Source organism: Uloborus diversus, chromosome 7 (genome assembly GCF_026930045.1).
Source record: "Uloborus diversus isolate 005 chromosome 7, Udiv.v.3.1, whole genome shotgun sequence".
Taxonomy (NCBI): domain Eukaryota; kingdom Metazoa; phylum Arthropoda; class Arachnida; order Araneae; family Uloboridae; genus Uloborus; species Uloborus diversus.
Window position 1 is genome coordinate 33664197 of NC_072737.1, and position 72089 is coordinate 33736285.

The 72089-nt window shown below is 35.8% G+C and overlaps 1 protein-coding gene across 1 annotated transcript; it reads right to left on the reverse strand.

Moving 5' to 3' along the window:
- Positions 1-5043: 5043 nt before the first annotated feature.
- On the reverse strand, positions 5044-45532 carry LOC129226648 (GATA-type zinc finger protein 1-like). Its single transcript, XM_054861278.1, has 4 exons — positions 45195-45532; positions 43170-43261; positions 17664-17757; positions 5044-5161 (listed from the first exon to the last, which is right to left on the reverse strand). Exons 1-4 carry the CDS (start codon positions 45530-45532, stop codon positions 5044-5046), a joined length of 642 nt encoding a protein of 213 aa, XP_054717253.1.
- Between the last annotated feature and the right edge of the window lie 26557 nt (positions 45533-72089).

Genomic DNA, 72089 nt, shown 5'->3' on the forward strand with positions numbered 1-72089 from the left:
GCAAAATTTCTTGCATCAACCTTGACGGATCTTGATATTATACTGACGGCGTCAATATTGACGTGTTTCACACTGCATAAAGCTTGCATAAAGATTAAAAAGCAATATTGCAATAAAAACACGTATGCAACATTGCATTCATCTTAAATTATCAATATTGATACCGTACAATAACAACATTGCATACATGTTGACGCCATCAAGATGTATTGATTTCATGCTGTCGCCGTCAAGGTAATTAGTACACAATAGAACAGGTGGACATTTGTTGATACTTGTGCATGCGCACAGTTCTTTCTACCCAGCGTCCCTCGCATTGCTGGCACATCTTCCTCCTTCGACCTTCGATTCAGTCGGTGCAGAGCAGCTGCACGTGGTGTTGCATTTTTAGGCTTCGTTAAGTTCATTGCTTAGTTATTAATCTGGAATAGTATTGTTTTAGGAATAACTTATGAATGACTGATAAATGCATTTGTTTATTAATATAGTACTAGACAAGTCATATCGCAGACGATGTGCGATCAATGTTAGAAATGGCTGAAAATAACTTTTTTCGTCCCTAGACTTTGAAACAAAGGACATGAAGCCCCGAATTTCGTATTATCACTTCAATCTCAAGTGTAAGATTAATTTTATTCAATGGTTATTTACGTTATTCTTTACGATAAATTCATATGTTTTGTCCATGTGATATTTTCAATGCTGATGACATCCATTTGGAAATGTACTTTATTGTATTTATTTATTATTTTGCTATCTTTACTCTTAAATGTGCTATAAAAACTTCCGTAATTATTCCTAACTAGGCTTTTTTTTGTCTTTATAATACAATTAGAAGCATGAATTTAAAAAATAAGTCAAGTATTACGCAAAACGAAGAAACTTTCATTTTTTAAATTGAATTGCTAGTACTATTAATACCTTTATATGAATTTCCGATCAGATGTCAGCTTTAAGAAAATATTCTTAGGCTAGAAAACTATCTTGAAGAATAACAGAAATAATTAAAGAATGAAATTTAATTCTCGAGTTTAAAGTGAAAATAATACAAATAAATTAATAGATAAAACACCTTGCAAACGTGCTGATTTCATACTGTCATGTCAATGTATCCTGACATTTTCCTGTCATATCAATACGTATGCAATATTACAAAAGCAAGATCATCTTTCCTAGACCTTGATTTCATGCTGTCATGACAACATCTTGGTATTATCCTGTCATATCAATACGTATACAATATTACAAAAGCAGCCTACCTTGATATTTTCCTGATATTATGCTGCATACACCATGTCGGTCAATATTGTGGCAGCCTGCTGACAGCATAAATGGAGTAACATAACAATACTGAGGCAGCATTAATGCAAGATGATTTTTCTTGCATGTCAACCTTTATGCAATATTGAGGCAAGATATTTTGCTTACTGGGTTATTAGCTTTGTTACTAGCTATGCTACACTGTTGGCCGAACTTTAAATCCTGACTTATTAAAACGCCCAGATCAGTAACTTTTTCTGCCTGACTAATGACTGAACTTTGCAAATAATAACTTGTACACTTATTTCCTTGCCCTAAATGTAGCACTTGACATTTCCCAACATTAGCAGCCATACCCCATTTATCAGCCCACTCCGTAATATGATCTAGATCCTCTTGCAGCTGATTTGCTTGTTCTTCATTTTCTACACTCCCCATAACTTTAACATCATCAGCAAAACAATTCATGTTCCCAGAAATATTTTTATAAATATCGTTCATAAAAACAATGAACAAAACAGGCCTTAACACTGATCCTTGAGGAACCCCGCTTAAAACCTCATTCCAATTAGAATAATTTCCCCTTACAACTACCCTTTGTTTCTTTCCGATCAGTCAGTTTTTTACCCAAATGAAAGTTTCCCTCCTATTTATTCCAATACCAGCTAATTTGCTAAGTAGAGCAACATGCGGTACCTTATCGAAAGCTTTTTGAAAATCAATGTAAGCAACATCTACAGGCTTCTTATTAAATTAGTATGTTTACAGAATATATTTCATGGCTAATGTAATGTTGAAACTGTGAACATACAAGTATCAATTTTACAATAAAATTAATTTCTGTTAATGGAAAAAGCAATCATATTTGTCATTAGTTTGGTCCTTTGTCAATTTACTTATATTCGGCAATAATGCAAACTTCATCGGCTTTGAGCTACCTCTAAATATTATTCAAATGTTCCAAATTTTGTTCTTCTATTTTCTAATGTATTGGAAGCAAATGGGAGGGTAAGACTCGGAAAAACTTTCACCTTCGACATCTTGGAACACCCTACTCCACACATTAAAAATAATAATAATAATAATGTTAGTTACTGATTGTCTATCAAAGAAGAATTAATAGCCGGTAAAATAGCGGTATTACGTTTCTTTGAGTTCGAAACTAGTAAGTTAGTTGTCGTTAGCCGCTCGGGTCTCCCTGACTTCAGTATAACTTTTTTAGCAAACAAAAATGTTTTTATTTAAATAAGATTTGTGTCTTTTGTGTTCTCTTAAAAAACTGTAACACATATTTCTTCACGTTATATGGATAAGTCAATAAAAATAAAAAATGAAACAGTTAATTTTTCCTTTTGGAGGGTACCCGCCCCCCCCCCCTCCCTCTAAAGTCCTCTACTCATGGCGCACAATCCCTGGAAACAATCCCTCAAAAAACTCAGTGGTACGGACTGAAATTCCTATATGAAAAGGGACTCTAATGGTACCCACTGAAATGCAACCTCTTCATGGTTTTCCAGCTAATAAGTCATTAAGGGACAGACGAATCTTTAGAACATCTGCCGATGCAGGGGGTTCAGGTGAAGGAATGGCCATTAAGGAAGCCCTAAATTCTGAAAGTACGACAGCCTTCGAGAAATTTTTAGAATTGCATTGTAGCTGCGAGAAAGCAATTTGAATAGCTGAGATCTCTGCGTCAAAGGCTGTTTTTTACCTTCTAACAGGAGAATACAAAGAAAAGATCTTACAGAAACACCAGCGCCGGCATTTATACAATAATTATATTTTTGATTGTTGGGAAATCTCATGGAGTTAAAAGCGAATGAAGCACCTAACTCATTCTAGCGAATAACTTGAGAGCTATCAACCAGAAAAAAACTCCTTGTTGAACCAAACAAACTTGAGAACGATCAACCGGAGATAACTCCTTGTTGATCCAAACGACCAAAAAATGGAGTTAACTCTTTGTTGCTGCAAACCCTTCAATTCATGAATATCTTCTGGAGCTACAGCTTTTAGAATTAGGTCATTCATTTGACTTTTAGAAACTTCACTTGTTCAGTTCAATTGGCCTTGTACTTCCTTTTTCCGCAGTTGGGCACGGCCTCTTGAAGAGATTTTGTGACTTCCAGTTCAGTTCTAGGGGTTTTTTTTTTTCTCCCGTTTCAAAAACTTTCTGAAGGAAACCTTTTCGGATTTTAAGGTTTCTTGAAGTTGATGGCAGGGGTCTATTCCACAGAGGAAAACAATCTGGTAGTCTTAAGATCTTCCACAACTGGTTTAATGTTCATATATCGTTGCCTCAGAGGTTAGAGCAACGGATATCTTTGTGCTGTGACCGGGATTAGATGTCTGATGACTGTTGCTCTGGAGGCGACGATATGTCGGGTAGAAATCAAACACGCGTCGATCGGTGTTGTTCTGACAGCTCCTGTGATAATTCGAAGTGCTTGGTTATGGAATAGTTCCAGTATGTTAATAACCATTTCATTTGCCGCTATCAAAGGTTCCGAGCAATAAGTGATGAGGAGCAAATTATAGGATTTATGTGTCAAATCCAATGTTGTTCTACAGCATCCTAACCTGGAGCCAGCAATCCTTTTCATCCGAATAGAAAGTATTTCATTAGAAAAAGATTTTATTTTTCACTTTGCTCCATGAAAAAACCTTGGGAAAAATTTCCACCTTTTTTTCAAGGTACAAATTCACTGCTGAAAACAATGTTTCAATACAAGATTTATTATAAAACCTATTGATCTTTCTTTATGTACCGTGATTTTCAAAACAAATTTCCAAATTGTTCATTTTGAAAAAAAAAAAAAGTTATCTTAACTATTTCACTTTGCCCCACACGGCAATTTAAATGTAAGAATGTGCAATGATGTTTTCATGCGTTCTCTCTCTGTTTTCAAGTATACATTAAGTAAGACATTTTACAGCACAATTAACACACTCATCGAGCCTTCATGGCATTACATCGTTAGGATTATTTTAATCTAATTATTTCAGAAAGGATTATAGCGCTACCATTTAAATTAAGAATTATCAATAGGGTCGTTTTCGAAATTTTAAAAACATTTTTTTCTAAAAGAGCATGCTTGAAAACATAGGATTTGACAATTTTTTTTAAATAATTTGACAAAGTTTTAATATTTTTTAAAAAATATTTTAATAGGTGTGCAGATTCAATATCCTTTTTTTACGCTTCTGCACATGACATCACAAGTGATGAAATGCCATTCACTGATGCCATTAGCGCAGAGAGCAATATTTAATTCGCTTCTGTACTCACGTGTACTGGCAATGATACGGTTGATAGCAAGCGTAGAGGGCTGAATTATCATAACCTGGAAACTCAGTAGACAGCAAGCGTAAACATTCAGCCAGCCAGTGGAGTGCGAACCGAAGTTCATCACTTGTGACTTCATAAAGACCACGCCTTATTTGAAAAATCGGTCACTTACAAAAAATTAGTTAACGGTTCAACGTTTTGAAAATAAAAGATTTTCCTCGCTTCATGCTATTTTTTTTCCTATTTTATCCACTTCAGTGACTAAAAGTAGTACTTATGACTGATGGAAACAACCCCGTTGTCTTCATTAATTTGTGAAATTGACAAACTTGCCAGAACAAAATAAAAACAATTTATTGAAAAATATAAACCGCATTTTTCTTTTAATGCTCCGTATTTGTATATACAAAATCTATCAAAAATAATTAACAAGTGAGCATTATATTCAAATAACTCGAAGAAAAATTGTAACAAAATTGTAGTATCCATCATCCTTAGCGTCGTGGGGAAACGTATTCGTAGAAGGAACCGCAAAATCTGCAAGCAGGGCTGAATTCGTCTTTCTTCGGAATGTGCCAGCAAGTCCCGCATCTCAACTTATATTTCTTATAACTAGAGAAAAGAATAAACTCATGAAAAATGAGCCATGAAAACCAGTAGCATAACTAGGGGTTTGAAGGAGTTGCAGAGCAGCCAGGGGGGCGGCATTTCGACGGATTAAAAAAAATTGTTGAGTTTTTTTTAAAATTTTTTATTTATTTATTTATTTTGATTATAGAATTTAAAAAAAGCTTTAAAAAATTTAAAAAAAATTCGCAAGAAAAAGAGCTAGAGGGGTTTATATATATATATATATACAGTGGCTCCCAAAAGTGTTCGTACACCTACGACTTTCAATGAAATAGGACCCACTCCCTTGGTTAGAATTAATATTTTGGAATAGTTATTTAATTATAAGATCTATGATCTATTTTTAACAAAACTACACGAAAATTTTTAATAAAACATTAAAACTTAATTTTTTAAAAATCAAGGACCAAAAAGTGCCGGAAATTTTATCTCACAAAAGTCTTCGCACACTTTGAAAAAATGTCAAAAAATCAGTAAATAATGTAACTTTTTACAAAGTTATTATTTATAACAACAGCTTTTAAACGTCTGCGAATAGATTTAATTGTTTTTTCTTTCTTTTTTTATGCAATTTCTGAATAAGAGTTCAGCCGCTCTTCGAGTCTGACTGTTTCTAGTTCGCTTTTCGTTTCAACGGTGTATTTTCGTAATCTAGCCGCCAGATATCTCCAAATATGTTCCATTAAGTTTAAATCTGGCGATCGAGGAGATATTTCTAAGTTTAAGGACAATTTTTGAGGCACCAAACGCAAACGTGTACTTCTTATCGTTATTTTGATAAAAAAACAAAGTTGTTTCCGATTACCCAAGTTTGGGCTAATAGTTTAAAATTGTTTTTTAAAATATTTGAATGAACAACATGAATCATTGTTTCTCCAAAAAATTCTAAATTTCCAAGTCCTGATGCAGTTATGCACCTTCACACAAGAACACCATCACCGTCCTGATTAACTGATCCAACTAGGTTCTTAAGATTAAATTCCTCATTTTTTTTCTATAGATAGATATACAACAATTCAACCCAAAATATTGAATTCATTTTCATCTATAAGTAAGACATTGTTTCAAAACGTTTTGAGCTTATTTATCATTGATTTTACGACGGAAAGCGTAAGCTTACTGTTTTTCGCACGAACAAGAAAATTTCTGCGGGAAGAGATCCCCTTTAATGCAGCTAATGAGAGAACTTGGCGAACAATTTTAGGTGAAAATTAAACATGAAGTGTTTCATTCAATTCTGCAAAAACTTTATCAGCACTCAAATGTGTATTTTTCATAATTTTTTTAACTGTAAACCTCCGATCACGCTTTGCTAACTTTGCCAGTTGATCTTTTCTTACCTTGTTTCCGATCCGATTCTTGTCTTTAAATCATTTTATCAAGCACTTCACTATAGAATGTTATAAATTAACTAATTTAGAGACATTTTAAACCAATTTATGTCTATTGTGTGGGAAAAAATCAAATTTCGAATCGTGTTTGTTGTTTTCGACGCATACCTGCCATTTTGAAATATTAAGCAGAATATTAGGGAATAAATAAACAAAAAATTAAAGGCAAATGACTTTACAGTGTCATTACAGTGCAAAAATAATAAAAAAAATCACATATGATAATTTTAATTATGAATTTATTCGAAACTATTTCAGTGTACGATGACTTTTGTGGCGTATTTTTTCTCTATCTCTTCGTTTTTTGACAAATTTCAAAAATAAAATCAGGCAATATTTTGAAAAAAACTACTGCGATTTATTCAGAATGGGATAGGAATGGTGTGAAAAAAAAATTGGATTTCATATTCGAATTCAGTTTTGCGTTATTTTGGTTTTGCTGCAAAATTTCAAGGTGTACGAACATTTTTGGGAGCCACTGTATCTACTGAGAAGGAACATTGGGCATCATTGAAAACAATTCTGAAAAAGAAAATAAGAAAAAAAAATTACAATGCTGCCTCCTATTTGTCGAATCTACTTATCAAAATGTCCCCCCCCCCCAAAAAAAAAATAAGAAAGAAAAAATTGTTTAGGAGGTCATCGTGACCTCCGATAACTTCCCACGTGGGCAACCCTGGGAGGGGGGGCGCAATTTCTTTAGTTCGAAAGGGGCGCTAGACCCCATAGTTACGCTACTGATGAAAACTGAAATGAATCTACAATTTTTGTAAAGTTAAAAAGAATAACTGCGAGGAAAAACGAACTGATGTGTGCATCACATGACTTCCTTTTACACCAATTTAATGTCATTTTCTCATTATTGGCAATTTTAATATGATTCAATAGTTTACTCTCTAAATATCACCAACAGTGGGCAAATTGAAACCAGATAAAAAAAAAAAAAATTTAAATCACCAAATTTGTCGCCAAGTTGGCAACAAAACTTGGCGACCAAAAAACTTGCGATATATCGCCAAGTGTCCGCCAAATTATAACACCAAGTGAGTTTACATCGAAATTAACAATGATTTCCCCCCAAAAAGGGACAAAAGACCCCCTTTGAAGCATACGAATGCAACCAAAAAGGAAGGTGCACAACTAGACCCCACTAGGAGTCTATGTACCAAATTTCAACTTTCTAGGACATTCCATTCTTGAGTTATGCGACATACATACACACATACGCACATACATACACTGTAAAAAAAATCCGGAAACGTTTCTGAGTATATCGTGCAGCTGCGGTTCATGAAAATTTCAAAAACGTTTCTGAGTATTTCGGAATTCTCTTTCTGTAATGTCCAGAAACGTGTCTGAGTATTTCGGAATCCTCTTTCTGTAATTTAAAGAAATGTTTCTGAGTATTTTGGAATACTCTTTCTGTAATTTTCAGAAACGTTTCTGAGTATTTTGGAATACTCTTTCTGTAATTTTCAGAAACGTTTCTGAGTATTTCGGAATCCTCTCTCTGTAATTTCCAGAAATGTTTCTGAGTATTCTGTGCAGCTGTGGTTCATGAAAGTTTCGAAAACGTTTCCGAGTATTTCGGAATTCTCCAAACAATTTTCAAAAACGTTTCCGAGAATTTCGGAATGCTTTTTCCGTGATTTTTTCTAAAATATCATTTTTTACTGTAATATTGCATACTATATCAGTTTCAATTCTTTCATATATAAGAGCAATGAAACAAGCAATTGTAGAATCATTCGTGGATTTTTTTTTTTTTCTGAATTTCTAATGACAAATAGCATGGTTAACAGCATAACATATGCGCAGTTATAAATTTTTGAACATCTATGAAATAATATAGTAGTTTCATTCTTAATCACAAAATCGTCAGCAGAGGGGAGGGGGGGGGGGGGGTACTTTCTCAAAAGAGGGATTGTTAGTTAAACAATCTTAAACTTCAGTTTTTCTCTCAATATTTTCAAGACAAAATTATCAACATATTGTATTTTTAATGCAGAACTTTAAAACATATCTCGTATCAAACTAGATAGCTTTTATTTTCGAATAAAATTTGACAGAACTTACCTACCCTTCGCGTTCCGGAATTCGTTCACCTCAAGTCAATTTCTCTGGCGAACAAAGTGTACCGAAAAGTACCAACAGAGAAATTGGTGAATTTAAATATGACACCAAGCCCTCCTGCTGGAACCATTCGGGTTGATTCTTCTGTTCTTGCCCTTTTCCAGTTCATCACAAATATAAATACTTAATCAAAATAGGTTACTGATTTTATTTTTACAGTGTGCGCAAAATGAATTATATATTTTATTTATTAAAACATTGAACTCTATTACATGATTATTCCATTTCATATATATGAGAATCCCCCCCCCACCATAAGAGTGATGGTGCACCCATAAAATTCTATAAAGGCACCCCCCTTTAAAAAAGCAACCCCTTGAAAATGTCAATGGCACAGTCTGCGTGGTGAACGCCCCTCGTCTTCTCCCCATATATACATTGTATATTAATAACATAATATTTAAAAAATGATCACTTTTAAAACAATGACATGAAATAATATTAATTTTTATTTCGGCATAAATGCAGCTGTTCCATTTTTGCCACTGACTCATTCCTCCTGACTGTCCTACATTAAACTAGAATATCCACGAAGGAAATGTTATTTACCGAACAACTAATGTCAAGGAATTTTTTATTGTCAACCACGTTTAACAAAATGAATAAGCACGTGAATTAATTGCATAACTATGTTGCTTACTAATAGATAACTGGGTCATTTTCTAATGGTATAAATATTTTTTAAATGAATGAATAAATTACATTAAAAAAAGATAAATAATACTGGCACATTTTTTGTGAAGCATATTACAATACAAGAAAACATTTGCATTACCATATTTTTAATGAATTAAACAATTGATTTTTTTTTCTTTTTGAACCAAAATGTATGTACATCCAAGTATTTCGAAATAACTTTTCTGTGATTGCTTCTCAAATATAAATCTTATTTCTTTTGCGTAATTAATCAGTTTCAGTTGGTTACAACAAATAATACACCGCGCACATAGGTATGTAGGATAACTTTAAATTAATTCGATAAACCAAAAAACAGTTACAATTGGAGCCTCATCAAATACAAATCAACAAAAATATAAATGTATATAACAACATGTTTTAAAATATTCACTAATACTTACAAGTGAACATGAGCGGAAGAAAATCTAAGTACCTCCATTACAACTGAATAAGTAATCCAAAGGGTTCGTTTCATTAAGTATAAACACGGGTGTTGAAACTATTCACGCTTGAACACACAATATATATCTAATTATAGTCGCACTGGAAAGCAAATGGTTGTTAACTAACTTAATAGCTGCGTACATCGTCTAAAAAATCAAGGGCAGTCCAAAATGCAAAGGCGTAAAATTAATTTCGACACATTTTACTACTCTCTAGACATGAAATAACAAGCAATCCAATGCTAAAGAGTTGCTGACTGCAGCAACCATAGATAAGAAAAAAATAAGTTCTCGTTATTTCCGACTCATTGGCGCCCGTGTTGGAAGGATGAAATATGTTCCGAAGCGTTGCGTCATCACTTCCGCGTATGGATTTCTTGAAATAACAAAAAGCTTTCTGAATAATGAGGGGTTCGCTATTGGATGAAGGATTCCTACTATTTCGGAAACGTTTCCGATATATTCAGAAACGTTTCCGAAATTTGTTACAGTGTGTACGTACCTACAGACGTCACGAGAAAACTTGTTGTAATTAACTCGGGGATCGTCAAAATGGATATTTCGGGTGTCTGTAAGTTCCTAGGCACATATCCACGTGTGGTCAGACTGAAAAAAAACCTCAACATTCATTTGGGGGTGAGCAAAATGGAAATTAAGGCCGATTTTTGGGTGAAATTTTTTTCGCGAATACAATACTTCTTTTTTTGTAAAAGGAAGTAAAAAGATTTAGTACTTGTAAAAAAAAAAAAAAAACACACACACACACACACACATAAGCCAGCTTTACACGTCAGATCTTTTATAATTTTTTTTAATGATTACTTTATACGGCACAAATTCCATATTTATGATCTAAAGAGAAAACGAGCTGATGTGTGCATCACATGACTTCCTTTCACTCCAATTTAATGTCATTTCCCCGTTACTGGCAATTTTAATGTGATTCAATAGTTTACTCTCTAAATATCACCAACAGTGGCCAAATTGAAATAAGATTTAAAAAAAAAAAATCGCCAAATTTGTCGCCAAGTTGGCAACAAAACTTGGCGACCAAAAGGCTGGCGATATATCGTCAAGTGTCCGACAAATTTTAGCACCACTTGTGTTAACATCGAAATTAACAATGAGTTCCCCCAAAAAAGGGGCAAAAGACCCCCTTAAGAACATCCGATTGCAATCAAAAGAGAAGGTGCACAACTAGGCCGCACTATGAGTCTACGTACCAAATTTCAACTTTCTAGAACTTAACGTTCTTTAGTTATGCGATATACATACGCACATCCGCACATGCATACGTACATACAGACGTCACGAGAAAATTCGTTGTAATTACCCCGGGAATCGTCATTATGGATATTTCGCGTGTCTATACGTTCTTAGGCCCTTATCCACGTGTGGTCGAGTCGAAAAAAGAACTCAATATTCATTCGGGGTTGAGTAAAATGGAAATTAAGGTCGATTTTTGAGTGAAAATTTTTTCGCGAATACAATACTTCCTTTTTTGAAAAAGGAAGTAAAAAATAAACCAAACTTTTGGTACTATGATTTCGTGACAGACTGAAATCTAGAAAATGTCAACATTCACCGGTGAATGTACACGTTTACATAGCAAAGTCATTGGAAAAAGACCGAATATTTTCCGGAAATTGTTGACATTTTCCAGTTTTTATTTTTAGCAGTAAACTACGTAGGTTGTTTTTTTTTTTTCTTTTTTCAAGCTCCGTTTTCACAGTAGGAAAGCCAGGTGGGCAGCAGGTGGCTGGTTTGCGTACTAGGATACTGCACATACCCCTGTCCAAACACTCAGTTACGTCCAATCTGCCATTTCCTGTTGAGCTACAGACACGTAAACATGGCTGTCTGTATGTAGTCTCCCGCCAAATGTGAATTGAAAAGTGTTATGTATTCGCTTCTTGCAAACAGACGGTAACAGGGTAGTGGAAATTCATCAAAGAATAAGTCGTGTATATATGGAGATAACTTAATGAGTGCTAGTGTTGTTCGTAAGTGGTGCCGAAAATTTAAAGAGGGAAAACTCAAAGACACCGTCAAAAATCACTTTCAATCATTGGCGGTAACGTTCTATGAGGAGGGTATAGAAAAGCTAGTGCACAGGTACGACAAATGCTTAAATAGTCAAGGTGATTATATGGAGAAATAATATGCATTGTACCTTACTTTTGATAGTAAAATCTTTTTTGTATATTTACCCGTTTTATTTTTATAGTCAAACAAAGCTTGAAAAAAAAAAAAAAAAAAAAAAAAAAAGAAAAAAAAAAAAGAAAGAAAGAAAAGAAAACAACCCTTTTCATAGGAACACAGGGTCGCATTCCATTTTGAGAGGCAGAAAAGAGGAAGTAGAAACGGATTCTGCAAGATGAAGCGATACAAATATTCCTTCTGATTTCATTTTGTACTAAATTACGCAGCATATCTCCTTAAGATTACATGAATTTACCGCACGCAGATTTTCACCGAGAAGAAACAGCATTTTTACTCGTGATTATAGAACCGAAGAAGAGTAAGGGGTGCGTGCTCTCTCTCTCTGCTTCACTTTTCCAACTCTACCGTAATTTGGTGTGAAGTCCAATTTCCACAGTACACACATGCCGTAAGGCCCCTTTTATAGGGTAGGCAACCATTCACACAAAGGAAGGACAAGGACAGGAGAGAGAAAGTACATCCATGCCTGAACCGGGACTCGAACCCGGGACCACCTCATCGAAGTCAGAGGTGTCACCAGTGTAACCACGAAAAGAATGTTGCCATTTTCAGCACTTGCTATGAGTTTTTAACCGACTTCAAAAAGGAGGCGGTTATCAGTTCATACCGTATGTATGTTTTTTTTTTGTTTGTCCACTCATAGCGTCTCACCTAGTGAACCGATTTTGATGATTCTTTTTTTAATGGATAGGGGATGGCTCAACTTAGGTCCCATTACTTTGTTTGACCATATTTGTTCTTTAGAAAAAAAAAAGTTATGGGCAAAAAACAGTACATTTTATGCAATTTCCCTATTAAATGATTAAAATGATATTGTAGCGAAGTTCGCACTTTTCATCCGTGGATAACGGTGGCTCAGTGGTAGAATTCTCGCCTCCCACACGAGCGACTCGGGTTCAAATCCCGACTAGGACAAAGTGAATTTTACTAAAATTTCGTTTCTACTGTTTCCCGTATTTTCTCGAATGTTCTACTAATTTCTGTATCTTTCCAAGTCTGGAAAGTTCCAGCACTTTCTAAAGTTGTATATAAGGAGATGTAACGTTCATTCGTGGTTCTGAATAAATATCTCGAGTTGGGACTAACGAGTATTCGCTTCATTTGGCTTTCACATTGTCTTCGCTGTCTTCATCTGCGCGACAATATGAAACTCATTGTTATAAAATTTTGGTGCCATATAACATTAATAGTAATTGTAATGATAATTTTGAATAAAGGCTTTTCTAAAGCAATACAGTAATATAGAGCCGAACTTCTTACTATGTAACTTCTTACTTTTACTGAAATATCTACATTTACACTAAAAAGAATGAAATAAAAAAATTTTGAAAAAAAAATAGAACCGTCTTCAAAATTGCTCTAAAAAGTGAAAAATAATTTTATTCTTTAAACACCATCGATAATGCTTTTAAACATAATTTTTGAAGTTGGCGCAAAAACGATCGATAAAATCATTCACAGTCATAACTCAACTACAACTATAAATTTAACCAGGCCCAGTTTCTTCACTATCACATAAATTATGCATTGATGACAACATATTTGAATAGCGATATAAATGTTTCGTTCGTAACTTTGGATGCTTTTCTGAAAAAAATATGAACGAAGCATGGTTACACTGGATTTTACGTTTTGTTTTTGCGCCAACTTCAAAAATTATGTTTAAAAGCATTATCGATGGTGTTTAAAGAATAAAATTATTTTTCACTTTTTAGAGCAATTTTGAAGTCGGTTCTATTTTTTTTTCAAAAATTTTTTTTGACTAAACAATTAGTCTGATTTGCAACTTTTTGTGTCATTCATTTGCTCTCCCAAGAAGCGGGGAGGGGGGGGGGAGGGTGTCTACCGCTCTCCTTTTTATGGTTCATTTAGTTATTTTATTTTCCAATTTAGAAACCAAAACTACAAAGCATAAAAAAACAAAAAACACACAGAAATGTCACGGAACATAATTATTTGTTTTACTTTTTATGTCTGTTAACGAAAGATTATTTAGTACTAGCAGTAACTTTTAGTTTATGTATTCATTGTTTAGGTATTAGTAAATCAATTGTTTTACTTAAAAACAAGCCATACTTGTTCAATTCAATTATTACCAAGTGTTTCGTGACATATCTCAAAATACTTTGGGAGTAAATAATGCAATACTAATTCATGCTAAGTGTTTCTTCGGGGAAGTTATTGTCTACAAAATTCATCAAAATCTTATGTAATAAAAACGTGAGTTAAGTTACTAGACCACTCATCTGCTCTCAAAACCAGTCCGAGCAAAAAATTTGGCACTTTTTTCTCTCTCTTTCATTTTATGCTGCCGCTAAAAGTCCTATGGCTTTTAGTTGTTTTTTCTTTCTTCCTTTTTTTGCCCCCCCCCCCTTTTCAGTCCTGAAGTTCCAATCGCGGCCTCTGCATTGTTCCCATGTAATTATTAGTTGTCTGGATAGGCACTATCACCCCTCATAGGCAATAAAACAAATTTAGAACCACCCTGTTTTTGTAATGTACATAAATATATATCTTGTGGCGTCACTGTAACCGCGATAATTTCTATATATTCCTTTTTTCTGTTTTCATATTGTGGCAACGGTTGTGATGTTCGAACAACTACGGCGCGTCCATGCTTTGTCAATAAAGTTAGTTTTTGTTCTCTCTTCACGAAATGAATGTCGTCTAATTACTGTCGTTTATTTTAATGCGGCAAGACCACCATTGACAGCCCCACATCTGGTGACCCGGACGTGATCTGAACACGCAACCTTCTGATCTGGAGCCCCACATTCATAAATAACTCAATAAAATAAGTTTTTAAGGGTAGTTAAGGGTTTATAAGTTTTTCGGGTACCCACGTTGCGAGTGGGACGAGTTTAAGATTCTGCGAAGGTGCTACAGAGAAATTTATTGATCACTTGATGTGCAGAAGGGAAGGCATATAAAGAGACGAAAATTTTCTCGATACCTATGCTAATAGAAAAATTTCGATTCCAGCTCTTGGTACGCGTGGAGGTCAAAATTTTAGTTGCTAACGGACACTGAGGGTTCTATAACGAGTCATTCCGCCTTATTTTCTTACTTACGAGTAACAAAATTTCAGATCTCAAACTCGGGGGAAAAAAAATTGAAATTTTCATATCTTGAATTCAAATTATGTTTTCTGCAATCACGAGTTTGAGTGCGTGTATGTGTGCAGGTGTGTGTGAGTGTGAAGGTATGTGTGTGTGTGCGAAGGCGTGTGTGTGTGAAGGAAGGCGCGTGTGTGTGTGAAGGCGAGTGTGTTTGCGTGTGGGTGCAGGCGTGTGAAGAAAACTTCAAAGGAAACGCTGATGAAACCGTAGGAACTGATAAATTTACCATATGTAGTAACAATACAACAATATTAAAACCAAAAGAGTTCTTGCCAATTAAAAGAACATGTAAAACTGTTCATTTTGTTTCTTTATTCAAAGTGTTTCTACTTCCTTAAGAAACTTGAATATATTAGCATATAAGAAATAAAATGTTTAAACTTATCTGCTCGGGTCATGTAATTTTACTCCAGGTTTTGGTATTCATAGCATTGAGGATGAACTTCGTTCTAAAACACTTTTAAAACCAGCTAAAGGTGTGAACCCTTTTTAATACCCGCAACAAGGAAGGGGGGGGGGGGGATCTCTTCCAGTGTCCGATTGAACATTTCAGAAATCTGGCAAGTCTATTGAAGGAGAACAAAGGAAGAACTCAACATTTAAATATACTGTCTGTTCTCGAAAAAAGACTACCACTCAGGAGAGATTCCATTTTAAAAAGGGACAAGAGGTTGAAGAAGGGCACTTTCCGATCGCACTTTGCTTTTAGTCCCTACTTTGGAAGAACTGCTAAACGCGTAATTTTGCACCTTCTATTTCCGGGTTTTCCTCCCTATTTTGATAAAATCAGCGCAGACCTGAAGCATGCGCAAATTGGCGCTAGGTCTCGGCTAAGGAAAACAGACAGTACCTGCATATTCTCTGCCGGGTCTAGATTCTAATGGTGAAAGGAAAAAATAAAATGCCCACTGCTAAGTTCGCGCTTCGTATCCCCAGCTCCTGAACTTTGATCTGCATCGCAGACTAAGAATGCTGCTGACAGAAGATGATAATGACTACCAGGGCTTGTGCAGAGAAATTTTGGGGCCCTTCACAAATGACTTTTACGCCCCCCCCCCCTTTTCCACATTGTTCACCTCTACGTCTCTGCATACATTTCACCCCTCATTTTAAAAATCTCGGGCCCGGGTCAACCGGTGTCCCTCTCCCCCCCTCTGTGCACGCCCCTGATGACTACTCATTAGAGATGTGCCGGATCGTTAAAAAAGTAGATCCGCAGATACGGATCATTACTGTCAAGAACCGCGGATACGGATACAGATCTCAAATTTTTTTTGACCAATTAAACTATCCAACTGTAAAATTTATTACGGAAGGTATTCCCGTCATAATAATAACACTGTTTCTTCAAAAAATGACATTTACGGTGAAAATATAATAAAGATTATGATTTACTCTTTAAAGAAATCTCCGTTAAAATTGAGGGAGAGTTGGAAGGAACTGGTCAGCGCTGCATTAATGCTTTAATAGAATGTGAAAAATCATTTCTAGCTTGCTCGGTAGATGTAGGATACAGGAGCAAGAGTGTAAAGCTGATACTGGATAAGTTAGAAATAATTTTTCGCATTTTATTTCAGCATAAATGCAGCGCTGACCCATTCGACCCAAATTACTCCGACCGACGGAATAACAGAGCCGAGAACACCTTTACAAACAGTAAATAGAGAATTTTGTTTTACCAAGGATGCCGAGAAAAACCAAAATGAAGTAACAGAAACCCCAAATCTATAACAAAAACTAATATTAAACTTAAAAAAAAAACCGTCTCAGAGGGCCGTTGGCTTCTGAGAGAGAGAGAGAGAGAAACGGTACCTTATAATTTAAATCTTTACTACGTAATAATAAAGCTGAAAGTCTGTCTGTCACGATCTCTGTGACGCGCATAGCGCCTAGACCGTTCGGCCGATTTTCATGAAATTTGGCAATTTGGCACAATATTAGTTTGTAGCATGGGGGTGTGCACCTCGAAGCGATTTTTCGAAAATTCGATGCGATTCTTTTTCTATTCCAATTTTAAGAACAAAATTATCATAGGGTAAATGAGTAAATTACGAAATTATCATAACGTGGAACCGTAACATGGGCACAAGCCAATTGGCGAGAAAATTCACCATACATTATTTGTAAATATACAGGCGAACCAAAAAAACTTTTAAGTCTCTATTACGGGCAAAGCCGTGCGGGTACCACTAGTAGGGAATAAAACCTAACTTAAATGGAATTTAAGTCTTTTATTGAAATACTTAAGGATTTTTGAACAGAAAAAATCCGTTTAAGATCCGTCAAAAAAGTAACGGATACAGATCTTTATTTTTCCTCAGATATCCGCGGATACGGATATCCGGAACATCACTACTACTCATAGAGAAGTGCTTCGATCATTAGCGGCCACGCGAAAGGGTAATAAATTGCTTACCAGTACCTAAAAACTGAATTTTCACGAAAACTGCTAAGTAGCTGTTCAGTTAGTTCAGTATAAATGATACAGAAGACTTACCGAATTCCACATGCATTGCAAAGAGGTGTCCCATCTTCCGCGTCTCGCCATAAGGGAGTCTTTTTTACACTGCAGGATGCGCAGTGTTTCTCTACTGAAAAAAAAAAAAAAATGTATTTTTACATTTTGAATCCAAATTATGGTCTTGACAGTCAGGAATTGCGATAGAACCTTACTCGTTGAGATTCTTCTGTCTTCTACAAATGGAATACAGCAATCACAATTGCGAAAAAATCTATAATTTGAATTCAAGATGTCAAAACTCAAAATTGGAAATATTCCAGAGCAGCGATTCTCAACCGCTGGTCCGGCGTTCGGCACCGGTCCGTATCCATACTCAAAAAAAAAAAAAAAAAAGTAATACAGTGAAACCTGTGTATAACAATCCCTATTGGCAAAATTTCTTGCATCAACCTTAACAGATCTTGATATTATACTGACGGCGTCAATATTGACGTGTTTCATACTGAATAAAGGTTGCACAAAGATTAAAAAGCAATATTGCAATAACAACACGTATGCAACATTGTATTCATCTTAAAATACCAATATTGATATTACCTTACAGTATCAGCATTGCATACATGTTGACGCCGTCAAGATGGTATTGATTTCATAATACGGTCTATAACGATATTTTCATTTTGGTCCCAGCAAAATGTCAACATAAATAATCGAACTGTCTATAACAATATTTTTTTAGGTCCCTACAATATCGTTGTATATAGGCAGGTTTCACTGTAATATTGTATTCCCATACGACATTTTTTACGTGAATTTTGTGATCGTGAACTGTTACAATAATTGCTTATTTTTACATTCAATTTTTTTTTTTGTGACAGCTCTTTTACTGTCAAATTATTTTATTTTTTTGCAAAAAGAAAAAAAAAAAATACCTTTTATTGTACACACTACACCAGGGGTTCTCAAACTTTTTCGACTCACGTCACCCTTTGACGAATTAGAATTTTATCGCGGCACTCCTCTATTGTGTAAGGTAAATGCGCTAAATAAAGCCATCTTAGTGCTCATAACTAAATATCACACTCATTTATGACTGAATTGACACCAGCTTTTGAGCATTAAACAGGTGGCCTTATTGGGCCACAATCTGCTTTTCTAGGTTATCTAATCATAGGAAAAAATGACGGTACCCCAAAACATTTTTCATTTTGAATTCGTCAGCTATATAAATTAGGCTTCAAGAACAATGAACAACATTTTTCATGATAGTAAACTACAGCAAACCACGGAGAAACAAAAACTACCGTTAAATCTTCCGTAATAACTTTTGCTACATTGTTGCCTGGAAATGAAAAACTGCTAGTTGAAAAGGCTTAACCATCTATCAGGCTTTATGATGACAACTAGCTGCGTCGCCAGGCTTTGCACGGTCAACCCCGAAAATAACAGTTGTTTCAAGTGACGCGTGTTCAACAATCAGGCTTGAACAAAAAAAGAAAAAAAAAAAAAACAGTAAAATTTTGCGACAGATTGCGGAAAAATAACCAAAAAGGAAACATTTTAAATCCCCCGATTACAGGCACAGCTTCAACCCAGAAATTTATTTGTTCATATTCGAGAAAAAAATGGCAACATCTTTGTTCTCAATGATTTTCTCTACGTTACAAATTTTAATAAAAGCATTGTCACGGAAAGTTGAGATGTTAGTTTTTAATTTATATCATCGCTAATTTTTATCGGAGGAATATGTTAAATAGCCAAGCGTGAAGACGGGAAAATTACAAATCCATCGATACCTGGTTCGATGGTCAGTTTACTGGCTTTCGGGAGAAGAAACTCAGACATACATACATAGATACATGCACTCAGTTTTTAATTACACAAGATGAAGGCGAGTTTTTATTGTGCTTCATCAAAAAATAGGGAGATCTCTATATTGGTCTACATGGCCACACTCATCTAAAATATACGTATATAGACACGACGGACACTTCGCGGCACCCCTTGCCTCGTCTTACGGCACCCTGTTTGAGAACCCCCGCACTACACCATATTTTTTCGCGTTTTTTTTGCCCCCCCCCCAAAAAAAACCGGGGGGGGGGGGAGGTAAGAAAAAAACGGAAGAAACCTCACCGATCCGAAAATTTCTTTCAAAAGGTTTTGCTGGTCCGCGGATCTAAAAAGGTTGAGAAACGCTGTTCCAGAGGCTATTGGATATCTCCAGAGGTCCAGAGGTCATTAATACAGGGGTGCCCATCTCTCCAAGGGAGACGGAGCACCCCTTTCAAACGCTGCTAAGTAGCCCCCTCCCCCCCAAATCAGATCAAGATCTCTGTCAAATTAATCCACTCTAAAAATTTCAATGGCGTAGTGGCCACGTCCCCCCCCCCCGATGGGCATCCCTGATTAATATGTTCCAAAGACCATTGAAAATATATTCCAGAGGAGTTGTATCACAAGCATAGAAAATAAAAGGAACTGTAATTCAACTACGGTTAAGTGAGAATAATAAGCAATTTGTAATGGGGTCGTTTTAAAAGTATTTTTTTCTGAAAGAGCATGCTGAAAAACATAGGATCTGACCATTTTCTAAATAATTTGTTTAAGTTTAATATTAAAAAAAAAAAAAAAAAACTTAAATCGGAGCGCTTTCATTGTTTATGGTTTCTGCCTATGACATCACAAATGATGAAATGCCATTCCGCGTTGCCATTCACAGTGCAAAATATTTAATTCGCATCTTTACTCACGTGCATTGGCAACGATACGGTTAACAGCAAGCGTAGAGCGCAATTTTAATTAGCTGGTTGATTATCATAACGTGGGAACGCGATAGAAAGCTGCGCCAAAGAGCATTATTTGTGACGTCATCAAGACCACGCATGGTTTGAAAAATCGGACATTTTAAAAAATTAATTGAAAAATTACTGTTGGTAAAAAAGTATTTTCTGGGTTCATGTTATTTTTTTTTTGCTCATTCTATCAATTTCAATGACTAAAGGTAGTACTTTTGACTGAAGACAATAACCCCATTGCTCAAAAAAAAAAAAAAAGGTAACAACTATCAGAGACACATGCATTATTATACTCGTGTTTGTGAAAATTGCTAAACCGTGTAGAATCGAGCAAACGAGAATATGATGCACAAATCGTAGTTTCGAGGAAAAATATAGAGCTGTGGAGGATGTTCAAAAAATAAAATATTTTCCTTGTTTCTTCTCGGAATAAAATTTTCCCGACACAGCACTACGCCTCGTCGACAGAGCCGGCCTTAGCAGATGCGGGGCCCGATTGAAGAGATCTAGGGGGGCCCTTTACAGAACAGTGATACAAATTCGAGAAGTGCCGACCGATTTTTCTGATTCGGGCAAGGATTCAAAACTACCGCAATTGTCCGTCTTCCTTCAAATTTCTAATCACATTTGATTTTTGCATCTTTTTTTTAATTATTTTTTTATTATTATTATTAAAGAAATGAATGAATGAATGACCACAAAAAAAAAAAAAAAAAAAATGTAAATTTTAAGAACGTAAGAAAAATAGCTCTGAGAATATTTATGCTCAATCACATGCGTTTAGTGCACGAGAAAAGGGGGGTGAAAAGAAGTGTGGGAGGTTAGGAAACGGCACCCCGGCTGCTGATTTCTTGTTCTTTTTTTTTTTTTTTTGTAAAACTGGACGATATTGTGGGACTTTAACATGACTGATTAAATTAATTCCAGAAAAATGTGGAATATGGCCTCCAAAATCGGGACGGATGGCCACCGTTTACTTTCTTCTTCCAATTCAAAGTTCGATTATCGTGAAACAACACTAGAAAAGTCCATTTTAGTTGGAATTTTATTTTCGTGGAATAAATCAATCCACCCATAAAAAATCATTTTTGTATCTATCATTATTGTGCAACTTTGAGAAAATGAGAAGTGAGGGGGCAATTCCCTCCACCATTGGAAGTGAGCGGGCGGTTGCCTCCCCCCCCCTCTCGTACGAGCCGCCTACGCAATTTACAGCTTAGACAGAAAAAGAAAATGCACCAAAATTTATCAGTTCCGAAAAAGGAATTTTAGACTACATGCAAAAAATCAGCTCTCTTTTGGGATGTCAGAAGTGGAACGGAATTGCAGGGAACGTGGGAGCTCTTCTTGGGAAATTTTTCAAAATTGAAGTTAAAAAAAACAGTTTTGGTACGGAGACAAGGGTGGGAGGAGGAGGGAGAGGGGCGTTAGAGGTCACATCAACTACCCACGGTCCCCGGAAGATTCTTCAAAGCTGATGTCTAAAATCGCAAATTTGGACAATTCTGTGAAGGCGAAGGTTCCCCGCCTACCGAATTATTTTTAAAATTTAAGATAAGTTTAGATTAATTTTGGTAATGATAGGGAATTGAGGGCTCCTTTCAGAATTTTTTTCCGAAATTTTAGTCCCAAGGTGATGTTGATGAAAATGGAGATGAAAGGAATTTGGTGATCTCCTATCGAGGGCTTTTAGGCGCAATTTTAGACTATCATTGGTGACGTTAGGGGATTCAGTGACTCTTTTTCGATATTGAAGTGTGAAAAACTCAATTTTAGGCTCTGTTTGGAAACGATGAAGGAAAAGGGAAAAGATTCTTCCCTTAATTGTTTTCGAAACTGAAATCAATTTTATGCTATCCATGAGAAAGAAGGGTTCTCTCGTAGTAGTATTTTCTAAAACGGAAATTTTAAGCTATTGTGCTGATTCTAAAAAAAGGGCTCATTAGTTAGGGAAAAGGTTTCAGAGACCTTCACCAGGAAAATATTTTGAAATTTAAATCTTAAAAACACTATTTTAGGCTGCCTTTGGACAGGGGCGCGCACCGGGGGGGGGGGGGCGAGAGATGGAACACTTGATGGCCCGGACCCGAGCCTGAAGGGGGTCCAATATTTTTTAAACTAGGGGTGAAATATAGGGGTAAACAATGTGGAAGGTGGCCCGGAAAAGTCATTTGTGACGGCCCCAAAATTTCTGTGCACGTCCCTGCTTTGGAGACGTTAGAGGAGAAGAAGGGGAGGAGGGTGATGAAATTTATGAATTTTCCTTCCTTGGAAATCCTTTGAAATTGAAACTGAATGATGTAATTTTAGTCAGTTTTTTTGTGATAAAGTTGAGGTAAGGGAGTTGAGGTTTGAGTAGTCACTTCCTGATTTTTTTGAAATTTCAAATGCCGGGTACATCGGCCATTAGGCCATAAAACCGCGGGCTCTCCAATATTTCTCGACAACACAATTAAAATTAGTTAGTGCAGAGCAGTCGTCCAGATGAGCAGCGTCCATGACTTGTCCAGAGTTGCATAAAGTACAGATAGGGGAATCCTTCAGATGAAAGCGGAACAAATAGGCATTGCTAGGCATAATCAGTTAAGTTCATTTTTTGAAATTGAATTTTAAAAACGCATTTTCAGTCACGTTAGGAGATATGTCAGGGTTTGGTGGCTGCCCCAAGAAATTTTTTGGGCTTGAAGATTTAAAAACCTATTTCCAGGCTATATGTAGAAGCGTTAGAAGATTAATGGCAATTTGCTTTATTGAATTGTTATGGAGATGTTTTACGCTAATAAAAGCACGCAGTATTTGAAGTGTCTTTTGTTTGTTTATTTTTCAGAATTGCACCTACGTTAGTGTTAATTGTGTATTAAAAAATTTTCATTGCAGCTGAGTTTTAAGATTTTTTATCAACACAAATAAATAAAGTAAAAAAATAATGAAACTAAATATATAAATGAAATAAATTAAAAAGATAGTTTTGGAGATTCCTGAAATTTCCGAGTCTCGGGGGTAAGTTTCCGCATTGCCAATGTGATAGTAAGATCCTGGGATAGGGGCCCGTATTAATTGCTGATAATGATTAAAAATTTGTACTTTGGTTCCCCACTACCTAGTTCCTTTCTCTCGATCGAAAGTTATAGGGTACAGCGAGTATGGCTTTAGATATGGATTTAAAAATGTTCAACTCGCTGTATGTTTTATTTTTTTCTTCTGAAAATTTATCTGATACTACTAGTGATTCGACGGACTCGAACCACTAGTAGTGGCTCGACGGACCACTACTATGGTGCTGATTATATTTTAGTGGACTGCAATATTTGGTTGATGAACTTAATCAATAAAACATTACAGTCTACTAAAATATAATCGGCACCAACTAGTTTCAGATAGGTTTCAAGGGACAGATATTTGCTTACTTTAATAGGGATGTTAAAAGTCTCAGGGAACTCTCCCTACTCCCTTAATCAAACTGAAAGTAGTCCATACCCCCAGCTTAAATATCACTTAAGTATATTATGATTATTATCAGTTAAGTTCATTTGAACATTTTGTTTTCTTATTTATTTTTGCGAAAAAAATTTATTATTTTGGGGGGAAAATTTTGGGAAATTTATTTATTTTGGGGAAAATTTTTTTTTAGAGCAGGGCCCCTGCTGGCGCGGGGTCCCATTGCGCTCAATTTGCTCTAATCGGCTTAAGGCCGGCTCTGCTCGTCGACCACAAAGGTAATAAACGAGGGATGGTCAAAGACCATCAATATTTTTTCAAGGCAAGAATGCGAAGTGAAACTCCGCGAAAATCTGGCTGGGCCTTTTTAAAATACACTGCTGGCAACACCAAAAAGGAATAGCCAGAATGAAACGAAATTTCGCACACGTGATCGGGATGGCAGTACTGTTATTAGAAAGTGATGACAAAATGATCATTTATTACTCGAAGAATCCCAAAGAAATGGAGGTTTAAGTACCCGTTAAAGTAATTTAAGAGAAAAGTGTTGAGCCACCTTTAACCTTAATGTATGAGGAGATTGCAGTCGAGCATTGAGGCATAGCAGTCTCGTACGATGTCTTGCGTCATCTCGTACCACAGTTACTGTAAAAGCGTCACCAATTCGCTCAAACTCATAGGCTGTCCAATTTACCGTTCTCAGGTGATCGAAGATAAGCTCTATTTGTGACAAATCAGGGCATCGCACAGGCCAGCGAAAGCAATGATGTGGAAGAGGAAGTCCTCTGACACCTTTGCTGTATGTGACCGACCATTGTCCTGTTAAAAAATGGCTTCTGGGAGCTTCGTCAGGAGCGCCACCACATGTGACTGAAGTATGACACTAACGAACCATTATGCTGTCGTGGTGCTGATGATCAATATTAGGGTTGACCAGACTATGTTTCGTATATAATAGCACCGCTATGGGTGCGGTACCCGATGTTTTCACATTTTTTTAGCTTACTTTCCTGGAAACACGAAATTAATAATGGGAGAAAAAATATGAATATGTTGTTCAGCTTTGCTGATGTAGCCAAAACAGAGCAATTATTGACTAAAATGTGGTGATCGAGCCATAATCCTAATTGTCAAAACGGTAATGCACCAAATTGGAGGGAAATCGTTGAATGCCATTTTGGAAATATAGATGAGGGAGGCAGTGCTGGGTCTAGGAAGTTTCCGAGATGCGGCAAAACTTCAAAATGCCGCCCCCTCCCCACACATCCATCTTGCTTTAAATTTTTCTATCAAGTTGTATTTTTTATTAACACGCTTTTATTAGCTTCACCTGTATGTATGTATGTATGTAAGTATGTATCTTGTAACGGAATCTTGCAGCTCAAATTTCGCCCACTTCCTGCGATCGGATTCTTTTGAAATTTGGCACGCGACCTCAGACCCGATGACAATGCAATATTCTATAATCAAATTAATTTATTAACTCTTTTAATTGTTAGTTTCCTCCAATTTTAATCAATATTTTGGCATAAATCCAACAATGTGAAAAAAGAAAATTTTTAAAAAATACATTAAAAAATGCTCGCAAAAATTATTTCAAAATATCTACAAAAACCTTTAATTTTTCTGCATCAGACAAAATTTGTTCCAATGTTCCAAGGTAATTAGAACATGAAATATAATTGTTGTTAACTAATTTCATGCCAAAATTTAGGTGAGCCTTCAATTGGAAATTCATTGCTGATCAGACCATCGTTGAACAAACTTTTATTCAAATGCATCTCAAATTTTCAAAGTAATATATATATGATTTCCGCAAACATACATCGGTGACTCACAGTAGCTTCCCATCGGGGTGTCCTTGTCTTAACTTTAAGATATTTCCTCGCACTCGTTTTATAAATAATTTCGTCGCCTGATAATTCTCCAACATAAGACTAAAAAACAGAAAAATAAAATAATAGTTTAGAAAACTAAAAAAACACGCTTTTGTAGCAAAATGAACTAAAAAGTGAAAAATAATCTTTGGATGATAGTAGTTGACCAATCACTTAATTTTAATGTAATACAAAAAAGCGTGGGGGGCTTCTTATCAGTTGTCTTTAATTTCTTCCATTTGTTGTCCAAGCAAAAATGTAAATAGACAGCACCCCACGCTTTTTTGTATTACATTAAAATAAAGTGATTGGTCAACTACTATCGTCCAAAGATTATTTTTCACTTTTTACTTCATTTTGCTACAAAAGCGTGTTTTTTTAGTTTTCTAAACTATTTTTTTTTTTTTAATAAACTGTAAAGTGCGAAAGAGTTTGATTAAAAATTGACTTTATACCAATACTAAGCATGTCAGTATGAATTTTTTTTTTTTTTTTGTTAAAACGGAGATATATCGTAACACAAATCGCAATTAAAAATCCTCTCTCCTTTTTTTCCGAAAACGAGTTCAGTATTCAGATACGGGTGATTTAATTTTAATCTTCCAATTTTCGCCAATTAGTCCAGGATCTGACAGCACACATGTAAAAAAATTTGAGAGGGGAGATTTAAAAGAAAAAAAAAATTAATTGGTCTCCGAGAAAGTATTTTGGACTTGGTTGGACATCTTCCACCTGGTATACTGCCGTGCTAAGCACAGATGTGGTATCTGCACATTTTATCAAAACTGAGTTATTGTCACCATGTGGTCGTTAGTAATTTAATTTACCTAAATCTCAAAATTTTTCGCAGTTTGTGAATGCGAAATATTAAAAAAAGCTTAAAGAAAAAAGTCGTAACTGCACATTTTGCGTAGTTTGCTAAGGCAATTTGAACGTAAGTAACAAATACTAAGCCTTTAAAGTGGTATCTGCGCAGTTACCACTTTTTTCCTTGGTATTTTTTGTAGATACGACTTTTATACCTTAGTAAAGCAGCAGATTTAATGAATTTAATAATGTAGCAAGCAGTTTAGTGTAACAGAGAACTAAAATTAATTTATCGTTGAATAGCGGATATAAGTCGATTATAAAAAACCAATACAACTTTGCATAAATGTTCAAGTACATATTCCGCTTTTTTTATTTAAATTTGTACTTAAAGTGCAAATTCTTAAAAATGAAATGCATGTAAAATACCCATATCTAATTCTTTAATGCAAAAAACAGCGCACTTTATTCGACGGTCAATTATATTTTTATTTAAGTATCGTCTGCTGTCAAAATTATCTTCATGCTGGGTAAAAATGAATCTAGAAAACAAAACATTATGAAAATGATAACATCAAAGCATTCTTTGAATATAAAGAATAGAAAATTATTATGGTTTAAATTGTTTTAAATGTCCGAAATTTTGAAAATGGTATTTTTTGGAAGGTAGATTTTGTTAGATTTGTGTTAAAATAAAGCGGCAGCTAAGTCAAAATAGAGCAGAGTGTTATTTAATGATAAATTAAGCGCGTTTTACTTTTTGAGTTCAATGATTTTACTAAGATACAATGGCTCCCAAAAGTGTTCGTACACTTTGAAATTTTTTAGTAAAACCAAAATAACGCGAAACTGAATTCGAATATGAAGTCCAATATTTTTTTACATCATTCCTATGTCATTCTCAATAAAACACAGTAGTTTTTTAAAAATATTGACGGATTTCCTTTTTGAAATGAGTCAAAAAACGAAGAGACAGAGGAATAATACGCTACAAAAGTCATGGTACACTCAAATATTTTCGAATGAATTCGTGATTAAAACTATCATATGTCATTTTTTTATTATTTTTGCATTGTGTTGACCCTTAAAAATTATTTGGCTTGAATTTTTTGCCAATTTATTCCTTGATATTGTGCTTATTACTTTAAAATGGCTGGTATTCGTAAACAACCACAAACATCATTCGAAATTTGAATTTTTTCCTCACAGTAGCGGTAAATTGGTTTGAAATGTCTCTAAATTAGTTATTTTATTCCATTCTATAGTAAAGTGCTTGATGAAATGCTTTAAAGAAAAGAATCGGACCGAAAATAAGGTAAGAAAAGGTCAATCGGCAAAGTTGACAAAGCGTGATAGGAGATTTACAGTTAAAAATGTTATGAAAAATACACATTTGAGTGCTGTAAGAGTTTCTGCACAGTTGAATGAAAATTTTTACACTTAATTTTCCCCTAAAATTGTCAGCCAAGATCTATGATTAACTCGATTAAATGGGACCACTTCCTGCAGAAATTTTCTTGGCCGTGAGAAAAACAGAAGGCTTACGTTTTTCGTCACAAAATCAATGATAAATAAGCTCAAAATGTTTGGGAATTACGTCTTACTTTCAGATAAAAATAAATTCAACATTTTTGGTTAAATCATTGTATAATTGTAAGTAGAAGAAAAAATTAGGAACTTAATCTTAAGAACTTAGTTGGACCAGTTAATCAGGACGGTGATGGTGTTCTTGTGCGAGGGTGCATATCAGCATTAGAACTTGGTAGTTCGGAATTTTTTGATGAAATAATGATTAATGCTATTCGTTTAAATGTTTTAAAAACCAATTTTAAACTCTTAGCCAAAAATTTGGTTATTGGAAACAACTTTGTTTTTTATCAAGATAACGATAAGAAGTACATGGTTTTCAACGTTTGCGTCTAGTGCCTCAAAAATTGTCCTAAAGTTTAGAAAATACCCCCTAAATCTCCAGATTTGAACTTAATGTAACATATTTAGAGATATCTGAAGGCTAGATTACGAAAATATGGCTTTGAAACGAAAATAGAGCTAGAAATAGTAAAACTCGAAGTGTGGTTGAGACTTATTCAGAAATTACGCAAAAAAAAGGCATAAAAAAGAATCAAATATATTCCAAGACGTTTAAAAGGTCTTGTTGATACTGCATGATGTTTTACTAAATGGTAACTTAATAAAAAGTTAGATTATTCAATAATATATAGACATTTTGTAAAGTGTACGAAGACTTTTGTGACATAAAATTTCTGACAGTTTTTGGGTTTTTATTTTTAAAAAATTAAGTTTTAATATTTTTTTTAAAAATGTCAAGTAGTTTTGTTGAAAATTTATCATAGATCTTATAATTAAATACCTATTACGAAATATTAATTCTAACCAATGGAGAGGGTCCTATTTCAGTGAAAGTCGTAGGTGTACGAACACTTTTGGGAGCCACTGTATTTCTGTCGTATCTGTACAGATACCCCTAAAAGAGCCTTGTAATAGTCACTTACGGTGAAATTAACCTAGCATGTGAAAAGGTTTTGAAGAGAAAATTTATCGTAACTGCATTTATTAGTTTTAAATTAAGATTTTTACAAAAATACACTCTTATGTAGGTTAGATAAGTTAATTACCGGACAACTACCGCGAGTTGAACATTTAATTAAGTCACAAATCAAAGAAACGAGATGTAAAACTTTAATCATGAATTTCTCATTTTGAGCTCCACTGCAGATACCACATCTGTGCTTAGCACGGCAGTATACTGCCGTGCTAAGCACAGATGTGGTATCTGCAGTAGAGCTCAAAATGAGAAATCGACGATTAAAGTTTTACAACTCATTTCTTTGTTTTATGACTTAATTAAAGGCTCAACTTGCGGTAGTTGTTTCCTAAATAACTTATCTAAAAACCGTAAGAGAGTATTTTTGTAAAAATCTTAATTTAAAATTAATAAATGTAGTTACGACAAATTTTCTTTTCAAAACCTTTTCATATATTAAGCTATTTTCACCGTAAGTGACAATTACTAGGCATTTTTAGGGGTATCTGCACAGATATGACAAAAATATCTTAGTAAAACGTGCTCAAGGTATCATTAAATAATACTGAAAACATCTGCATTCTTTGGACTTAGCTGTTTCGCTTTATTTTGTTAATACAAATCTAACAGAATCTTATTTCTACTCTGGACAGTTAAAACTGTAATCCATAACAATTTTCTGTTTTTTATATTAAAAGAATGTGTTTTTATAATGTTTTATTTTCTAGATTCATTTTTACCGAGCCTGAAGATAATTTTCATAGCAGACGATACTTAAATAAAAATATTACTGGCCGTAGAATGAAATTCGTTTTTTTTTTCATGAAAGAATTTGATATGAATATTTTACATGCATTTCATTTTTCGAATTTACATTTTAAATAAACATTTGAATAGAAAAAGCTGAATATTTACTTTAACAATTATGCAAAGTTGTATTTGTTTTTATTATCAACCTGTATCAACTATTCAACGGTAAACTAATTTTTATTTCTGTGTTACAATAAACTGCTACATTATTAAATATGCTGCTTTACTAAGGTATAAAAGTCGCATCTACAAAAAATACTAAGGAAAAAAGTGGTAACTGCGCAGATACCACTTTAAAGGCTTAGTATTTGTCACTTACGTTCAAATTGCCTTAACAAACTCCGCAAACTGTGCAGTTACGACTTTTTTCTTAAAGCTTTTTTTAATATTTCGCGTTCACAAATCGCCAAAAAACTTGACATTTAGGTAAATTAAGCTACTAACGACCACCTGGTGACAATAACTCAATTTTGATAAAATGTGCAGATACCACATCTGTGCTTAGCACGGCAGTATATTGCTGCTATAAATTATTAAATATTTATTTTTTGTATAACACTTTTCCCTTTACAAATAGTAAAAAAAAAAAAAAAAAAAATGCGTATATTAAATGCGTTGAAACATGTTCAAATTTAAGTTAAAAAGTACGGTAAGTACAAATCTAATGTCTAATAAATCTAAAAAGTATTTATTAAAAGCTTTGTTATAAGTTGGTTGCAAACCTTTGCCACTACACTTACAGAAAGAGCAACAGGTTTCTGTACTTGCTGTACAAGTTTAGAAGGAGTTGGCACATTTGAAGCAATTACATACTGGAATAAAATCAGTCGTAAATGTCTGTAAATTATTTTCGGGCTCAAATCTTTTTTACTGTTGAAAAAACAAATTCAACCCGCAGTGCCGCAACCAGAAAATATTTTTTAGAGGACACACTTAATATTTTGCCAATCTGATAAGGGGGGTCCCCCGGAGAAATTTTTGAAATTGTAGTCCTAAGAACAGAGGTTTAAAGTGTCTGTGGTGATGTTACCGGGAGGAATATTTCGTAAGGACTTCTGAGGAAATTTTTAGAAACTGAAATCTTAAAAACTCTAAGGCGATATTTATTGATGTTAGGGTAAGGGAAAGGACTTAGCGGCATTTCCAATCGATTTTTTTTTGAAAACAAGAGTGAAATCTATCACCCCTCTCCCAAGTTTTCGAAATTGAAGTTCCTAAACGCTGTTACCGACAAACTTTGGTGATGTTAGAGAAGGGGGTGCTCTGAGGTTCTCCCCAAAAACATTTCGAAATAGAAGTCCTAAAAGACAAAGTTTTTATGTAGTATTTAGTGGTTTAAAGCTCTTCCCCGAATTTATTTTTTTGTAATTGTAGTTTTCTCATTTTCAGATTTTACACGGGAGCATTAGCTCACTCTATTTTAAGGGGACTGCGTGCTAAGCGCTTCAACCAATTGTCGTTTTAAAAAATCCAATCTTTGACGAATTGGATGGTATTAGAGAAAGGAGGTTCGAGGGCTTTATTCGGAATTTTTCCGAAATTGAAGCATTAAAAACGTTGGTAACGTTTGAGGCTCGGCAGTTTTTCAAAGCTGTACTTCCTAAAAAGGCAGTCTTAAAAGATTTTCGATGTTGTTAGAAGGCGAGGTCCCCTGCGAAATTGAAACCCTGAAAACGAGATCTGAGACGCTCTCGAATAGTTTTGGCTAGAGGAGGCTTCCAAACTATTGTATTTTGAAGACTTCAAATTTCCCTCCCAACATTCTATATTTTTTCCTATTAAAACTACTTCATTTTTCCAAGGCGCGTTCCGTTTCTTCTCTTTAAGAGTTTGGAATGTTTTTTAAAAATTAATATACTCGGCCTTCTGGGAAGGGGCAGGCCCCATGCCTCTCCCCCCTCCTTGGTTGCACCACTGTCACATGGGTCTAAGCCAGCAGCTTAATTATCAGTAAAATATGCTCAGTAAAATTTCGTTGAAAGTTTGTGATAAAATAATATCTCAATATATGATCCTTAGCATTTGTGTTAGTAAGCAGGAATTTTTCAATGTCAATGTTTTTAGCCTGATTCAGCTATAATCTAAGCTAATCTAAACATTTACAGAATGACCCTTTTCGTAATACCTGAACTAAGTATTCTGCTAATTTAATACTTTGTTCTGCGTAATACCGGTCAGGTGTTACACCAAAATCTCCAAATACTCGTATTTCATAGCTGTACAATAAAGACTACAGAACAAAGGTAGCAGTATTTTTTTTTCTTTTAATTTGGGGACAAGACTGTTTCCCTCCTTTTTGGGCCCATGGCAGAGAGCCATATGTTTACGCTCTGGTGCTTGTTGATGATGATGAGGATGACTTATTCCTCCGGTCTAGCCGCAGGCTGGACCATGTCCATGAGCCCAAGACTCCTCAAAAAATCATACACAAGGAGAGGACTGGAGTAAATGTCTTCTCTTTCCAGTCCCGCACAATGCAAAAGATGATCTGGAGATACCTGCACTTATCTACATTTAGTACAGGTCTCAAAAATTTTCTCACCTAAATGAAATGAAAGGCACTTGATGTGCCCACTTGCAAGCCTACTGATTGTAGTTTGAACGACTCTATCCGCCTTGATGGAAAGGGCACCACCTGGGGACTGCCTATTGTACCAGGGGTGGTTCGGAGGAGTCTTCCATAGTTCTTGGTTCAAAGTTTTCATTTTAGAACAAATTTCTGGGGAGGTCAAAGTTCTTCTCCACCCCAAATTTTCAATGACATCTTCCTTGGCCAGGAGGTCCGCTGCGTCATTGCCAAAGAGATCAATGTGGGATGGAATCCATTGGAGGTATATCTCATGTTGCTGGGTGAGTTCTTTAAGATTTTAAGGATTGAGACAGATGTTTTGTCTCCAACGTTTGTCCAGTTGCTAAAAGCTGGGATAGCACTGCGGCTGTCAGATAAAATCCATATTTCAGCAGAAGATGTTACCGTCTTGATGATTCTGAGAACTTCATCAATGGCAATTAACTCGGATCTAAAAACGGAACAGAAGTCAAATGCCTGGTGCTTGTCAATTCCTCTGGCAAAATTTACAGACTCACCCCCCCCCCCCCCCCGTTTTAAGGAACGAGAGAGTTAGACTATTTGTAAAGGAAAAACTATTTTTTGTATGGTTTTATCACAAGAAAAAGTTTATTTATTCATTTAATCGTAAAATGTGCTGCCCCCTGAAATAAACCGCCATTGGTGATAGCACAACGCCAACATCAGGAGCCAATAGTTGTTCAATGAGGAAGCAATCAATATGCAGTAAATTATTATTTAATTTGCTATAGGAACTAAGACGAAACTATTTAGGTGGCTGGTATTTTTATCTTATCTGTTAAGTTTTTTTCAGTTAGTAACTCCTTACTTTTTTAGTTTGATTAACTTTTGCATTACTCTCTTTTTTTTTCAGATTTTAAATGTTAATTATTTCTTGCATTTTCTGAATTTTTTAGAACAAGCTTATGTTTTTCGCCGGAAGCTCCCGGGGGTGGACTAGGTGCCCCGAAAGGGCGTCAACCTGGACTCCCAAAGCCCCTCCGGAATCCAAGTTTGTGCAAAAAGCCAAAGGCGCACAGGTTCGAGGGCGCAGGAGAAAAAAAAGCGGAAGTCGCTCATGTTCTGGGCAGAAAAAAGGAAACAAAGGCAAACAGGTTCAAAGATGAAAAAAAAAAAAAAAAAAAACGAAACCGTAAAGGCGCCCCTTTTTGTGCGCCCTTGCGGCTTCGTTTTTTACGGGGGGGGGGACGCACCGGCCCACGGGTTGGTTGGCCAGTTTGCCCCAGGAAGCACCACTCGAATATGCCGCCCCTCTGAAGTTGCCGCCTGGGGCAAGAACCCCGGCTTGCCCCACCCCCCGGTAGATCCGGCTCTGGAGGGAGGCTTTCGATTATGCGGATTTTTAGCAACAATAAGATACTGGGGCAAAGTATCGGTTACGTGGTCGTGGCGAGTTTACAAAAGTATAGGAGCCTCGGCCATTTCAAAAGTTTCATTAAAAAACAAAATCTTTGCCAAATAAATTAAATCATTAGAAACTGTTACACGTTCCAGTAAAATTTAAAATAAATCGCCGAATGAATAAAAAAATATCCGTTAAATAACATTAAAAGTTCCATTAAAATTTGAAATAATTTTTCAACTACGTTTCTGATCACCAAGCGACTACGTTCGAGTAACTCTGCCAGAAAGTAGTCAAACTTCTGATGCTATCTTCTCTAGCTTTACTAATAATAAAGCTGAAAGTCTGTGTCTCTGGATCTCTATTACGCATGTAACGCCTAGACTGTTCGGCCCATTTTCATGAAATTTGGCACAGAATGAGTTTGTAGCATAAAAGTGAGCACCTCGAAGCGATTCTTCGAAAATTCGATTTTGTTCCTTTTCTATTCCAGTTTTAAGAACATTTTATCGAGCAAATTATCTAACGTAGACGAGCAAATTCATCATCCATTATTTGTAAAAAATGTACAGACGAACCAAATGACCTGTTAATTTTCTACTACGGGCAAAGCCGTGCGGGTACCACTAGTGTAAAATATTTGTTGATTCTGCTATAAGATATTGTTTCTTTATAAAAAAAAAGACCCTAGAGTGCAGATGTCAGTTTTAAAGCTCCTATTTGGTTAGTAAAGCTGTGTTTTGTTATAAAATTTATTTCTTTTAGGGACTAAAAAAATATTTTTAAATAAGAAAAGAACCGACTTCAAGAAACAAAGAGGAACTGAAAAATAAAAAATAATTCGTCATACTTACACACGATTTCCTACCAAAGCCTATAAATTAAATTTATTTTACAATTCCAATACAAAAATCAACTAAACTAATTACCCAATTATAAAATAAACAATGATGCGATGAATTATTTTAATACCTAACTAGCTGCGTCGCCCGGCTTTGCACGGTCCACCTCAAAAATAAAAGTTATGTCAAGTGACGCGAGTTCAACACTCAGGCTTGAACCAAAAAAAAAAAAAAAAGTCAGTGTAGTTTTGCGGCAGATTGCGGAAAACCCCCCAAAAAAGTAAACAATTTAAATCCCCTGATTACAGGAAAAGCCTCAAAACAAAAACAAGAATTTTACCTGTTCATATTCGAGAAAAGAAATGGCAACAGATCTTTCATCTCAATGATTTTCTTCACGCTGTAAATTTTAATAAAAGCGTTCATCCGGAAAGTTGAGTTGAAGCACTGAATAATAATTTGAATGGAGGAAAGCCTTCGAAAAATATGGATTTTATTTTGAAATCTAAGAGTCATAATTAATAATTTTTAATTGATATCTCCGCTAATTATTATCGGAGGATTATGTTAAATAGCCAAACATGAAGACGGGAAGATGACGAATCCATCGATACCTGGTTCGATGGTCAGTTCACTGTCGTTCGGGAGAAGAAGCTTGGACATAGATAGATAGATAGATACTCAGATTTTATATGTATAAGATTATATATACGATTTCTTAGTTTTTAATAACCTTTTGAAGTCGAGGCCTCCTATCAAGTACTACCTAACGTAATTGAGTAGGTTTAGTTTAAAGACTTATTTTGCGTTTAGTTAAATCAGTGTTCAACTCAGGATTCTGTGGGTTATCAGTTACGTTAGGTAATAGTTTATAGAAATTCCCGACTTCAAAAGGTTATTGAAAATGAAGAAATCGTATATGATTAGTTTGGTATTAAAATAATTCATCGTATAGTAATTAAAATCAGTGTTTTTTTATAATTGGGTGTTTAGTTTAGTTGATTTTTGTATTGAAATTGTAAAGTAAATTTGATTTATAGGTTTGGGTAGGAAATCGTCTGTAAGTATGACCGACAGTATCGTATGTAAGTATATGCTACATGAGTAATATTATATACATTAGTAAGAATATAATTAAAATTTACAGACGACGCCTTGAAAATCAAACATCCTGATGGCGTGAGAGTTATTTTTATTTATTTATTTAAACCCCACCAATCACCACTGTACCAACCCCGGTGAGGGTTTAACCGGATGTGGTGACTGGGGGGAACATAACAGATCACGAGCGACACTCGCTGGTACAATTTTGATAATTACAAAAACCAATAACAATACTAAGATAACAAACAATAAAAAGAACTAAATAAAAGAACTAATATACAAGTGAATAAGCTAAATAAGACTGGGATGGCTGGTAAATACAATGTAAACACGCAGTTTTGAAAGTTTTTAGGCTGGATATTTAAAGTCATCTGCTTGAGAAATGAGAAGCGACATTATTTTATGCATATTCTTGCGTGTAACTGGATGAGATAGAATGTGTGAAATATTTTTGGAGAAAGAAAAGTTGGAATTATAAGTGCAATGGAAAGAGGTGGTTAGAGGACAGTTGAATATGTAATGTTCAGGAGTTCCAGGTTGACTGCATACACATAATGGTGAGCTAATTAACTTAAATCTGTGTAGATACGCTGGAAATGGTCCATGTGCACTTAGAAATTGTACTTCTACTGGATGTTTGCAGCGTTGTTTTAGTTTTACTTTTGGCAGGAAATCATGAACTCTCCGACCAGTTTCTGGTGTGTCCCAGATTTCCTGCCAATTTTGAAGAAGTTCAGACCAGAGGAGATATTTGAGGAAAGATTTTGGCAACGGGAATTTTATAGACGAATGGATGTGTAAGATTCATTGCTGCGGTTTTAGCTAAAAAGTCGGCTCGTTCATTGCCGAAGTGTCCCATATGAGCTCTAATCCAGTTTAGTTTTATATTTGGGTTTTCTCTGTAGAGAGTTTGAATGTCTCTGACCAACTTTGAGGTATGCATCGGGTCCATTATCGCTTTGAGAGAAGACATACTATCTGAGAATATTGTAGTGCTCGAGATAATATTTTTTGATGCGATATAGTGTAAAGCGTGAAAAATGGAGAAAAGTTCAGCTTGAAAAACTGAATTATTTACAGTTAGTTTGGCTGACCAATCGTAGACAACCTGATTATTGGAGATGTGGGTGAATGCTGATGCTGTTCCATCACATATTTTCGAACCGTCCGTGAAAATTCCTGTATGAAGTATTGAAACATTAGGTTCTTCTAGACTAATATACGGAATTGCACACTGTAATTTTGGATGTTCTGTCCATTTTGGTATACGCCCAAAATGTCGCGGCCCAAAATGTCGCCGGACCACAATGTCGCCGGCCCGAAATGTCGCCAGTCCAAAATGTCGCCGGTCCAAAATGTCGCCAGTACAAAATGTCGCCGGCCCAAAATGTCGCCGGTCCAAAATGTCGCCGGTCCACAATGTCGCCGGCCCAAAATGTCGCCAGTCCAAAATGTCGCCAGTCCAAAATGTCGCCGTCCCAAAATGTCGCCGGTCCAAAATGTCGCCGGCCCAAAATGTCGCCAGTCCAAAATGTCGCCGGTCCAAAATGTCGCCGGCCTAAAATTCGCTAGTTCAATTTGTACGAAAAATTTAAATGTACGTCGATGCTTTCCAGCATAAAAGTTGCGAAAGAATATTAATTGCCTTTCAAAGTAAGTTCCTTCAAAAATTCCAAACGTTTTCTCCTGTCTTAATTCGTAAACATCAGATTAATTCCAGAAAATTAATTGTTTTCAGAAAAACATACGTTTTTCTGTATACTATTACAAACGTAAACATGTGAAAGGCTGCTGCAACGGAATTCTCTTTCTCGTTTAATCTGATTAATAATAATACTCAAGATGTAACATAAAGGATCATGATGTAACGCAAGGATTCAGACAAAAAATTGGTATGGAAGTAAAACTAAACTGTTCTAAACATGAATGAAAGAATAGTGAGGCGCAATTTGAATATGGCGAGAGAATAGTCGGTTTGTATTTTTTGGCGTAATGAAGTAAAAACAAATAACTCCTTCATTCTAGCATATTATTACGGTAGCGACAGGTCAGTCATTTAGGGGATCAGGCGGAATGGCCCTCGACTTTGAATTTTTTTTTACATACTAGTGGGAGTGGTTTTTATAGCAATCCTATGAAATTTGCATTGGTTATACATACGCCCGTTATCCTCCCTCTCCCCTTTCACTGGAAAAATTCAAAATCACGGGCCAGAGTGGAAATAAAGTAGAAAAGTATCTTAATGAAATTTAATTTTCTCATAGATTTATCAACATTACCCTAAGAACTGTAAAAAAAAAAAAAAAAAAACTACGTTTTCAGTGAGATATACGTTGGTTAAAGTAAGATCAAAACTGCCGTGGGAACTCCCATCTCTTATGAGTAAAATTCTGAAATTACGTCGAAATGTTCAACGTCAAATCTTTTGAAATCAATGAAACCCGTAACTGCTAAAACAGGTGTCTTTCACTCAGATTTTTGAAAAACGACTCTACGCGATGACAAATATTTTCAATTCTCAACATTCATGAAATTTATATATTCGATAGAACATCAAGGGATAATTTCAGAACAGCTATTTTATTGAAGGTTTTCAAGAGGATACTTTCATGCATGCGAAGTAGCGCTTGTCAGCTAATCACATTTTCCAATTTTAAATAGAAAAGAAAAAATTTCATAATGTAGGGTGAAATAACTGATATCAATGAGATTATTCAGATCAATTTTGACCTAGACTTATTTTTAAAATGAGTTTCAAAAAGTAATAGTTCCAGCTCAATATAGCTTGGTAATTCAGAAAGAAAAGAATATTGATAATAATAATAATAAACAAATAAGTTTTTCTCTCTCAGAAAAAAATGCTGTTTTAATTAGTGAATTTTTACTACGCAAATTATATAAGAATGCAAACTCAGTTTTTATTTAACACCCACGTTAGTTAAAGTGCTACAAAAATGAGAGGAATACACGGCTAATTTAGATTTTATTGATATCATGCTCAACCTCTCATATATAAATTCAGTATATTTTTCATTGTTTATTTAATTACACTGACTCACGTAAACGATTACGAAACTCAACTTAGAACGAAAATAAGGCTTGTTTTCGTTTAATTTCACTTGTATACTACATTTTTGTATGAATCCTCGCATTACTTCTTGAGATATAGCAGTCACATAAAACGATAAAAATTATTCTGTGATCCATCCTTTTGGGATGACTGAAGCAAAAAATAAATGAGCAACTCGCCCTTTAAGATATACCTGTAGACCAAATTTTGTCTTAACCCTTGTACAGTAGATCCTCGTTTTACGCGGGTGTTATGTTCCACGGAAATGCTGCGTAAATCGAAACCGCGTAAATTGAGACCTAATATTAGTGTCAAAATAGGAATTACGTTCCGTAGATTAAAAAAAATACTTCATTCTAGTGATGACTAATTGTATAATAAGTTTAATGTGTACTTATATCAATTTTTATGCACAATATGCATAAAGAAAACAAACTAATTTCGTGTTCTGTTTATGAAGAAGAGCCGACTATGATAGTTTTTTGGTAGTCATTAAGAATTTTTCCTCCAATTCTTTGCTTAGCATTAACTCATCCATGATCACTTGCGTCATTTCCATAATAGAATCTTCTTTCACTAACAAATCAGAAAGATCATTCCTATTGTCTACGGATGGTTCGAAAATTTTCAATGTGAGCGTTTTTGGTTGTGTGTCACCGGAGTCGGTATCCGCGTTGGTTTTGACCTCCTTTGTCACTCCTAAAAGCTCTTCTTCCAGTGAGTTCTGAACTGTGTGAGTTTAATCACTTTACTTCTGATGGAAAAAGCTCTGGAACCAATCGCATAAAATGTCTCCAAGGACCCAAGTTCGATTATTAGCACGCCAAAATGCAGTTAGTTACGTGTAATCTGCAATCTTTAGGAGCTTGGGTTTTGAAAGAGAGGAAAATGTTACCTGTTTGCATTGCCGCATCTGCGTAAAACCGAAACTCATCCGCGTAAATAAAATAAAGGTGTCAAATCTTCAACCGCGTATAATCGAAACCGCGTAAAATAAACCCGCTGAAAACGAGGTTCTACTGTATTACTTTTTGAGATATATCAATCACAGATAATAAAAAAGAAAGGAAAAAACATTCGATTGCTCCACCCTCTGGTGTTATTGAGCCAAAATCTGTCCCCCTGCTGCTTCCTAACATTTTATTTGATTCCATTCATCATTTTTTGAGCAATGACAGTCACGCATATCGATGAAAACGTTCAGTTACTCCACTATCTTGAACGAATTGACGCAAAAAAACCACGCAGCCCTAAATCATATATGGGTACTTGCGGCTATCGTTCGAATTCTTACTACAGGTTTTGACGTAGAATGGCCCCAAAAACTCGGCCACATACAAACGCACACTATTCTTGAAGAAAAGTGTAAAATAATTTAGCGAACGTCAGAACTGAACGCCGTCAGAACGTTTTACAGTTGGTAGATAGCGAGTCACAAGAAATAAGATAACGTAACGCTTGTATTCTATTTGTTTGCTGAAAAACAGCCGAGAGTTGCGAATCAAAACGGAATAATCTTTTTAGAATTTATCATGAAACTCAGTTAGTCCAGTCCCATTTTTAACGAAGACATTCATTAAAGGCAGTAACCATTTATTCTGCAAATTTGGTGTTAAACATCATTTTGTACATTTAAATTTTTCTTACCAACTGAATAAACGAATTTTGGATCTACGACATTTTTACAGGCGACATTTTGGCCCGGCGACATTTTGGACAGGCGACGTTTTAGCCCGGCGACATTTTGGACCGGCGACATTTTGGATCGGCAATATTTTGGCCCGGCGACATTTTGGACCGGCGACATTTTGGCCGGCGACATTTTGGACCGACGACATTTTGGACCGACGACATTTTGGACCGGCGACATTTTGGACAGGCGACATTTTGTCCCGGCGACATTTTGGATCGGCAATATCTTGGCCCGGCGACATTTTGGACCGGCGACATTGTGGGCCGGCGACATTTTGGACCGGCGACATTTTGGACCGGCGACATTTTGGACCGGCGACATTTTGGACCGGCGACATTTTGGCCCGGCGACATTTTGGAACGGCGACATTTTGGACAGGCGACATTTTGTCCCGGCGACATTTTGGATCGGCAATATTTTGGCCCGGCGACATTTTGTCCCGGCGACATTTTGGATCGGCAATATTTTGGCCCGGCGACATTTTGGACCGACGACATTGTGGGCCGGCGACATTTTGGGCCGGCGACATTTTGGACCGGCAACATTTTGGACAGGCGACATTTTGGACCGGCGACATTTTGGTCCGGCGACATTTTGGCCCGGCGACATTTTGGAACGGCGACATTTTGGCCGCGACATTTTGTCCCGCGACATTTCGGTGGCGACATTATTTTGACCCCAAACCGTCCATTTTTGGCTGGCTTCTTCAAAGTTATTAGATGAGAAAGTATTATTTGGTGATATTTGAATTGTGGTTTTCCTGATAAATATGTTTCCCAAAGCTAATTTTCGATGAATTGTAAGAGCAATTGGTGGAATACCCGCAAGAACATGCAAAGTGGTATGAGCTGATGTGTTATATGCTCCTAAGACAACAAGGAGGAAATGACGTTGAATAGTTCCTAATTTCTTCAGATCTTTCTGCTTCAAAAATTGACCCCATACTGCAACTCCATAAAGAATTGAAGGCTCTATTACTGTTTGGTATAGCAATCTGCGTAGTTGGATATTTGCTCCCCAAGATTTTCCAGAGATGCATTGTAGCTTACTCAGAAGAAGAATTGATTTTTTATGGATTTTTTCCAAGTGTGCTGAGCAGCTGAGCTTTTTATCCAGCCTGACTCCAAGATAATCAATTTCTTTGTACCTTTTGATGAAATTGTCGCCAAGTTTTATGATGGGCTGTCGAACGTAGTTTCTAGATTTAGAAAGAAATAGGGATTTTGTTTTCTCTGGACAAGCTTGTAACTGGTTTTCTTGGAGCCAATCATGCAATCTTCTAAGTGCTTCATTGGCCGAGGACTCGAGTTCATTCCGAGTTGAGGCTGACACTACAAAGATGATATCATCTGCAAATGCTTGCATATGGACGTTTTCAGGCCATGAAATGTCAAGTAGTGGTGCTAAAACGAGGTTCCAAAGTTCTGGGCCACTACAAGACCCTTGCGGACATCCTTTGGATGGGGTTGCGTTCACCAAAGTGGAACCTGAAAAGATTGTAATATTTCTTCCTGATAAAAAAACTCTTGTATAATTCATAAACACCACTTTCGCACTTTGAACGAAGGAGTTGCTGCAATATCGATGTCCATGTTATATTGTCAAAGGCTCCAATTACATCGATTGAAATCAAAAGGGTCAGCCTGTCATTATTTATGCAGTTGTAAATTTTATCAAAAAATTTTGTGAAGCATTCTCCGTAGAGTGTACAGATGTAAATCCAAATTGATGAGGACTATTGAGACCAGAGCTATAAAGATGGTACTGTAATCTGTTAAAAACAAGCTTTTCTAGAATTTTTGATAAAACGGGAAGTAATGTGATTGGCCTATATGACGCAAATAAATTAAGTGGTTTGCCATGTTTGTGAAATAGAAGAAGAACACCCTGTTTCAGAGCTTTGGGAAAGTATCGAAACTGAAGGCAGGCATTAAATAAATTCAACAATAGATCTGGAAAAACAGAGTGAACATAACTCCAAATATAGGAATCAAGGCCGTCATAACCTGGGGCTTTATTTTTTGGCAGTTGTTTTATGGCAAAATTTACTTCCTGCGATGTGAATGCTGGAGATTCAGGTAAAGTGACTGAATGGTCATTGGCTCTTATATTATCTGATGCCGGCGTGAGAGTTAAATATTGTTCAGCAAAACCCCTCCGTCGAGAAAATGCACCGTTCACGGCAAAACCACGTGACCTGTGACGTATCTCTCGGCTGACGCAAGTTGGCTAACGTAGCCACAACGTATGAAATTAAAAGTTTTTTAGTTTTTTTTGGGGGAACTCCTCATCAGATACAGACGAAACTACCATGGGACCATCTGGAAAGTATACCCTTTCAAAAAAAAAAAAAAAAAAGCATTTTTCAAATCGGTCCAGGCGTATTGGAGAAATCAGAAAACATACATAAAAATCCACATACGAATACATAACCTCCTTTGAAGTCAGTTAAAAAGAAATAAACACTTTTTGTAATTTCAAAATAACAGGCGAATAACATTTAAGAAACATGCGCATAATAATAATAAAAAAGAAATAAAGCTAATGTTCTAAAATTAATAAACATTCTGAAATTCAAAAAGAACAAAAATACTAAAAATGATTCATTTACAAAAATAAAATAATTCACCTTCGGTATTAACACATGCATAAGTGCTGCTATCTTCTTCATCAGAACTTTCAATATAATGTATAAACATCCTCTTTTTCTTTGGAGATAATCTAAATGTAGAAGCAAAAATAGTAGTAATTCAAAATAGTAGGATGTATTATACTGTCCTACTATCACGAAAAAAGCCACCGCCGAAATGCCTGCGCCTTTCTACTGCTATAGTAACGAGGCGCGTCTCATTTTTTCAAGGGAAGCTTAATGCTGGAAAAACCCGTACGACTGCACAAAGGCGAGCAGGCGAGTGGCGAAATGGCGCTAAAAAGCCTTCCTGCTAACCCTTGCAGAAAATAAACGTAGTCCGTTTCTATAGCAGTAGACGGCCTTAGACTTGACGGCGGGAGCTTTTCTCGTGAAAGCCAAGACAGTACCTTATACTTATGTTTTTTTTTTTTTTTTTTTTTTAATATAACAGCTAAGCCAGCTACACACGCACAGTTTCAACTGACAGTTTGAACTGACAGTTTCACTTTTCAGTTTATCCTCTACATGTGTGGGCATTTCGGACTCATTTCAATTGTTAAAACCGAAGTAATCAACTGATAGTTGTAGTAAAATAGTAAATGAATGAATAAATAAGTGAACGAATAAAGGAAGGAGAGTAAATGAAGTAATTAATAAATGAATACGTAAGTGATTTATAAATGTTTGTTTATATTTGACTATTAAAAATACGTGAAATACACCGCTAGCTCAGTCATTTCCAGCCGAGGACTGCAGTTTCGTGCTTATTAGCACTCATCAGCCCGGCATAGGAAAGTGACTGAGCTGGAGATGGAAAACCTCTTAAGGAAGCCAAGAGTGCGAAACAAACTGGTAGCTAATATAGAATTAGCACAGACCAGACGAGTGACCGAAGCAATGGTTCGGTTCAACTCGAAGATTGAACGCGAGGCAAGGTATATTCAGTAAATTACCGCCCATTAGCCAGGGCTAAAGCAGAAATACGTGAAATACACCGTCAGCTCAGTCATTTCCAGCCGAGGACTGCAATTTCGTGCTTATTAGCACTCATCAGCCCGGCATAGGAAAGTGACTGAGCTGAAGATGGAAAACCTCTTAAGGAAGCCAAGAGTGCGAAACAAACTAATATACCTTGCCTCTTCACTTTGCTCCGCATTTCCCAAACCACAATTTATTTTACAGCTCAAAAAGTTAATGGAAAAAGACACCTTAGCTTTTAACTTTTATTTGTCAAATTGTTTTTTTAGACACATATGTCCCACCCGTAGTTGTTGACTTCCACTACTACGCACGTTGTTTCGGAAAATGTCCCTAATACTCCACCTTTGCAACTTTAAGCTGAAACTTACACACATGTCTTGGTTTTCAGACTGTATGTATATACTGTCTGGCTTTCACGAGTAAAGCTCCCGCCGTCAAGTCTGAGCCGGTCTACTGCCATAGAAACGGACTTCGTTCATTTTCTGCAAGGGTAGGCAGGAATGCTTTTTGGCGCCATTTTGCCACTCGTCTGCTCGCCTTTGTGCAGTCGCTATAGCAGTAGACAGGCGCAGACATTTCGGCGGTGGCTTTTCTCGTGATGGCCGGGCAGTAGACCCCGTTGGCAATCAAAGGGACATACGGTATGGCTAAGATAAGAATGAGGTTTTACCTAAAGAGTGTTCATTTCTTCTTGGGGAGATCACTTAAAAGAGGAAGTGTTATTGGTACGTGTTTCAGTTGAACCACTCTTACAAAATACCTTGAAGGTAACTCTTGACACAGTGTCAACTACTGTTTCCCAATTCAGGGACCCCCCTCAAATTAACTAATATTAAAGTAATTAATAACTTCACATCATAATAATAAAAAAGTTTGCTATCACTTCTAATACTATGAATATTTCCATTATAGAATTGTTTCCTATGTTTATGATTGTGGACTGAATTCATCTTTGTAGACTGAATTAGGATTTTAAAAATATTGGGAACTTGCTATAAGCAACTAGTACAAATGAAAATTCTTTAAATTAAAGATACTTACTGGAATTTTGAATTAATAACCAACTTCCATTCATTATTGATGAATTTATTCTCCATTTTTATCAATACACCACGAAAACTGGGGTCGTGCAGGGGAGGAGAACGCCTCGGGGTAAAGCTTTTCCTTTTTCGACAGCCAACCAGTTCCCTTTTTTCGCAGTCGGAGTTACTTGAGTTTACTGATGCAAATGTGGAACTCGAACACTCCGTCAAATCGGTGTCGCAACTCTTTGGAGTTGACGATTCGTATTCGAAATGGTCTTCACCATAATCATATTGAGTCAGTTGAGGAGTATTCGAAAGAAAGTCGAAGTCAAAGTTAGTAAAGCTCTCGTACATTCTGAAATCAAATAAAGAATAGATTAAACATGGGATTTTTAAAAATATGTAATATGCAGAGCAAGGACGGATACAAGGTGGGGGGGGGGCGACCGCCCCCTCCCCCTCAGCAAAGAGAAGTATAACCGGGCACTTACCAAAATTAACAAAGAAAAAAAGAAAAATACAACTGAAGAATATTCGCAAATCAAGTAAATATTCGCAAAATGCTCCAGAGAAAAAAGAACATTATTTTCTGCCTTTTAGGAATAAGTAATTTATAAAAAAAAAATTTCTTTCTTGTTGAGATTGAATTTTGGCTTGAAAATATGATGAAACAAAAAGCTCAAGATCTTCGCCAGAGAAAGAATAAGTCTAACGGGCATAAATGCAAGTCATACAGGGGAAAGGGGGAAGGAAACATAACCTTCGAAATCAGACATTCAGAACGGCCGATTTTATTTTTTTTGAAGTCTGTCATCATAGAGAGCGGCGCCATCTATATGATGACGCCAGTCATCAGCTCTCTTGAATATTGGCTTGTCGTTTTCGAATTTACTGTCTGGCTTTCACGAGAAGAGCTCCCGCCGTCAAGTCTGAGCCCGTCCACTGCCATAGAAAAGGATTTCGTTCATTTTCTGCAAGGGTTAGCAGGAAGGCTTTTTGGCGCCATTTCGCCCCTCGTCTGCTCGCTTTTGTGAAGTCGTACGGGTTTTTCCAACATTGAGCTTCCCTTGAAAAAATGAGACGCACCTCGTTGCTATAGCAGTAGACAGGCGCAGACATTTCGGTGGTGGCTTTTCTCGTGATGGTCGGACAGTAATTTCCACCGCTTGAACTATGTCCGAGAGAAAACAGATGAATTTATTACTGGCAGTTACATAAGGATGACTTTGACAATTTCAACCTCCCCTCCCCCATGTAAGGGTACGTAAGATTTTTCAAACCCCTTTCCCTATTCTTACGTAAGATTCCATTTCGTTTTTCAAAATAATAAAATGTTAGAAAAGAATCGGTTACACTAAAGCTCCCTTTTGACGTAATCCAAAGATTTTTATTTTTCAAATTATGATGCGATACTAATTAAAAATAAAACATGTCATGAATAGGGCGATTCTTTTATTATATTTTACACTATTCATTCTTTGTAAAACAAGTAAAAATCAGCTCGTCCAGGTTACTTTTTTTACCTTCCAGAAGCAAATGAAAAATGATCTCTTCCAAACTACTTAACCGCGCGATTTCTAATATAAAATATCGATATGGAAAATAGTACGTAAGAATGGGTTTGACTTCTCCCTCCCCCCTAAAGTAAGGGTATGTAGAGATTTTTGTAACCCCCTCCCCCTCGGGAACCTTACGTAATTTATGAATGGCCCCTTGGGATTTTTCCAGAATTAACAGATTTTGGATGACGAAGCAAAAATCCATGAAACATAGTGAACTACAAGATAATAGTGTGTCATTCCATAGTGACTAACGTAACATTCGCAGCTGATTTTCAAACTCTTTTTACTTACACCGGGAGTAAAATTAAATGTGTTTTGGTTTAATATGCAAATTTAAAATGTACAAGGTGACTATTTTTCATTTCTGCCAAGAATTTGACGCAAAATAAGCGCTGGCAGGTGTTTTTTCACCAAAAAAGGCATCGTGACTAACGTAACATTTTTGCAACCCTGAGAAACAATGCTTATGTTACGAGGCAAATTTTTCTGAAACTTACGCAGGCATTTAAAATTGGCCGATATGTTTGTCAGAGGTAAACAATCTATTTTCAAAAATGTACAACAGATTTGTTACAGATGAATAACGTGACTAACGTAACCATCGAATAACAACCAATGAATGCATATAAAAATCTCTTTATAATTAATTTCTTGCTCTTATGATACTTTTATACTTTTTAGAAACCTTCTTTTTGTTGCATTGCGGTTTTTTTTTTTTTTTTTATATTAGTGTAAGAAATTGAATCGAAGGATTCAGTTCAATTAACTCAATTTTTTAAATGGGCGAAAAAAAAATAAACAAATAAAAAAACTGCTTTTACAAACTAAATAACATCATTCTTGGGCTAATTAAATCCTTAATATCTCTCTTTTAAAAAATTAACTTTATGCAAGTTGATAGTTTCACCGAATTCTAGTATTCTGCCGATATACTAGTTATCGTCATAAGAAAGTCCGTAGTACTTTTCAATGGCACATTTTTTAAGGTTTACTAATTCATCGAACGAATAGCGTTGTGCATGCTTTTGAATTATAATATAATATTGAAAAAAAATATTCGAACGTTTTTTCATAATGCATTTTAATTCCAGATATCACCGCAAATGTTTGAATCTCTAAATGATCATTCTTGCATTTTCTGAAATATATGGCAGCATCGCTTATTGTCACTGTATCATGTAACATCTTCAGATGTTTTCCAACGAGCAGCCATTACTTCATTTTGATAATAGGTGGAGATGTATTTTCTAAAAAATAGAGACGTTCTCTTTTGTAAAGACTGTATTTCTATTATCTTAATTCTTAATCTTGGGTTATTGTGTTGAATGCACATTCAGCAGAGTACTCATTTTGCTTCACTCACCCTTTTCTTTTTAAATAATTCTTTAAGTTGGAAGTATCTTTATAAAGACCTCTAAAAAAGTATTTTTCTAAGTAAACAGAAGGTCTACAATGTAATATTACTGGTATTTTTCACCCTTTACATTTTTAATCAATATAAAATGCCTACATATTCAAAATTGTTCATGAAAATGTAAATTAAATTAAATAAGTTTTAAATATTAGCAGTATTTTTTAAATGTTACGTTAATCACATGCAAACCGTTACGTTAGTCACAGCTCAAATGTTACGTTAGTCACACTAATTATTTTATATCTACTGCTGCTTGGTTCAATCATCTGATTTAGTTTTTAAGCAGAAAATAGTATATTTTCGTGACTAACGTAACGTAAATATTTTCGGTGAAATAACCAAAATAATTAAAATACTTATCTTATAATGTATGCAAAAAGAACAGTCAATTTTATTGAGCCAATATCTAATCATTTAGAATAAACACAGTTCTTTTAAAAATTTGCAAAAGTTTTTACATTACACAAGAAAACGTGGACGCATGTTTTTTGCACATGCTAAGCCTTTTCTACAAACTCGCACGTTTAGAGCCAGAAGAAAAACACAGAATGAATTTTTTGCAAACTGTTACTGGATTTATGTACTAGAAAGTATGCTGAATGAAAAGATAGGTCACAATTAAGGCTTTGTGGAAAAAAAATTTCTGAGGTTGAGGTTGACATTTCTATGGAATGACCCTAGTGCAGTTAGTCAAGGTACGTAAATGTATTTTATATTTTGTTTTTGTATTATTACTTCCTTTTACAAAAAAGGAAGTATTGTATTCGCGAAAAAAATTTCACTCAAAAATCGACCTTAATTTCCATTTTGCTCACCCCCGAATGAATGTTGAGTTTTTTTTTTTTCGACTCGACCACACGTGGATACGTGCCTAAGAATGTATAGGCACGCGAAATATCCATTTTGACGATTCCCGAGTTAGTAACAACGAGTTTTCTCGTGACGTCTGTATGTACGTATGTATGTGCGGATGTATGTCGCATAACTCAAGAACGGTATGTCCTAGAAAGTTGAAATTTGGTATGTAGACTCCTAGTGGGATCTAGTTGTGCACTTCCCCTTTTGGCTGCATTCTGGTGTTTCTAAGGGGGTCTTCCTCCCTTTTGGAGGGAAATCATTGTTGATTTCGATGTAAACTCAAGTGGTGTTACAATTTGGCGGACACTTGGCGATATATCTTTTGGTCGCTAAGTTTTTTCGCCAACTTGGTGACAAAAATTGTTTCTGTTCTGTTCGCCACAAATTATTTTTTAAATTTTTTATTTTTATTTTAATTATAAACCTTATATATTATTTTATGTATGTTTGTAGTTCTCTGTTAGGGTACGGAATTAGCAATTTTCATTACTAAGAAATATATTCCTAAAAGATGCTTTTTTTTTACGTTTTGTTGTAAACTGCTTGCCTCGATTTTGATTTTGAATTTTTTTTCTACAAAACCTTTTCAATTTATATTATTCGCATATAATTAGACATAAACATAGGTTTCCAAATGACTACCCGAAGTTTCGTTCAAAAAATCATATTAGACATCTTCATTTTCTATCACATCTTCATTTTCAATTTTTACTTTTATAACTGGATTAGGAAATATCGTTAAAAACTGAAAATAAATAAATAAATAAAATGTTAAAGGACCAACTAATTTTAAATTAGCGTCTTGCTTAATGTTTCTCTATTTAATAACGTTCAGTGTGTCTCTATGTTGAAAATGTATGCTGACGGACGCGCTGCATTTATTTTCTACTTAATAATATAATGTGCACATGAAGTTCACCTTTTTGGTACCGATCATGTTTCATCTCCAAAGTTTATTTTAATTAATAATGTATGCGCGTGTGTGTAGAACATGGATGCAACCAGGAGACTGCTTTCGCTAAGAGCAACTTATATGTGTGGTGTGTAGGTGTATGTGTGTGTATGTGTTTGTGTGTGTGTGTGTGTGTGTGCGTGTGTAGTTGTATATGTATGCGCGTGTGTGTAGAACATGGATGCAACCTGGAGACTGCTTTCGCTACACTAGCAGCATCGTGAGGAGCCGGTTGACGGTGATGGTGCGGAGGGTGGCGGAGGGAAAATAAAATGATAGGACGCCAAAAACAGTCAAGTGAGAACAATAAGCAATCGTGATTGCTCAAAAAAATAATTTGAATTTTTGGCATCTTGAATTCAAATTATGTTTTCCGCAATCACGAGCGTGTGTGTATGTATGCACGTGTGTTTGTGTAGACGCATGTGTGTGTTTATGTAAGCATGTGTGTGCATGCTGTGTGTGTACGCGCGTGTGTGTATGTGTGTGTGTAGGTGTGTGTGAGTTTGTATGCGCGTGTGTGTATGTGTGTGTGTAGGATATGGACGCAACCTGGAGACGGTTTTCGCTATATAAGCAGCATCGTGAGGAGCCGCTCGACGGTGGTGCTGGCAGAGGGTGCTGGTGGGAAAATAAAATGATAGCACGCCAAAAAACAGTCAAATGAGAACAATAAGCAATCGTGATTGCTCCGAAAAAAAAAAAAATCCATCGCCCCCCCCCTACCCCTCTTGAAAAGTTTCTGGATCCGTCCTTGATGCAGAGTGGTCCAAAAGTGGGTGCACTCCCTCCCCCCTCTCATTATTTTCAACATTGTGTTAGTTATCGTTAAATGCCTGCTATACGTATTTACCTTGAAGTCCTAAGTTACCTTGAGTCTTAAAGCAGGCCCCGCTCCTGGGGTAGGTGACCTACGCGGGCGCCTAGGGCGGCAGATTTCTAAGTTGAAACATTTTTTTAAATAAAAATATAAATATCTGTTTTAGCGCCGTAAGATTCACTGCTTCAATGAAAAAAAAAAACACCTTAGAGTGTGTACCTATATGTAAAGAATATTTCGGAATTTAACTAGAAATTCAATTTAATTTTAGAGGCTGCAAATTTCGTGATATAAAATTCTTTTGAAAATTTTAATATCTGTTTCAATGCCATAAGATGCACTACTTTAATGTTAAAAAATATAATTTAAAGTGCATACCAGTGCTCAGATATGCAAAACCCAGTTTGGAATTTAACTAGAAACTCGCTTTAAATTTAAGCACTTTACTATTATTTATATTTCATTAATATATTTTTTTTTAAATATTTTTATTACTAATTTAATGGGGGGTGGGGGAGGAGGGGCGGGGGCTTGTCACTATCGCCTAGGGCGGCAGAACTACTAGAGCCGGCCCTGGTGTAAGTTACCTTGAAGTCTACTATTGTTGAAGTCTACTTTAGTTACCTCGAACTCGAAGCACCTTAATCTTAAGTTACTTTCAAAATTTCGTTGGTTGTTGTTAAATGTCTGTTATACACAGTCAACTTGAAGTTTCAAGTTACCTTGAATTTCATTAAGTTACCTCGAACTACCTTAAGTCTTAAGTTATTTTCAATGTTATGTTAGTTATTCTTGAATGCCTTTTATTGAAGTCTACTTACGTTACCTTGAAGTTCCTTGAGTCTTAAATTACCTTGAAGTCTACTTTGTAAAATATGTAATGTACAGAGTGATCCGAAAGTAGGTGGTGTACCCCCCTCCTCTGCCCCTTATTTTCAACATTATGTTAGTTATTGTTGAATGCCTGTTATACACAGTTGCCTTGAATTAAGAGTCAAACATCGGCAGAACAAAAGCCATATCGCAACACAGCTGAATTCTGCGCCATATTCTCGCTCGCGTTATGCGGCTAAACATCTTCGGATCCCTGAACTCAGCAAAACATCTGCAAGAACACGGCGCAGAATTCCACAACGTTATGACATGGATGGTGTTCTATCGATTTTTATGACTCTTTTGACATCATGGTTGTGTAAAACAAATATTCAGTCATAACTAACATAATGTTGAACGCCCACTTCCGGAATATTCTGGAGAGCAGTGTTTCTCAACATTTTTACAATGGGGTAGTTTCCTTCAGTCAAAAATACTACTTTTAGTCACAGAAACTGATGGAATAAGCAAAAAAAAAAAAAAACATGGACCCAGAAAATACATTCATTTTCCCAACAGTTATTTTTTAATTAATTTTTTAAATTGTCCAATTTTTCAAACAAGGCGTGGTCTTTATGACGTCACAAATGATGTCCTTTGGCGCATTTTTCACTGCGTTTCCACGTTATGATAATCAAGCAGCGAATTAAAAATTGCCTCTACTCTTGCTATCATCCATATCGTTGCCAATACACGTGAGTAAAGATGCGAATTAAATATTTTGCTCTGTAGATAGCAACACTGAATGGCATTTCATCATTTGTGATGTCACACGACAGAAGCGTAAACAATAAAAACCCACCGATTTAAGTAATTTTTTACAACTTTTTAACTTAAATAAATTATTTAAAAAATGGTCAGTACCTATGTTTTTAAGCATGTTCTTTCAGAAAAAAAAAATGCTTTTAAAATTTTGGAAACGACCCATTGCCGTATGCGCAAACAAAAGATCTTATGTAAAAGCTACAAACTATTTTTTATGTTTAAACTACGCTATATACTGACAATTTAGGGCTGTTGCGTTATTTAAAAAAAAAAAAAACTAATTTTATTATTTTTTGAAAAATTTAATTTATAGCAAAATTTTTCAAACTTTCAGCCTCATACGCGATCTGAAGATGTCAACTTAGAATTTTTTTTTGCTATTGTTCCCCGATTGAGGATACCAAACTGCAACTTCTGAAAGGTAACGCGATTCCGAAATCAAGAAATTGATTTTTTTGAACCACCCTACTGTAGATGTTAAAGGTTTACAAAAGGAGTCTTCAAAATGTTTAGCTACTTTATCAATTTGTCGCGACACTGTGTTGTTTCTTGATGGGCTGTTTCTGATTATGTACAGTGCAAGTGGTTGGATCGTGGCCTGGATGCCGTAATACAATAGTTTTTAAGACATCCTTGACAGCCGACATATCATTTCTTCGTTGATTGTATGAGTCGATCGTGCTTTACTTTTAGACGTTAGTTTTGATGAGCTATAAGAAGTTATGAACCAATCGTCTCATTTCTGTGATGAAGTTAGTAAGCTGGAACTCCGGCGGTGCCTAAATTTTAGGGCTGTATACAGGGGTGGGAGGTTCTTAAGATTCAACCCCTTCCCCCCGAAAAGTTCCTTTTGACCTTTAAGGTTTTTTTTTTCTTTAAATTTCCAAAAAAATAAATAAATAAAAATTCCAAAACTCAAATTATTTTTATACGTATATTAATTGCATAAAACGCTTTCATAAGAGATAACCCGACGACTTGAACATTAGCACAAATAGCGCAAAGCTCCGCATGAAAGTTTTTGAACTCTCCCCGAAATTATTTTCTGGTTACGGTCCTGCTAAATTTGCTCTTGACGTTTGTGAAAAACGATAAATATTCGTTTTGTTTGTCCCGACGCATTTTTTGCAAATACCTCAGAAAACGAAAAGGTTTCATTGTCATATCTGTAACTCTGGGCCAGACGGACTAAGTCCAAGAACGGCGATTTTCCGTTTATTAGTGCATTATATGTAGAAGCATATTCCGCATCGAGCCATGTGAACGTAATCCTAAAAGGAAAACGAGCTGATGTGTGCATCACATGACTTCTTTTTTACTCCAATTCAATGTCATTTCCCCATTATTGGCATTTTTAATGTGATTCAATAGTTTACTCTCTAAATATCACCAACAGTGGCCAAATTTAAACCAGATTAAAAAAAAAAAAAACCCACGCCAAATTTGTCGCTAAGTTGGTGACAAAACTTGGCGATCAAAATTCTGGCCATATATCGCCATGTGTCCGCCAAATTATAACACCACTTGAGTTTACATCGAAATTAACAAGGTTTCCCCCCAAAAATGGGCAAAAGACCCCTTTAGAAACACCCGAATGCAACCAAAAGGAGAGGTGCACAACTAGACCCCCCTAGGAGTCTACGTACCAAATTTCAACTTTATACCGTTCTTGAGTTATGCGACATACATACGCACGTACGCACATACAAACACACGTACATATAGACGTCACGAGAAAATTCGTTGTAATTAACTCGGGAATCGTCATTATGGATATTTCGCGTATCTATACGTTCTTCAGCACTTATCCACGTGTGGTCGAGTCGAAAAAAACACTCAACATTCATTCGGGGGTGAGCAAAATGGAAATTAAGGTCGATTTTTGAGGGAAAATTTTTTCGCGTATACAGCACTTCCTTTTCTGTAAAAGGAAGTAAAAATCCTTCGCAATTATTTACTTCCGTTAATAGAGCGCGCGTCCCATTTTTAGTACTGTAAAAATAGGGGTCGGACCCAAACATCCAAAAAAAAAAAAAAAAAGCTAAACCTGGTGCAAATTGTTTATTACTCTCCCAATAAGAACAGGTAAAAAGTCCCACCCCATTGTGCGTCGGGTTTTGGAATGGGGGGCGTATAAAAATTGCTGTTTTCAGTATTTCTCCAGAATTTTTAGAGTAAATTTAAAGTAAGAATATTATGTCATACTAAATGTAAAAGCATGAAATTAAAGATGTTTGACCCTCAAGAGGGATGACATAACCCACCAATGCTACAAAGCCCCCCTATCCCCGTAAAACGAAGCATTACCCCCCGAACCCCCCTCCATACATTTTATATGGAAAGATTATTTTATGTTAAGTTAAAGTTAGAAATCAAGTGTTCCCATCTTCCAAGAGCGATGGTGCACCTCCTTTCAAAGCTACAGCACCCCACCTCCGCCAAATAAAATAACTCCTGAACCCCCCCCCCCTTTATTTCACAAGTAGAAGTATTTCATGCAAATCTAAAATGCATTAAGTCAGGACTGTCCACCCCATAAGAACAGTAGCTCACCTCCCAAAACGAAATTATATACCAAAACATTATCCTTCACCCCCACCCCGTCTAATGGTGCAGATTTGATTAAATGGCCAGAAAAATTACGCTGAACTGCTTTTTGTTTTCAAATGATTTCTCCTAAGCTTGTAACAAAAAGTCTTCATTATCAAGATGTTTTTTGGAATCTAGATCCACAGCAAAATCGTTATTGTTGCAGCTATGTCTAACACAGTTTGTGCATATAATTGAGCACTTCAGTCTACTTTCAGACTTTTCAAACATTCACTATATCCAATGAACCCCTCAGAGTAAGCAAAGATTTGAGACGCAGAAAGTCTTCTTGAGCAGAAGGCTTGGCTGTTGTAATAGGACGCAGATAATATTTCTGTATGCTTTCTTTGCACCCATCAAAAATGACACTAGCTTTCCCATACTTACAAGTGACCTATACACTGCATTGCTGGCGTATTTCCTTGAAGCTTATAGATCATTACCAAAAATATGATCAAGCAAGTATCTTCCATCTATTACATATGAGGCAGTGAGAAGCAAAGGGATGTAAGTGGCAAAATTAAAAATTTGGAGATAACCAGTACAAATGGTTGGTGAACCTCTCCTCTATCTTGGGGCTTGGGTACTAGTAGACCTGGTAGTTGTTTCTATACAGCATGATTTAGAAAAGAAAATCAATGAAAGCCTACCTAGGATCTTATCTTTAAAAGCGTTTTATTCAAAACTTGAAAATGTCCACTTACATCCCTTTGCATCTCACTGCCTCATATATGACACCAGCTGTTCGTTCTGTGGTGGTGGATGAACTTTTTGCTTCAGATAATAGCACTTTAACGATACAGGATTTCTTTCCTTCTGAAACCAGATTCATCGAATACTGATGGAGGATCAGCGCATAACTCGTACCAGAAATTTTTAGCAATTTGTTATTCCATTTTTACTGTTCATACCATTCGGTGTAAAAGATGGTTTGGGCTTACACATCTTTACAGATAGTAACTGCTCTCGTAACAGAAGCTAAAGACATAACTGCTTACCTCCTTTACAAAGAAATGCCACAAAATTGTTTGCCTTCAATATCCTTTGATGTTACTACCCGAACGTTAAAGGTCTCATTGCAACTCACCTTATCATCAGCGAGCAATACCACTACCAACTTGAGAGGGAAGAAACATCTAGGGGCTTTAGAAACGGATTGTGATTTCCAAACTAGGAGACAAAAGGTGTAAATATTTAGCATTCTATTGTTTTATTGCTCATTGCTCTCAGCAAGACTTGTTCTTTCGTTGAATCACTATACGTTCTAGACCACCTGAATTTGTCACTGCGTTAGATCGTTGGATAGCTGATGTTTTAGCTGATGTTTGATGTGATCAATTTTTTTTTATCGCATAATGTACTCAAAAGTTTCAGATAGTGTTGCAAGTATATGTCCGCATATTTAGCATAATTCACATAACCAGCTGCGTAAAAGAGGTAGCTTGGTGTTTGCAAATGAGAACCCCCACCGACTTAGAGGGCGCAGAATTGCAGCCATTGCCCGTCTCACTATTGGCAATTTCGGTTTGTCCCCCCTTACGGTGATGGCAAAAGATTGTAAAAAAGTTGAAGTAAGTTAATCAAGAAGTAGAGAAACTTTGGTCAATTTGGACTTTTTTTTAATGCTGCACAGGAATTTTGTTTTCCAGCGCTCTAAACCAGTTTAATAACTCCAATCACAAATAATTTGGTTACTGAGCTCTCTTAGATCTTTTAGAATTATCATTCTGACATTGCCATATCATTGTGAGGCATTTTGTACTTCGGAAAAGTTTAAATCAAGAAAATATTTCGTGAACTTCACTGCAATAGTCGATTTTAGAATGTAAATTCAGGGTCCCCCCCCCCCCAAAAAAAAGCGATGGTCCACTCCTTAAGTGCGACGGAGTACTTATCCAGAGTAAAAGCCCTCAAAAAAGAAAGAAATACCCCTTGAAAAAACTGTCTTAAAAATTCCAATGACGCAAAGCTGCTCCATAAACCCCCCATCCCCCCCCTGTGCACCCCTGTTAAGTAGAATTTTTTTCTGTGAGAGTTTATTATTTTACTATTATAGAGGGGTTTCTGCGAGGTTTGAGAATTTTTTTAAGTAATAGAAATTATTTTTATTTAAATAGAGGATTATTTCGTCCCCCCCTTCCCCCTAAAACCCGACGCGCAAAGTGCTGGGACTTTTTACCCCTTCTTGCTGGAAGGGTAAGAAGTAATTTGCAACAGGTTTCACCTTTTTTTTTTTTGGATGTTTGGGTTTGACCATTTTTTGGCCTAATTTTACTGTACTATTTATACATGCGGCAACCTTTTACCTCTATCCTGTCAAGTCGTGATTGTACGCCTTACGTTATTCTGGCTCTGAGGTACAGATAACAGTGCCAAGGAATTACATTGCAGGTTGCGAATTTGACGGTGATTGAACAAACCCCTATTTCAAGTGCACTGAAGAACCAAGACATTATGACCTTCAGCCTTCAAAATAACTGCATTTCGTCTTGCCATGGAGGCCCCCCCCCGGAATGAAAATACACTGCAAAGCGTTTCTTTAGACCCCAGTAACAGCATCTTTAAAGAAAAAAAAAAAAAAAGTCCGCCGAATGGCGTGTAGTAAGTGCGATATGTCGATCAATTACAGAGAGGCAGTTAAAAGCGTAAGTTGCAGTCTGGGTAAAATATCAGACGTTTAGTTTCAGCTAAGAGCTTCAGTTAATTAGAGCTTGTTATGATCAAGGGGCTGCTGAGAAGCAAAGTGGATAAGTCAATAATAATAGCAACATACATAAAAGAACCTACATTATAAATTACTTCGGAAATGAGAAACATGTTTGAAATTTCTTTTATTACTGCCAGGGCAAAAAGCAATTTTTCATTGCAAACAGGTGACCAAGTACTTACAGCAGATTTTGAAATTCATGGGAATTGCATTCATCCACGAAATCACATATCGTGGGATGAATGCAATAAGCAGTTCATTGCCATTCAGTTCTGAAAGGGGGTTTCAAACTGAATCGAGGGGAAAGCGCACCAAATTAATGTTTTGCCATGATTTTTGGGAAATGTGAAGATTTGAGTTGAATACTATTGAACTACCATTCATAAATTTTACTTAATTGGAAGTCGAATTGATTAAAATTGATTGATTAAAATGTCTTTCTTCAAACACAAACTTTCAACAGAAGTGAAACATTCTTATTTTTTTAGCAATGAAGAGTTGCTTTTTGGAACTGGCGGCCCTATTTTGAGGCAGCGTGTCCTCTTGTCTCCGAACTTAGCTGCGGGCCGCTGAAATGTGCCGATTTCTGAAGACGCAGAATGAAACATGGAAAATGTTTCAACCAAACGACTTAGGGCAGTGTTGGATCTTCAATTTTTCACAGCCGGGGCAAATTTTGAAATTGCTAACCTTTCCTAACTTTCTTCAAGTTTTTACATCTAGTTGAAACGAAAAAATAAATAACCAAACAAATGGGGGTGAATTTGTCCCCCCCCCCAAACACAGAAACTGCTGCCCAGTTAAAGGAAAAGCCCCGGTAGTTCCGCCATTTCGGGGATTCAAGGTGGTCCATTGCCCTCCTGAATTTGAAAAATTGATTTTTCCCCCGTATAAGAGTACATGGTTATTTTTAACCGACTTTAAAAAGGAGGTTATGATTTCGTCTTGCGGCTTTTTATGTGTGTTTTCGAATTATTCCAACACTACTGCACCGATTTGAAATTTTTTTTTTGTTTGGAAGGGTATACTTCACAGATGGTCTCATTGTAATTTGGTCTGGATCTGATAAGGGGTCTCGGAGAAATCCAAGAAACTTTAAATTTCATACGTCATAGGTCACGTGGTGTTGCTGTGATCGGTAGTGATGTGCCGGATCGTTAAAAAAGTAGATCCGCGGATACGGATCTCATTTTTTTTTTACCCAATTCAATTATCCAAGTGTAAAATTTGTTACGGAAGGTATTCCCGTCAGGATATTGGCAGTTTCTTCAAATATGTCAACTGCGGCAAAAATATAATCATCAATATATATTAACTAGTAAATACCTTTCAGTGTTTCTCATTCAGGGTTGGCAAGTTTCTGCCGAGGCGGTTAAAACCACTGGTAGAAACCGGTTAAAACCGGCATAGCAAAAACCACTTTCTGCCACATTTGCGGCAGAAACTGGAAAAAACTCACAAAATGACAAAAAATTAATTTTTGACATACAATAGAAAATGCATGGAAAAACATAATTAGTTGTTAACCCCAAAGCACACTTTAATTCTTCACAGCTAAAACTTAAATGTGACATTGTTTTAACCCTGCAGTTGCCTCTTAGAAAAGGTGTTTTCTAAACTCTAAACAGTTTCTCAATTTAATGTGCACAAACAAGAAATTTTAGAATATTCTTGCTACAGAAGAGCTAGTAGACAATGCATCAAGAAACAAGCAATGTTTGTGAAACTTTCATCTATTGTATATTTTTCTAAACTGGTCCACCATGTAGTAACTGGGGTAATGGTAAAAATTTGACTGGAAAAATAAGTTTTGAGAAATAGGGCCAATTTATTTCATAAAGCTGTGACATAGCGACAAAATCTACGTTAATATTGGCAAGTAAAATTCAGGCATTTTCTTGAAGCACAGAATAATTTCATCACAAACAATTTAGATGAAGTATATAAACAAGCAAATTACAATCAGTGATGCCTCTTCAATTTTGTATGTCACTCCTATTTCCTGAGCACCTGTATTATTTCTTGTCCTTTGTTATATTAATCCAAATTTTTGGAGCATCTGCAATTGAAAAGTTCCTTTTCTGAACTAAATCAAGGACACTAGCATTGGATTTTATTTTTTAAAATGATTAAATAAAGTTTCATTTTTTAGTTAACTTTAACAAATATCATTTAATAATTACTTTAGTTATTAAAGACGCATTTAAGTTTTTGCCAGTTTCTGCCGGTTTTTACCGGTTATAACCAGTTTCTGCCACTGGCACGGCAAAAACTAGCTTCTGCCGGCAGAAAGCCAACCCTGTTCTCATTACTTGGTTCTGACGTAGCAGTAATATTAGTAGACCTCTGTAATGTGCCGTGATTATTGTATGTTATGATAGCAAAAACTGCAGAAAAAATACGAATTAATGAGTCTTAAAGTGAAGAAAGCGTTTATTATGTTTGTGGAAATAATATAGTATGTTTGAGATCCAGTGAGTGCTTATTTGGTTTCGTCACTCTCAACAAAATTAAATTCTTAGTGCATTCTCACTAGTAATGTGCCGGATCGTTAAAAAAGTAGATCCGCGGATACGGATACGAATCTTTAAATTTTTTTTTCCCAATTCAACTATCCAAGTGTAAAATTTGTTACGGAAGGTATTCCCGTTAGAATAATAGGCTGTTTCTTTAAAAAATGTCAACTGTGGCAAAAATATAATCAATATTATGATTTACTCTTTAAAGAAATCTCCGTAAAAATTGAGGGAGAGTTGGAAGGAATGAGTCAGCGCTGATTAATGCTTAGATGGAATATGAAAAATTATTTCTAGCTTGCTCGGTAGATGTAGGATACAGGAACAAGAGTGTAAAGCTGCTACTGGACAGGCTAGAAATAATTTTTCGCATTTTATTTCAGCATAAATGCATCGCTGACCCATTCTTCCGAACTTACTCCGACCGACGAAATACAGAGTAGGTTTAGTTTTAAAGACTAATTTCGCGTATAGTTAAATTAGTGTTTAATTCAGGATTCGGTGAGTTGTCAGTTACTTTATGTAGTTGTTTATAGGAGGCCCCGACTTCAAAAGGTTATTAAAAATTAAGATATCGTATATAATTAGTTAGGTACTTAAAATAATTCATCGTATAGTAATTTAAATCAGTGTTTATTTTATAATTCGGTGTTTAGTTGATTTTTGAACTGGAATTGTAAAATAAATTTCATTTCTATGTTTGGGTTGGAAATAGAATGTAAGTGTAATCAGTTATTTTTTGCTTTTTAGTTCCTGGGTATTTTTTGAAGGCGGTTTTTTTTTATTTAAAAGTAATTTATCTGATAAAATTTACATTGAGTGTAAAACTTTGCCCCCCCCCCCTCTCCTCCATCTCCCAGAAAAATTCGAAATGATGTGCTTGATCCCTAGGCGTGCTCTCCCCGAGATCCAGTACTGTCGTTGGGTTAAATTGTTGAAGAGTTTTCTTACCAACTACCTGAATTATGGCGAAGCAAATTTAAGCAATCAAAATATAATACTTCGTAAAATATATTACCGCTTCTTTTTAAAGAGTTCATTTCTGCTCTTTTGTGTTTTAGGTATATAAACCTAAAAATTATGCAACTTCTTTTTAAATACAACAGCAGTGGCCTAAAATTTTTAAATGTCCTGTTTGGGAGGAAAAATAAATGGCTACTTCAAGGAACCAGCAGAAAGCTCGTTTCGGAAAGTAGCGCATACCCTCTACTTCATAATGAATTTGATATTTTATACTTGATTTCAATGATTTTCATAACTTAAAAACATATCGAACACCAAAATCAGTGATAAAAACGTTCGATGATGAAAATTTCCACCGCCTTTTGCAGATTGGCAGCAAAAGCAACCGTCGGCAACTATTTGATGAGTTTCAATCAAAGCACTATTAAATGATTTTCACTAACAAATCACCTCTAGGTGACTAAAGCCCAATCAGAAACATGGTGAAGGCGAGACAAATCTGCGTCTTGTCATCCAATGGTGCATTTTCCAAGAAAAAAAAAAGATTCCTATGCAGGGGCGTAGCTAAGGGGGGGTTTTGGGGACAAAACCCCCCCCCGAAAAGTTAGTCTCAAAAAAAAAAGAGAAAAAGAAGAGAGAAGTGAAAGAAAAAAAAAGAAGAAAAGGAAAAAATTCCAAGCGATTATATATATATATATATATATATATATATATATATATATATATATATATATATAAAAGAAGTAACCCCCCCCCGAAAGTCGGGTCTAGCTACGCCACTGTTCCTATGCGTTTTCTGCGTTTTATTACCCATCATCTTCCAATTTCAGCGTATGCCCTCTCATTTTTAATTTGTAATGTACAGCAGGGGTGCCCACCTAGGGGGAGGGGGCGCAGGGCGCAAACTGCGCCATTGAAATTTTTAGGAGGGGGTTTTTGAGGGGTATTTTTCTCATTTTTATGGGGGCTTTTGTTTTTGTGGGGGGTCATCATCATTTAGGGGGGAGTGCACCCTTGCTCTTAGGGGGGGGGGGCACCCCTGTGTACAGTGCACCTTATGATGACGCTCACCGATCTAAATATTTGAAATTCTTGATTAACTCTACCGAATGATAAAATTCAGGCATCAGCAAATAAGAAACATAAGCCATCATTTTTTACAAATTTGCCACCCGATCTAATTTTTTGGAAATTCTTTATTAACTTTGCCGAATGATAAAATTTAAACCTGAGCACATCAGAAACAATAGTCATTATTTTTTTCAAACTTGTAATAATGCTATATTGTCTCTAGATTTACCGAAACGGGAACTTTTCAGGGGGACCCATAACCTTCTGCTACCTTTATGATTACGGTGCAGTAAACCAGAAGAAATCTCAGAAAAGTACGACTGAATTGTAAATACAGTGTAACCCCAATTTAACGATCGTCAAGAGACTGGAAAAAGTCATTGAATCAAGGATATCTTTAAATCAAGAAGCATAGACATTTAATGCAGTCAAATCCAGACCAGTGAAGTGTATCATTGAATTCAGGAAATCGTAAAATCGGGTATCGTTAAATCGAAGTCATACTGTACAATCAAAGATTGAATTCAATGATGTAGATTTGTGGGATATATATCACAACATAAAATAATCAGATTTTTCCGGAGCTTCATTAAAGCAGACTTTGCACTTTACACATTCAACAATCGCAGGTAATGAATCAATTTCGACTGATTCATGTGTAGTTACATCGCTAATGATTTCAGTTTCTCCATCACAAATCGACATCAATGGTTTAAAGGCGGACGATTTGTAATTACAATAAAAGATCGAATTGAATGATACAGATTTGTGGGATATTTATTATAACATAAAATAATCACATTTTTCAGGAGCTTCATTAAAACAGACTTTGCACTTTACACATTCAACAATTGCAGACAATGAGTCAATTTAGATTGATTCATGTGTAGTTACATTGCAAATGATTTCCAGTTCCTCCATCACAAATCGACATCAATGGTTTAAAGGCGAACGATTTGTAATTACAATTTAAGATCGAATTGAATGATATAGATTTGTGGGATATATATAACAACATAAAATAATTAGATTTTTCCGGAGCTTCATTCGAATAGATTTAGTTTTCACTTCACACATTCAACAATGACAGACAATGAATCAATCTAAACTGCTAATGTGTAGTTACATTACTAATGATTTCAAATTCCTCAATCACAAATCGAGATCAAAGGTTTAAAGAACTATACAAATATCTGATTAAAAACGTACCTTTATCAAAACCGCTTTTAGCGAATATCCCAGTTAATATCTTAGAAGATGATCGTGGATCATTAACACCACGTTCGTATTTTCCGAGTCGTTTTTTTGTAAGTCATAAGTTTCGATCTAACAGCTACGAGTGGTTAACATGAGTGACGTCATACGCATGATGAGTTTTGTGTTAATTTTCTAGTTTTTTTCTTCGACAGGAAGTATCGAAGATTCAATTATAACATATAAAAAGGTAATATTTTGTTTTTTTGTCCAATAATAAACGTAATAAAACGTTTTCTATTCTTTAGAAACTTACGAAGAGGTTGTAATAAATTATGTCGAAGCAGATTTCTGCGGAAGTGTCTAGAATTTGCTCTACAGGAGTTGCGCAGGGAGGGGCATATGCCCTATGCCCTTCCCTCTGGTTTTTGTTTAGTTGGTGTGTTATGCAGAGAATTTTTATTTGGTTATCTTGCATTTGTGTTGCTTTTCTTCGCTCAAATTAGTTTTCTGATAGAAGCGGATTTTAATCTTCGTAATTTGATAGCTATTTCCTCAATTTTCGCTACATTTCACCTTAGTTCGTAACTGATCAAGGGCAATATAAATCAGAGAAAACAAAATATTAGGAAGAGCTAATAAAAGTTCTTTGTAAATTTAAAAAGGTTTTAAGGTTGAGTCCAGTGTCATACATGTTGGTTGGATGTTAACTGTTGTTTTAAATTCCGACCAGCAACGGAACTAGGTTAAATAAAATGGGAATTATTATTAACTAGAAAATCGCCCGTCAAGGTATGACGGGTGAAAATCGCTTTTACATTAATTTGAACGAACCTGTTATGTGATATTTTGATAGTTGACATTTTAACCGTAACTCCGGTATATGAACCTTAGACTCCAGTAGATGGCGTTCATTGTTGACCTCTTTTTCATTTCTTCATTCTCCTAAAATGAGTCTTACGGGTGAAACGGTTAAGTTATCGGATCCAGTTCAGCCATGTCAAAGTAAAACATTTCCCTTCATGTCAAACATTACAAAACAATGTTATAAAATTATCATGGCGTGGCGCGAGTTTCAATGTTGATGATGTCAGGAGCGTTACTCGATCATTGGCTATTATATATATGAGGATGTTCATATGTTTTTGATGGTGACAAACTATTTCGCCAATTTATTCTTTTACCCTTTTTTTCTTTTCCTTGTCCGTTTTTCGCATCGTACAAAAATGTCGTAAAAGGGATTGTCTACAAATGATGTCACGCTTTGAGGGGGGTTGGGAAATAGTGACAGTTCAGGAAAAGGTGGAGGGACGGGATAATAAGAAGTGTGACGTTACTCATTTTGTAAAATGAAAGTATGCTTGTGAAAAACTGCGTTTCAGGTAACAAACGAAGGGGGTGGGGGGGGGGGGGGGTAAAGTGAAGTAAGACACTCAGTGCCAAAGGGGGGAGGAGGCCAAATTTTCGGAGAAAAAGTGTGACATCATTAATTTATGCCCGAAGGCAAACTTCTTAATAAAGGAGGGGGGACTATAAATAGTTGCTTACGGCAATTTTCTGGAGTGAAAATTATTACTTCAATATAATGCAGTGAAACTCCAATTTTATGAACTCCAACTATACGAATCGCTTTTAGAGTTTCAGAAAAAAGAAAAAAATAATAATTAGGCAGATTTTTAAGATCGGATTTGACTACGCGGCTATAGTCGGGGCAGACCTAACCTGGCAGCGTCGTAATACTGTGATTAGGATCTGCGCAACTTTCACAATGCTGCCAGGTTAGGCTTGCCACAAGTATAGTGTAGGATTAGCGTGAACATTGTTGGGTCGAACATTAATGAATCATCGTCTCACAGTGCAGTTCAGTTATTGTCTACTAAATACAGCACCCTTATCATGTAAAAGTGTGGAGTGTTACACATTGAGGTTAAGAGTTCTTTATCTTTAAAAAGCTTTTTTCAACCCTTTGTAGGCACACATACAGTAATTAATTAAAATAGATTAGTTAATTAAAATCCAATTATCCAAATTTCGGATTATTCGAGTAGAATCCGATCTCAATTGATTCGGATAGTTGAAAGTTCTACTGTACTACTATGTTATGAATAAAAATTGTATTTTTGTGAAGTGTCCTATGAGTAATTTTACATTTGACGAAAATGGCGAGGGGGGGGGTCTGGAGGGGTGGAGGGGGAAATTAGCCCTCCTGGCTTTGAGAAATTGTGTTTTATACCAGTGGGTGCGGTTTTTGTTGTTTTTCGGTGAAATTTGCATAGACTATACCTGTACATCATTTTACCCTCCCCCCTCCCCACTTCTCCGAATATTCGAAACAACGGTTCTGGTGATACGTGACAAGAGTAGGGGAAAATGTAAGATGAAGTGTGACATTTGTGACTGAGGAGTGATCAAATATGATGAAAAAAGGTGACATTTATGGACAGCCTCTAAGACTAATAGTTATCGCAGTACGCTGTTGGCGAAATAGACCCATACCTCACTCCTATTTAAGAGAATGAAATAGTTTAATACTTTCTCCATCGGGGGGGGGGGGCAGTTCAAACTATCAGGGACAGACTATAGCTACCTTTGATCGTTGAAAATAAGAGCGATTCCACGGAAAAGCCGCCATTTTGTCCTGCACGTGACAGTTAATATATTTCACTAAAAATAATAAGTTTAAAAGGTAGTGAACAAAATTTTCCGTTTAAGAAATCACAAATAAGTTTGCGATTTCTTTAAGTAATAAAACTTTGGTTATAACCTTTCTTAAATGATTAGTTTTAATTAAATATATTAGCTGTCAGGTCCCGTTTGGGACAAGATGGCCGTTTTCCGTGGAATTACCTATAAACAAATCAAACAAGTGCTAGTATAATAAAGAAAGAACAAAGTTTGATTGCGCAAAATTGCATACAACTGCAGACACGTGTTTTGGTGTTACAAGAAATACCCTTTTCAATGCAAAAAAGAGATTTAAAAAAAAAGTGATGTTATGGGTAAAAAGATGTTGGACGAAAGTTTTTATCGGATATCTCTTCTTCTATAAGCTCACTTTTTCCTTTGCATTGGAAAAGGCGTTTCTTATGAAGCCGGAACACGAGTCTGCAGTATTCTGCAAATTTGTAGTCAACCTTTATTAATTCTTTTTTTACTTTTCAAGCATAAAAGAATTTTTTCAACTTTCTAATAAATACAAATTTAGTATTGATTAAAATGCACACAGAGAAGGAGTAAAGAAATACAATATAGAAAAACAATTTGTCTCTTTTATTGATGCTGAAATCTAGTGAACAATATGGTTAAAAATTCAATAGGAATCTATTTCGCATGATTGTGCTAAATTATGATCAAAGTTCATCCTTTCCTTCGCCATCTGATACAAGCGCGTCATCTGTCAGAGGAGAATCTTCATCATCATCAGGTAAGCAAACGTAACATTTTTCCTGAGGGGAAAAAAGTACGGTTAAAATATTGTTCGTTTTCCACGAGAAGGCACTTTGCCCCGCCTTCTGGAACGCTGAGTTACGCGGGGGTGATCAGATAACATATTCCCGTGCTTGTAAACGAGACCACTAGACAACCTTAACTTTGGCGTGAATTTTAATGAGTAAAAAAAGTCTTAGTGGCTCTTTACATCACTTGTTTCACTTGCTATACTTTCGTTCTTCTTACATTTTAAAAACTGCTGTTTTAAAGACAAAATGCTATGATTCAAATATGACTTCGGCCAAGTACAGTAAAACAGAATAATCGGATACCACGTGACGAAGGCGGAGTCAAGTGCCTTCTCGTGGAAAACGGACAGTATTGTGACCATGATAAATTGAGCTTAAGCCTTAACACGCCGCACGTTGCCGCGTCGCGTTGTTTTTGCTCCCAGGGTCCTATAATCTATGATCGTACACACACACATATTGTTTAAATGAACAAAAGAGGGAATCAACGAAAATTATCTTAGCAAAAGTACTAGTGAGTGTTCCACGGTATAGTTATGTATCGCATATTTCGTGGACAGAAGTTTTTCTTAAGAAATAAAGCAAAAAAATGAATTTTAAAAGTTCTTTCTAAGGCAAGGATGGAAATTTGGCAGAAGGAAAGATGTAAGAGAAATAGAGAGAAGCAATAAAACAAATCACAGAGGAATTAAGAAAAGCAATCAATGACAATAAATGTGTCGGGGACCAAAAAAAAAAAAAAAGGTTACGTGTCATAAGTAATTTCTAATCACCAATTAGGTTATTCCACGAAAAAGTAAACCCTCTGTCCCGCACGTAACGGCTCATATATTTCATTAAAAAGTGGAAACTTTAAAGGGTAATGACGAATTTTTTTGCTTAAGATATGTAATTTGTTAAGCAGAAAAAGTTTGCTCATTAATATTTTAAAGCATTATTTTTAATGAAATATATGAGGCGCTACGTGCGGACAAAATGACCGTTTTCCGTGAAATGGCCCAATAGCGTAATCAATTCTGTACCTCAGAGCTAGACTGATGTAAGTCTAAAAATGGCGATTTTCTGTTTATTAGTGCATTTAATGTAAAATCCTGTTCCGCAATGAGCCTTTTGAACGTAATATATATATATATATATATATATATATATATATATATATATATATATATATATATATATATATATATATATATATATATATATATATATATATATATATATCTTAGTAATTATTTCCCGAGGTTTAAAAGAGCGCTCCTCCCATCTTTTGCATGCGCCATCATACAAATGTTTTTCCTCTCTCCTTTAAAATAACGATTATGTGACTGACGTTGTTCTGGCTCTGAGGTACAGAATTAGTTTCATTCATATTGCAAACTTACTTTCATATCTCTCCAGCATTCTAAGCAATAAGCAAATGGACATTCATCCGAACAGGTGACGAAATTCAGTTTTTTACTTTCTATTTCTTCACAGACGAGACATTTTTTCTTTCCCAGACCTAGCTTTTCCAGCCAACCGAAGTACCTGGGATACATGTGGCGCAACGAAAAGAAGACACCAGTGTCAATCTAGATGGTTATGTGGGAAAAAAAAATTAGCACTGTTGCTTGTAAGGAAACTCTTTTTACAGGTAAAAAAAGATGACAGAAAATTCCAAGGATCTTACTGCTATTGCTTGCTCCCTAGCTAACTTCCTAATTCGATGTCGCATGTATTTCAAGAAGGATTTTCGTTTCTTCAGCCTGTCATTGTACAAGAAAAGGACACGCTTTTTCTCACGCTAGACATGAAGAGGAAAAGTATTTGTAGCCAAGACCTTGCAGTTTTTCTTTACTGTTCAGGAAGCCATAACCTCTATTAAAATCATATGTGAAACATTGAAAGCTAGTTAAAATTTTACTTGCTCTCTAACCATTTTTCTGACTTAATGTCGTATATACACTCACTGCCAAAAATTAAGCACGGAGACGGTAAATGCGAAAAAATGGATAAGTACTGCTTTGATTGACCAGAAATGCGGCACGATAGTAGCAAATATCTCTTTGCAGTAAACAAAACAAAGAATCACATACAGAGTTGTAAACAATAGTATACAGTAGACCCTCGTTTTACGCGGAGGTTACGTTCCACGGAAATGCCGCGTAAATCAAAACCGCGTAAATTGAGACCTAATACTAGTGTTAAAATAGGGGTTTGGTTCCGTAGATAACAAAATACTTCACTCTAGTGATGACTATTGTATAATATAATTGTAACTTCTGGATTTATCTCCTTTCACCTATTATAACTGCTGCGAAATTATTATTTCTATCGTACGTGGTCCGTTTAGGATTCGAAAAGTTACCAAGTGGTTCAGTAGCAAAAAGTTTAGGAACCCCTGCTTTGGGGTTCTCGCAGTAGACTTTTGATTTCGATGAGATTTAGCCGACGTGCGGCAACTTTAGAGCAGACATCCAATTCCAGAAGTTCCCACTCATCCAAGAGCAATGAATGGCGCACCCCCGCCCCCAAACACTATTTTCAATTCCAGTGCTAATAAATATTTCCACATAAGTTAATGGAGGACGTATTTTAAGTATCTCGCTACAATCAGCTTCTTGAAGAAAGTTGTATTCGTTACATCGGGCCTAATCTGCATTTGCTATCTTTAACTTAATAGACATAATGTTTTGCTCTACAAGAGTCTACAGGGCCGGATTAAGGACTTGGAGGCTCATAGGCGTTGAAAGTGATGGGGCCCCCTCACATATGCATTTCATAAAGGGGGATCATTAATGACATATGAACCCACAAATCAGTGAAATACCTTTACGTATGCTCAAAAAAACGACTCTCGGGTGTTAAGTTTTTCGGCAGCAATAGCAATGGGGAAAGAGGGATGGAAAAAAAGAAGGGGAAGAAACAAGTTGGGGCCTAAAGTTTTATTTGTTCGAATTTAAAAAAAACAGAACACAGAACTTTTTTCAACTCAAAGATTGCTCGGAGCCCATAGGCAACCGCCTAAGTTGCCTATTTGCTAGTCCGGGCCTGAGAGTCTAGTGGAGTCTTGTTGATATGTCTATTGGAGAAGCTTACCTTCGGATAGAAAAAGGCACATATGATTCTTCTCAAACGTAAAGCATACAATTCAATGGCCAGGAGAAAGAACATAAGAAGAAATACGACGTACAATTCAATCACGGCGGAACGATCGAGTTTCCTGGGTAAAGGTAGACATTCTGAAACGTAAATGATGTACTACATGTTTCAGCACATTTCTCTTAAAAATAAAAGTTAACTTTTTGAATTATGCAAGTGCAAAACTTTAAGTATTTGTTCATTAAGTGCTGCTCATTTGGAACAGTTTGTTGTCAAAAGAGACCAAAAACGAAGTATGAATATACATGTCTACTTGGATCTATTAATATATAAATATAAAAATTATTGGAAATTTTTCTACTTTAGTTTGCTTAACTTTTTGCAGTGCATAAGACATTGGCATAGCGAAAAATTCTTTATGGAAGGGGGTTTCCTTTATTTTTTCACCCAGACAGATATATGTAGATAGATAAATCAACTATATATTCATATGTATATATATATAAACAGTTTGTATAAACAGACAGCAATATAAAAAAGATTGATTTAAATAGATGATATATGATTGTATAAAATATAAAGATAAATTTATGTGTACAAATAAATATAGATTAATCTAGTGATATATAAAAATAGAAAGACATAAATGAGATAGATATACTACAACAGATAGATTCAAAAGATAGCTATCTAAAAATAGATAAATATAAATAAATAGTTTAATAAAAATAGATAGATATAAATTGATACACAAATGATAGGTAGACATACTGGTTGGGCGATAGACGCGTAGATAAGTTGTGTTTTTTAAAAAAAAGAAATTGCTTGATAGGCGTCGTACTGTGATAAGGTTGGTTTCTTCATAGAAGGAATTTTAGCCACTATTCCTCTTCGCTATGCCACTGGTTCAAGAAACACATTGTTGTGATTGCATACACTTATAGTGGAGGTAAAAAAAAAATTGCATCACCCGCGCCGCAAAGGAGAAGAATATCATCCCGACCTCATTCAACACACTGTCAAGCATCCCGTATCCCACACTATTTGGGGATGTATTTCCGATCAAGGAGTTGGTGGGCTTCACTTTGTGAAAGGAACAGTAAACTCTCAGGTTAATTGCTTCCTACCATCCGGGATCACTTTACTTCAGTTCCAAACGTCATTTTCCAGGATGATTCTGCTCCGTGCCATAGGGCAAAACTGGTCAGTAACAATTTAAAAACCTTTATCCTGCCATTAGTCTTAAATTGACATGGAGTTAAGTCATTTTTTTTTCTCTAAAGTCAAACGCACGTTTAGAAATGGTAAAATGCGCATGGGGTCAGCACTTTGCCTTGCTCCGGAAACAACCCAGATCTACGCAAACAATTATCGGAATCCTGCTGTTAAGTGTTTATTTCATAAGTTTTGCAGAATTTCACATATATTCATCGTTAATCGGTCGACCAAAACTTCTCACATAATCCCATGGTTGTGAAAATGCGAGGGTGATGCAATTTTTTTTAACAGTACTGTACATCACAGAAAAACCTCTTCACTAGTTAAGGGCTAACACACGCCATGTTTACCTCCGGTGCTAGTCACTTGATCCGTTTCATGTTTCTTATCGAATCCTTTCAGGACACTGCGTACCATATTACCCACAAAACCATCGCCGTAAATGGTCATCTTGATATGGTGAAGACCTACGAAAGAAAAAACCAATGCTCAAGTGTATTGATTGAGGTGTTTAAAATTAACTTAGCTCAGACCGTCTTTTAAATTTTTACCGAAGAGACAAAAAGTATTTCAGACTTTGCCCCTTAATTTCTCCAAAATAATTAACTTTCGTTGAAATACGTAATAGAGCAAGAGCCCACAGCGCCAGACCTACGTCATAGAAGAAGGCCCAAAAAATTTCTGCGTAAGCACATCCTAGCAGGTATAAGAAAGAGAATTTTTATTATCTAAGCTGTGTCGCTGGCTTTGGCAGGAAACAGGTAGCAAAAGTTGCGTCAGAAACTGAGTCATTCCATGTCAAGTGACCTCGTCGTCTCCACTTGACCATCTCCGATTTGAACGAAATTTTATAGAGGTTCACACAGACAT

What these genes read in the sequence shown, in the direction of transcription:
- LOC129226648 (XM_054861278.1), bottom strand. Translation starts at nt 45,532, where the DNA reads ATGTACGAGAGCTTTACTAACTTTGACTTCGACTTTCTTTCGAATACT. An exon ending in GTTATTAATTCAAAATTCCA is followed by an intron (nt 43,262 to 45,194) that starts GTAAGTATCTTT and finishes TTCTACATTTAG; the next exon opens with ATTATCTCCAAAGAAAAAGA. An exon ending in TGCATGTGTTAATACCGAAG is followed by an intron (nt 17,758 to 43,169) that starts GTGAATTATTTT and finishes TTTTTTTTTCAG; the next exon opens with TAGAGAAACACTGCGCATCC.